This window comes from Cydia strobilella, chromosome 1, assembly GCF_947568885.1.
Source record: "Cydia strobilella chromosome 1, ilCydStro3.1, whole genome shotgun sequence".
Lineage (NCBI taxonomy): Eukaryota > Metazoa > Arthropoda > Insecta > Lepidoptera > Tortricidae > Cydia > Cydia strobilella.
In genome coordinates this window covers 22099934-22172022 of record NC_086041.1, presented here as the reverse complement: position 1 = coordinate 22172022, position 72089 = coordinate 22099934, and the positions used below count along the sequence as shown (strand labels likewise).

The 72089-nt window shown below is 36.6% G+C and overlaps 1 long non-coding RNA gene across 1 annotated transcript; it reads left to right on the top strand.

The window, feature by feature from the left end:
- Window positions 1-35706: 35706 nt before the first annotated feature.
- LOC134742014 (uncharacterized) lies at window positions 35707-61914 on the top strand. The gene is made up of 3 exons (XR_010127917.1): window positions 35707-35830; window positions 57560-58017; window positions 58658-61914. It is a non-coding gene; the product is annotated as an uncharacterized LOC134742014 (long non-coding RNA).
- The last annotated feature ends 10175 nt before the right edge of the window (window positions 61915-72089 follow it).

Here is a 72089-nt window from a genome sequence, read left to right as displayed (position 1 = left end):
TTTGTAGGTTTTTGTTTTGTTCATGTAGGCCGGGACTAATTTCCACAATTAATAGTTTAATAACTGTAACATTTATTTAAGAACTTCAAAATTCAGATTACTAGAATTAGTAAATAGTCATTTGGTTTGGTGTGTTTGGTAGGTTTGTGCTGACATGACAACTTATCTTATATACTTAAAAAAGTACTCGGTGTTCGGGTGTTCACACATCCCCACAAAGTTCAATGAAAGAACCTTTCTCCAGCAATCAAATTAAATTATACTTCTTTGATGTAGCATGGCTGGTTCATTAAAATCCATCATTGTGATCTAGTTATTTATACTTACTTAGTGTAAAACAATTGTGCGCAATGGCTAAAGGAAAAATTTACCAATTATGTTTCCCCATTTGACCAAAATTGCTAAAAAAAGTAAGAACCTAAACCAGATACTGGAGGATCACAATCACAGATAATTAGTACCTTTATATGTACTTAATGACAGTAATTATTATTACTGAAATCGTTGTTAATTAATAAAGAAAATACAGTAATTATGCTTGTTATGTTAACTACAGTGGAATTTGCTACTATTCAAATTGTTTCTGTAAACTAACTAACAGAATTAAGTAATTTAGTTCTTTGGTTGATTGGCTACGTCCCTTCCACGGCATAAACATGTAGCTATTTGACTTTACAATTATGATACTTACATATTAGTTGGTAAAGGTTCCTTTCTATTGTAATCGAAGTTAAAGCCATATAACCATTTCAAAGATACTGTTTAGCTAAAATTAAAATATTTTATTTCATTCACCTTAAAGGACTTTTAAATATGAATAAAATTATGGTCTTAGTCCATTGATCAGAAAATTTTACGCGTCTTTACTGATAAGTCTATTGTTATAATAATCAACGTCCTGAGTAGGTATGTTTGTTCAATTGTACATTGGTCCCTACCAAATCATCTTAGGGCAATTGGCAACAATTCCAAACTGTATTTACTTTACGAGGAACAAAAGTAAATAGTGATTAAGATTGCCAAACAACCTCGGCTGGCTAATTGTAAGGCAAATACTTATAGGTTGGATAAAGAAGAAAGTAGAGCTTCCTAGGTACATCCGAGCGCAGAGGAAGCAGTTGGGGCCAACAGTTATTATTATTGCGAATTTATAAGTATCTCGTAGGAAACAATGAAAATGAAAAACGCTTTGTTACCTAACTCACAAATAAGCAGTATGATCTAGGAAATGTGGAATAGTTAAAACTATGAGTACATAGATGAGCTATAGTCTATCAGTCTGTCCGTCCGTGGCGTATCGATCCCGCCGACAGTGTTAAAAAAACTAACAAAACGAAAATAGATTTTTTAGTTACGATAGCTTTAATATTCGACTTATGGTATCAGGGTTAGCAAAAGCATCTACCGTTGTACCTTACCTAGCATGTACCTTAATATTGCACCGTTGGTGCCCGACTTAGCCCAAGTAAAATATTAAAATAATTTCTTCTTTCTTTCTTCTTTTTTGATAGGATACACTTTATGGTATGGTGTTACATTCTTGGGCTTTTATAAATACAATCCAACTGTCGTAAATTATCTGCAAGTTTAGCGTCACGTGGGTATTGTGCGTATAGAGTCTTTACACTGAGGCTATGATTGAAAGGGGTATATTTCCCTGGAAGGCTCAAGAGGTATTGTGAGCGGCATTTATCAATAATCAATCAATGGAGGTGCGATCCCGTAATGTAGTTTTGACAAGTGTCGTATATCATGATGCTGTAGTCCTATATATTTACTTAGTAAAGTTGTTACTGGGTTACTGATATATTCAAGACTTAACTGATGGTTTAATGGGACCGAGATTAGGGTATAACTGTTTTATTTTTGGCAAATAGACATTGCAAAATCATTTTGAATTGAACTTGGGGTTATTTGCACGTAACTACGGTAAAAAAATAATTGAAATAGTTTACAAATTACATTAACGTTTGTTACGACTGGTGACCTTAGTTTGAAAACTGAGGTGTGAGTAATATAAGATATAGATATAAGTTATCGATGTACGTAGAAGTTAGTTACATTATAGACGCCCATAAGCAAGCACGTGTGTTTCAATTCTCCTCCGAGTCCCACGCTTACCACATGGCGACCGTGACAGGACCGTTCGCCGAATGGTAAATAATATCAAGTCTAAATATTATTGGTCAACTTTAGAGAGTGACGTCAGGGACTTCGTGAAAAAATGCAGTAAGTGCCAGGTAGCGAAGTACTCTAAAAATATACGACAACCTATGGTTATTACGACAACAGCATCGTCAGCGTTCGAGAAAATATATCTCGACTTGGTAGGACCGCTAGACACCGATACAGAAGGTAATAAGTACATTCTAACGTTACAATGCGAACTAACGAAATATATTGAAGCTTACCCATTGCAACGCAAGGATGCAATTAGTGTAGCAAAAACTCTAGTTAATAATTTTATATTAAGGTACGGTATTCCAGGTACAATATCGACGGACCGAGGTACCGAATTCATGTCATCCACTATGGAAGAAGTATGTAAGATATTAAAAATAGGTAAGATCAATTCGACCGCTTATCACCACCAATCGATAGGTGCGTTAGAAAATATGCATAAACATTTAGCCGCTTTTATGAGAATACAATGCGATAGTCACCCGGACACGTGGAGCGACTGGCTACCTTTCTGGTGCTTCACATACAATACAACAGTACATTCAATTACAAAGTATTCGCCATTTGAATTGGTTTTCGGAAAAAAATGTCAAATCCCAAGTAATCTGATAAAAACTGTACAACCACTGTATAATCCAGATAATTATGCTCTAGAGTTAAAATATAGACTACAGTTAGCTCATAGGGATGCAAAGGAAAATTTGTTAAAATCTAAGGAATTACGAAAAACGTATTATGATAAGTTATCTAACTCAGTGACTTATAAAAAAGATGATCTAGTTTTGATTAAGTCAGAAACTGGAAAAAAAATTGATAATCTTTTTAAAGGACCTTTTAAAGTAATTAAGGACGATGGAGTAAATGTTAAGTTAGAAATAGATGGTAAGATCGATCTTGTTCATAAAAATAGAACTAAGATTTTTAACCAGTGACACATGTGTCACTGCCCCCTTTTATCATATTGTGTTAACATTAATAATTTGACTTTATGTAAACATATTTCTTAATTGTGTTTTGTTGTACCATGGCTATGTTTAAATTTCTTTACATACTTAAAACAAAGATGTTTGATTGTGTATGCATAGTTTCATATAAAAAAAAATGAATTTACATCATTTTTTTTTTCTCAGCAACCCCCCAGATGAGGTGTGAGTAATATAAGATATAGATATAAGTTATCGATGTACGTAGAAGTTAGTTACATTATAGACGCCCATAAGCAAGCACGTGTGTTTCAATTCTCCTCCGAGTCCCACGCTTACCACAAAACATTCAAATACGATATTGATATCCTGAATTAGTAATCTGATACCAGATTGTTTCTTTTTTTTGCAAATATAATTGTTAATAATTATTATGATATGTTTGAGAAGGCATAACAACCACATAAACGAACGTAACTTTAAGTAATAAAAACTGTAAGATTTTTACGATTACGCGGTACTTAGTCTCATGAAGTATACCCAAATGATTAATATTTATTCCCTAAGACTAGTTCGTTTTTTTTAGCATTAAAAAAGTAAGCGATCTTGACGTGTCTTTTTATTAAAAACACTTTTGTAATATAAGTCACAGCAAATGTGTTATAATATTTTATATTTTATATAAGTTATAATATTATATATAAGTATTTTTGTTAATTAATGATAACTTTGTTTTCCGCTTACTGCTCCTACACTAGCTACTTTAGATTAGAAATTATTTAATTAAGGTAGGGCACTCAAGGTCTATTAACACATTGCTTATTATTACATCATTTTTATATATGACTGTTTGTTGCCTAAAAAAAAATTAAAAAAAAATTATAAATCATATAAGTACTATATTTTACATTCTTTTGCTTTTATAAGTGCGTTTCTCTAGAAACTTCCTGCCTCGCACAGCTAAACTGTGGAATGAACTGTCGCCTGCGGTATTTCCGGACCGATATGACCTTCAAACCTTCAAGAAAAGAGCGTATTCCCATCTTAAAGGCCGGCAACGCACTTACAACCCCTCTGGTGTTGCGGGTGTCCATGGGCGGCGGTAATCGCTTTCCATCAGGTGATCCGTCTGCTCGTTTGCCTCCTATTTCATAAAAAAAAAAAAAAAAAAAAAAAGTAATATATACTAATTTTTTAAAAGCGTTTCTTAATATTTTTCAATAAAAAGATACGTCAAGATTGTTTACCTACCTTTTTACTAACGCAAAAAAAAACTAACTTTAGTGAATGGAAACTTTAGCAGAGCTTATGGTCTAAAGTAAGCGTAACAAAAAAACTCTATTTTGGATTATTTTCCGAAAGCTGATTTTAATATTTCACTTAAAAATACCTAACAACCCAAAACACTACTCGGGAGAAACAATTTAGAGGGGTAAACGCGTTCAAATTACTTGTGGAATTTTTGAATTACGTTTAAAACAAGAAAATAGCATCTGCGGTGTAAAGGATGACTCACGTTAGACCGGGCCGTGACCGGACCGGAGCTTCCGGCGCTTACTTTTCTATGACATGACAGGTGATCACGTAATGCTTTCCATAGACAGCGAAGCTCCGGAAGCTCCGGCCCGGTCACGCCCCGGTCTAACGTGAGTCATCCTTTACCCTAAATTGATTTGTGCTACGAAACAATTAATGTTGTATGTAATCTGTAAATAAATGAAATATTGTATTATTAGATCAACATTAAATCCATTAAAGATATAGATTTGTGGGAATTGTTAGTCCTACCTCCTTCCTATAGGTTATATACTTCCTCAAAATTCTACTGTAAGTACTAGCTATACTATTAGGTGCTTAAATATCTCATCAAATATAGTTATTTGTTATACAAGGGTGCAAAGTTGTATTTTACCCGCGAGTGTAGAATTGAAACACGAGCAAGCGAAAGGATTCTATTCTAAAATAGAATCCTGAGCGTAGCGAGTGTTTCAACACACGAGAAGTAAAATACATTTGCGCCCATGTGTAACACAAAACTTTTCACCTCACTATAGTGAGGAAAATGCAACATCCACAGGCGTTAGATCATCTTCATCACTGGAATCACCCATTTCTTTACGATATTATAACAGAAAACTCTGGAAGTTGTGTATTTTTACGCAAGTCGGTGAGAAAAGGTTTTAAGTAAAAAATTTGTTGACAATGTTGACATTTCTGATGTATGAAATGTCAACGATGCGTTTTAAAATTGCATCGACTCAACTTGTGCGTTAAGAATTATATTTAACATTATTATAAAAAAACAAACGTTTCTTATGGAATTTTAAGGTTTATGACTTAAAATCATTAAATAAAGCTAAATTTGGTATTTTTTATTAGATTCTCAAACCATTTATTTAATGATAATTAATATCGAACGAACCATTATCATGAGCGTTTTACGTTTTGTTATCTGTCAAGCTACTTAAACACGCTCCATCCAAGGTCAAATTACTTTCCCCACTAGTGGATAAAACGCGTTTTTCCCCGCTTGTATTGAAGGATAAACGACAACTTTCCGAGCTAGTGAGGGGAAAAAATTATTAATTATATTATGTATTCGTATGACCAGCTAATATTCACAGGACCAGATGACAGCCGGACTAAAGCATAGCAAAGACTTATGTAACTCCGTATAAGATGAATAAAGTCTAAGGAAAAAACTTGCCTCGGAAAAATTGATTCTCGGACAGATGGCGCCTACACCTTTGGCCTATTCTCGGCTAGATAGCGTGGACGGTTTAGAACTAGTTAACACATATCAGTAAAATAACAGGTCAAAATCATGTAAAAATAATAAATACATATTTAAAAAAAAACATTTATCCCTATATACATTATTTGGTATTTTTATATATACATTTTCATTTTTAGTTTTAATCGTGTGTCGATAAATGGCAATAAATTTACTGTGGCTACAAAATTAACTATGACAGTAACCCTCTATCCTATATATTCTCTTTGGGCATAGGTTTTTAGATAGGTAACTACATAGGTGAGTTTTTCTTATAGTTCTTAAGAATTATTCCTTAGTTCTTAAGTATTTTTACTGATTGTATTTTTTATTGTGATTAAATACATTGACATTTTTATATATAATCTTTGGCACAATTGAAGCTACTTTTACCAGTTAGTTTATTATTTCTTTTATACCGTGTGTTTTATGTACCTACGTTTAAAAAAATACTTAAGATATGTTTGTAGTCGGAGTAACAGATAGGTATATAGGGTAATAAAACTTTTACCTAACAACCTGGTCGTCGCCTGTGTAAATGCTCTAGGGAATGTGGGTAGGTACCTAACCCCGGCGGCCAAAGAAAGAAAAACAAACTTACTTTTCCATTACATTAGACAAAAACCCAACGTTTGCGCTTTATGTTATTTATGGTACAAAAAACGTTAAATATGATCTCTATTCATCCGCCCATATGTCTATATGTTTTTGAATAATCAATTATTGCAAAAAAGTGTTTGAAGAGAAGCATTTCTCTAAAAACAGTTTATTTTTATCATAATTTAACTGTTAACATAAATATAATTTTAATTACGCTTGCCAATTTTCGAAGCAATACGATCCATTTACGAATGAGTGAGACAGGAATTTCAATATTTCGTAAAAACTTTTTGGGAAATAAAGGTATGAATTTTTTCGCTTCATGCCTTTTTGTTAAGTTTTATAAGAAACATTAGTTATTTGTTTTACAAGGGGCAAAGTTGTTGTTTAACCTCTCGTGCTAATATTGATACCCGAGCAAGCGAAAGATTCCAAAATTGGTTCAAAGAGTGGAATTTTGAGGCTTTTGAGCATTGCGAGGGTTTCAAGGCTCGTGCCTTGAAACTCGGGTTAAACTAATTTTGCCCCCGAGTGAAACACAAAATTTTTCACCACACCAACACAAGGAAAATACTAACCGATAAATATCAAACCAAGTAAATTCAAAATTAATGTTAATAATTATAATAAAATTACAAAGATATATAATACTTAAAAAATAAAAGAAAACATTTTTACACGTATCTCAAAAATCAACATTTTGTAACATGTGATTAACCGTAAAAATTACAAGTTTCGAACATATGATAAGTCTACTTACTATGTAATTATCATGATAGTAACATCTGTTTATTTGTTGAAACTAGTTTCCATTATGTATAATTTTTGCTATGATTGCAGCTTATTTTTCATCAATTAGTATTCCTTTGTACGGCCATCAGAAAAATTGCTCTCATGTAATGGTTTTTTCATAGAGGTTTTTTTTTAAATGTATTGTTAACTTCATTTTTTCACTAGAGGTTTTTTAGTAATATGCCGAGTATCCTATTGTAATTCATAGTATTTCATTGCAGTATTCATCATATTTATTATATTTGTATAAAATGACTAGTAAAATATGCAATCTACAAACTAACCTATATTGTTTACTCTCTACAAGCTCATACAAAAACACTCAAAGGTGATATACATTATTGGCCGGTACGTAAGTGGTGTCATTTAGATTACACTCGTGCGTGCATTTCGCTCGTCCTTTGCCGTACATGTATTGGCTCGAGCGAGACGCACAGGCAAATGTGAACAAAACGACATCATTTAGATAAATATTGTGTTCGATGGCAAAATTTAATTTTGAATTGGCCTCGTGATCTCTTATAACACGTGATACCTGTATATTTACGAACCGGCAGGACTTATTGTCGTCTCTAAGTGGGTCATAAACTTTGTTTCAGTAGGTATTTCTGCATAACAACGTTGGTAACCACAGTCTGGCAAATAGTTGGCTCCTAGATGCGCGGGTTTATTTGACGTAGTGTGAAACGAGCCGCGTGTAGGTAAACGATTCCGTCGGTATTCTAAAATAAATATTGAAAATCTGATTCTTTCAAATCTGGACATTCTTGGGCTCATTCTACTCAGAATCGACAGCATTCTCCATCCTGCCATTAAAAAAAGACATCCCAAAATGTCCATTTCATTATTTCTATTACGTCACATTTTAGTGTGATAAAAAAAATTCACTTGTATGTGCGTGACGCAGTGGAATGTACAATTTTCATACAAATTCTCAAAACCCAAAAACACCAGAATCTGTGAATCAGGTTTTCAATATTTATTTAAGAAAACGCCCAGCTGCGTCAACAACGGGTATCACTTAAGTGATGTTCAGTATTACACAAAGTAGGTAAAGTGACGTTTCCGTCTGCTGCTGAAATTACGTTTAGGTACAATTATTTAATATTTTATTATAAAAATAGTAGGTATATAAGGATAACGAATTACAAAATTCGTAATAGCTGAAAATCACGCCGTTTCTTCCTGACGCATAACATGTTCTCTTTCGACGTGTAACGCTACGTCTTACCTTACGTTAGCAAACAACTCGCGAACGCGAAGCGAAGCGGCGCGGCGCGGCGCGGCGGGCCCACGGCGTTCGCGACCTTCGCGTTCGCAGAGAGATCGCTTACGTGGACACGTAGGACTGGTAGGACTCTTCTATAGGTATCAAAGGATTGATTCACCCCGCGCCGGATCGCTTCGCTTCGCGTTCGCGTGTTGTTCGCCTACGGAGTACGCTGCGTAAGGATAAGTATACTTAGACCACTGCCTAGCTACATTTAAGGCTACTCATAGACATGTATTTTATTGCTATACGTCATGAAAATTTCTATCAAACGAATGCCAATGAGTCAGATGTTTTAGCCCCAAAATTCAATTGTAGGTATCCGACTACACTTTTTAATAATACATTAGTTAAAATGTTTTTACTTTAAATCATTATGTAACGTAGTGGCACCAGTGACCGACAGGAACCAAAACCTGACACTTATTTTTTATTTCTTGATATGGCAACACTGTGCAGTAGCTGCCCAGTGTTGCCATATCAAGAAATCGGCTTCCAACCCTTATTTTCTTGTATAAAAAAGTGTCGGTTATAGTCTCCTGCTGGTCACTACGTTATAATAATTGGGCGTTTTATAAATATTCTACTATAGGTAGCAAATAATAGTACATTATGATACAGGTGTGCTAAGTTGGTCATCACACACGAGGCGATATTGTGCGCGCGAGCTGTAAGCGAGCGCGCAATAAGAAAGCCGATGTGTGTAATGACCAATGCACACGCGTCTCATACGACGTTTTTCAACACAATTGCGAGAAAAAAAATAAACTTTCATATTAATCAAATTTTAATAGTTAAAACAGTTAGTATTTTGTGTTTCATCTGTCATACTCGTACTGCCGGCCGGCCCTCGCCTGCCGCGCCGCCGGCCCGCGCACTGCGCAGCGCCAGTCCGACCAATTAAAGAAGGCTCCCTTTCCATGCATATTATTAGCAATCAGTTAGCTTCTTAACTCAGTCGGATAATATAATGAAAAAGCACGTGTGGAATAATACACTGAAAGAGCACGCGTGTTTAATATCTAGGATTATGAGCCAAAAATCGGTGGAATAAAAACGTCGTTTTGAGCAAGTGTGTTGAAAAATGTATTATATCTTATACCTTTAAACGAGCAATTCTTGTATATACATGTATATATATTTCGGGTATCTCGTAAACGGCTCTAACGATTTCGATGAAATTTGCTATATGGGGGGTTTCGGCGGCGAAAAATCGATATAGCTAGGCTTTATCTCTGGGAAAACGCACATTTTTTTAGTTTATATATGTTTTCCGAGCAAAGCTCGGTCTCCCAGATATTCGATATTTAGATAACAAACAAATGTGCCATTTTCAACCAAAAGGGTACTTAATGTCGCTTGTCAGTAAGGCCCTATTTCCATATAGCTTCAATTAGAAATCAACCTTATCAACAAGCGACAATGTGGTACCTTTTGGTTGAAAACGTCACAAATATTTTGATGGACTCTATAAACGTTTAGCACAGGGCATTTTAAAAATAACGCTTATATTCCATTTTAAAACCTACTTCAAACATTTAATTATATTCAAAGTTGTCGTTCGTGAATGAAATATTCAATTGCATTGTCATGTAACAGTTATGCAATAACTGAATTAAATACCGCAATGATAATAAGACCCGATTATAACCTTATGAATATCATTTCAGCCGATAAGTCCGCGTCCAATATATCATTAATAATCGTCCAATCTAAATACGGCGCAGACGCATCGTGATAAATATTAATGCGTTTAGTGTTAGGTTAGTTAATGGGTGTCAGAGCCCTTACTATGATAACTTATGTTCTTGTATATGATAATACATTACCGTCACATGTAGGTACGCACAGCTTCAAAAGTGCATACCCACTTTATGAATATAATTATTCATTCATACTTTTGCAGGTCGCTGTACCTCAACCTGTGTAGTAAGAAGGATGATAATAAGATAATAGAATTTTTGAACCACTTTTTGTAGTAGAACCTTAGTTCTTTGAACAAGTGTGTAGGTGCGAAAAAAAAATTGTTACTGCTAATATCTTTCATCATAAGTGATATCCACAAAACATTGGAAAAACAATGAACCACAGTTTATTGTTTCTCCAATGTTTCGTCACAAAAATAGGTATCTCATTTTCGCTCCTAATGGTAAGGCCTTCGTACGCCATACGACGCGACCTAATATTCTTATCGCCTACTACAGAGCGCAAACGAGCATTTGTCTCATACGAATCACAAGAAGAAAAATCTCCAACTACTCACAGTTGTTACGAATATCGATATCACACTTTATATTGGTTTTTATAAGGCAATCGCTTGGTAAGATTTAAGAATACTATCCCCAGGCTTTACAAGGATAACAACGTAATGTCTGGAGATTGCAGCCGTGTTCTGGTCATGATATATGAGAGGCCGTAACTCAGCAGTATGAATGCTTACTTACACATTTGTTCAACACCCTTAAGGATGCATGACTCAATTTTAGAAATAAGTGCGGTGACTGTAGCCCTTACACGGTCAAAGGTAAGACTTAGTAGTAATATTGTTAAGCTACAAACTTAAATTAAGCCCACTTGTATGTTGGGTGAGTTGTTCATCAGTAAAGTTAATCACTCTTTTTACGAGCGGTCATATCTCACACATTTTCAAGTAAAATAAATTATTGCGAACATTAATTGATAGACTATTTAATTGGCTACAAATTTGCATTCAAGAAATGTTAATTTTCCTTATAGATTTGACATTATTGCGCTTTTAAAAAAAATGTAATTTGGCTAATATTTAGTGTCCACGCTAAAGGACAGTATTAACCAGGGGAGTGTTCTACGGGGCGGGTCGCTAGGTTGTTAATTTAATAATTATACAACGTATGAAGTTTATTTCACAAACTACGAAGTTGCTAGCCTCTAACTGTAAAAAAAGTGTTCTCGACATAATCCCTCTGAACCCCATTACAAGATTTTAAAGTCCACTATTTAAAAAAAATGTTCGCTCGCGATGCAAACTTTATTAATACAAACTTATAAAAAATGGTGAATTTTTGAAAACGCTGAAATTACTTTTCCTGTATTCTAATAATATGTACAAAGTTTCAAGTCCCGCACTTGAATTTTTTTTAGATCTCCATACAAACTTTCAACCCCTTTTTCACCACCTTAGGGGATAAATTTTCAAAAACGCTGAAGTTTTCTTGTATTTTAATAATATATCTTTTTTACGAAGTTTCAAATTGCTAGCTTAAAATAAAACTTGAACCCCATACAAACTTTGGACCGTCATGTCATCCCCTTAGGGGATGAATTTTGAAAAACCCCTTCTTAGTGGATACTAACGTTATAAAAACTATCTATTGTGAAAAATTCAGCTCTCTAGGTCCAACGGTTTGGGCTGGGTGTTGATTTAAGTGAGTCAGTCAGTCAGGACTTTTACGTTTATAGACATAGATAATACATTTTGTTTGCTACCTTTACACATAGTAGAATATTTATAAAACGCCCAATTATTATAACGTAGTGACCAGCAGGAGACTATAACCGACACTTTTTTATCCAAGAAAATAAGGGTTGGAAGCCGATTTCTTGATATGGCAACACTGGGCAGCTACTGCACAGTGTTGCCATATCAAGAAATAAAAAATAAGTGTCAGGTTTTGGTTCCTGTCGGTCACTGGTGCCACTACGTTACATAATGATTTAAAGTAAAAACATCTTAACTAATGTATTATTAAAAAGTGTAGTCGAATACCTACAATTGAATTTTGGGGCTAAAACATCTGACTCATTGGCATTCGTTTAATAGAAATTTTCATGACGTATAGCAATAAAATACATGTCTATGAGTAGCCTTAAATGTAGCTAGGCAGTGGCCTAAGTATACTTATCCTTACGCAGCGTACTCCGTAGGCGAACAACACGCGAACGCGAAGCGAAGCGATCCGGCGCGGGGTGAATCAATCCTTTGATACCTATAGAAGTGTCCTACGAGTCCTACGTGTCCACGTAAGCGATCTCGTTGCGAACGCGAACGTCGCGAACGCCGTGGGCCCGCCGCGCCGCGCCGCGCCGCTTCGCTTCGCGTTCGCGAGTTGTTTGCTAACGTAAGGTAAGACGTAGCGTTACACGTCGAAAGAGAACATGTTATGCGTCAGGAAGAAACGGCGTGATTTTCAGCTATTACGAATTTTGTAATTCGTGATCCTTATATACCTACTATTTTTATAATAAAATATTAAAGAATTGTACTTAAACGTAATTTCAGTAGCAGACGGAAACGTCACTTTACCTACTTTGTGTAATACTGAACATCACTTGAGTGATACCCGTTGTTGACGCAGCTGGGCGTTTTCTTAAATAAATATTGAAAACCTGATTCACAGATTCTGGTGTTTTTGGGTTTTAAGAATTTGTATGAAAATTGTACATTCCACTACGTCACGCACATACAAGTGAAAAAAAAATTTCACACTAAAATGTGACGTAATAGAAATAATGAAATGGACATTTTGGGATGTCATTTTTTAATGGCAGGATGGAGAATGCTGTCGATTCTGAGTAGAATGAGCCCAAGAATGTCCAGATTTGAAAGAATCAGATTTTCAATATTTATTTTAGAATACCGACGGAATCGTTTACCTACACGCCGCTCGTTTCACACTACGTCAAATAAACCCGCGCATCTAGGAGCCAACTATTTGCCAGACTGTGGTTACCAACGTTGTTATGCAGAAATACCTACTGAAACAAAGTTTATGACCCACTTAGAGACGACAATTATAAGTCCTGCCGGTTCGTAAATATGCAGGTATCACGTGTTATAAGAGATCAAGAGGCCAAATCAAAATTACAAATTTATTTACATACAATATATATACAGTGGTACTACGTAAACGAAATTAATAACTAGCTTAAATCTAAAATAGGCCCTTGAGGCATTGTACCAAGGATGCTGGCGGCATTTCCCCGCTGTATCGCAATGCTGCTACGTTGTGCGAGAAAGCCGCCAGCTCTTCGATCACCAGTTACGTCAACCAGACGCTTCGCGATTTCTGCAAACAACTTATGCGCGCTATGACCCCATGGACCTAGAGTTTCAAATCAAAATTAAATTTTGACATCGAACAATATTTATCTAAATGATGTCGTTTTGTTCACATTTGCCTGTGCGTCTCGCTCGAGTCAATACATGTACGGCAAAGGACGAGCGAAATGCACGCACGAGTGTTATCTAAATGACACCACTTACGTACAGGCCAATAATATATCACCTTTGAGTGTTTTTGTATGAGCTTGTATAGAGTAAACAGTATAGGTTAGTTTGTAGATTGCATATTTTACTAGTCATTTTATACAAATATAATAAATATGATGAATACTGCAATGAAATACTGTGAATTACAATAGGATACTCGGCATATTACTAAAAAACCTCTAGTGAAAAAATGAAGTTAACAATACATTTAAAAAAAAACCTCTATGAAAAAACCATTACATGAGAGCAATTTTTCTGATCGCCCGTACAAAGGAATACTACTAGACTACCTAAAGCAGCGAGGTGGAAGTCACTCACAAATATTAAAAAAAAGTTATACCGTAAAAACATGGAGGTGATATATTATTGGCCGGTACTGTAGATATAATTTTCATGTTAAAGTGTACGTTCCAATTGGCCTCCAGTTTAATGCTTGCAGTAATATAAAATCCAAAAACTATAAAGCCACCTTTTTTTAAGGTTCCGTACCCAAATCGTAAAAACGGGACCCTATTACTATGAATCCGCTGTCCGTCTGTCTGTCTGTATGCACCAGGCTGTATCTCGTGAACCGTAATAGCTAAACAGTTGAAATTTTCGCAAATGAGGTATTTCTCTTGCCGCTATAATAACAACTACTAAAAACAGAATAAAATAAATAATTAAGTGGAGCTCCCATACAACAAACGTGATTTTTATGCCGTTTTTTCCGTAATGATACGGAACCCCCTGTGCGCCAGTCCGACTCGCACTTAGCCGGTTTTCTTAGTAACCAAGCGGCCTATCTCTTATGGTCTCCTTCGCTACCTTTTAGAATAAAACGCCCTGCATCTAGTGAATATATAAATATTTGGTATAGGTATAAATTATACTTTCAGGGCTGCTCTATAATTTAAATTATCATAAAGGGACTCGGTAAATTAAAATAAATGAAAACGTCGATCAACGTCATAAGTTGTCCGATGAGAACACAGCGTGTAGATTTACAGCTTTCAAATTGAAGGGCCCCGAAGAGAACCCTTCACCAGGTCGTCTCTCCATCTTGTTGGAGGCCTACCGGCAGTTCGTCTTCCGGTACGCGGGCGCCACTCCAGAACCTTCCGGCCCCACCGGCTATCAGTTCTGCGAGCAATGTGCCCCGCCCACTCCCGTGCGCCCATGCTCGGGGTTTCTCTGCGTGATAGAATCAGAAATGATGATATCCGCAGTAGAACTAGGATCACCGACATATCTCGCAGAATTGCGAATCTTAAGTGATTCTAAATTGCTTAGATTGACATTAATTTTTGACACGAACATAAGAAGAAGATGATAAGATATTTGTGTTCTGTGTTTTGTACAATAAAGAGATTATACATACATACATACATACATACATAAGAAGATAAGATAAGCATAATTTTGACATTGATGCAAGTTTATTGTAATTTTATCCTGAAATATATGCATCTATTACAAAAATAATTATGTTAAATGTTGGGCATATATATGTACCTGTATTTCTATATTTCTACATGTAGTCTGTACTTCTGTTTGCTCCTTATAAGAATGACAAAGGAGAGGTTTAAGTAATATTTTATGGCCGTTCCAATTCGAATTTGTATTTACTGCCATTAATTAGTAAGTAGTAATCATTTTCTGCATAAAACAATAAACCTCTGAATCCAGAGTAAATTCATTGGTCCTCGTTTCCACTGACCCCTAAAGCAATTGTTTTCAAACAATGAACAAGTTTTTACTGCACTCTCATCTGTCTGTTGTGACGAACGCATCTACGGGACAATAACTTTTGAATAAAACATCACTTTGAATCCATCCGCAGTTCTTCCATCGCCAACACTCCAATGCAGCTCTCGTTTAAATACTAGCACATGTTTGTTTCTACTCACACAGTGTGAGTACAAACAAACATGTGCTAGTATTTAAACGTAGTATTTAAACTTAGATAGTGTGACTGAGTCACACTATCTAAGTTTAAACTACACTCAAGAGAAATAAATCTTGTCACTTTGTATAGAATTCTATTAAGTACAATATTTTGTAAGGAAATTCCAAATGGGGAATTAACCGTATTCATAATATGTTATGAATACGGTTAATTCCCCATTTGGAATTTCCTTACGTAGTAGGTATTATTTAATTAACATTATTAATTAATATGCGCTATTACTCATTCAAGTGATTTTCGACTTGACACAGCAACAATAATTGTTGCTGTGTCAAGTCGAAAAAATTATCATTATTTTCTGTCGCGCTCAAACATCACAATAATAGGCTAATACAAGTAGGTCCCCGGAGTTGTCAAGTTTGTGCATCATGCGCGTCGGCCAACGCCCTTAAAGTCGTTGATATCTAAAAAACCGAATGGAGATATCACTTACCTACTTACCTTGTAAGCAGCGCAGGCATCACGGGACCTTGAGTGACCCACCCGAAACCGTGAGTGGTAGGAACCACTGACTCAATAAAGACGACGAGTCAGTTAGAATACGGCCTTAGGGAGCTTAACAAAGGGATAAGATGAAACCTTATCAATTATTATCCAATATATCCTTCGTACAGTAACGTTACGCAATAAAAAGAGAAACTGACACAGCGGTAAGCATTGTATTTCTTAATAAATAGGGAGCACAAAAACACAATTATCTTCACAAGGGGACAGTTGAATGACAAGCAATTTAAATGACTGGTAGGTACGGAACATGAACACTAACTGAAAGTAAATAGTTGATGGGTATCTTGTCAGTCTTCTTCGTTAAATTTAAGAGAGTTATTTATTACTCAGTTAACAAAATATACATTTGATGCGACCGAAATGCGATGTTGTTCTAGTTATGAATATCGATTTAGGTTGGTTTAGATCGAGATGAATTAAGAAAGGGAAGTAATTAAATGATCAGCCGTTTTTAAAACTAATCTGCAAAAAAAATTGCCATTTAATTAATGTGGACAGCATATTTATATACAAAATTTTTGCTGGCAATAAATAAATATCGAGCTACAACTTATTCAGCAAATAATTCACAAATGGTCAACATTATAACCAATATCGATCTGCTTCTCTTACTTAGTTGAGATGCAAAATTATTATTTGGTCAGCAAGATTTAAAAATTGGTTGGCATAAAAAACATCTCTAAGCAGTTTAATTGAGACGTATTCATATTAAAGGAATGGTAATCTGATATAATAAGGTGGGGTACGTAGTACGTATGATTTGAAAAATCGGCAGAGTTTTAGGCGGAGTGAAAACCATTTGCGTGTGCGTGCATTTCATTAGATGATTACTTGTTTGACACCAACTGCTACTAGAAAAGTAAGTTATATAGGTTAGAACTGCGACCTTCACAACAACCAACTGCTAACTAACTAGAAAATGGGTTAGATTAGGTTAGAACTGCTCCCTCCGCGGGTTGCTTACCTTGTCGTGGTAGAGGGGCTTAGTAACCGTGGCTTGGTCACACACGGTGAAGCGAAGAGGCAACCAGGGCCAGCCTGTTTGAGGCGCGGGCTGGCCCGAGAAGGACGCTCCAAGTGGGCTGGTTTAGCCCGCTTGTGATGCGCCGAAGGTGGACCGTCGAGGAAGAGGAGTGTCGGTATTGCGGTAAGCCGTTCTCCCTATCCTTGGCGGCCGAGGTGGGATCGCAGGGGAGGAGGAGTGATGGTATTTCGATGCGCCACTCTCCCTATCCCCTGCGAACTTGGCGGGGCCGTTCCGCTGTAGCGGCGTTGGTGGGGCTGCAGAGGAAGAGGAGTGTCGGTGTTACGATGTGCCGTTCTTCCTATCCTCTGCAGCCGAGTTGTGGTTTTGCGGCAGAACCATAGACCTGATCTGTCGCCGGGCGCCGGGGAAATTCCTAGCTCCCGTGGCTTCCTTGTGGCGGGCTCGGGGGGGTCCGCTACAATACAGAATGGAAGCCGAGGAGGAAGGCGCGTCCTACCATCTGGCGCGCCTAGCGTGAAGGGCCTTCGGGCATTCGCGAAGGAGCCGCGCTCACGGGCGGCTGCCGCCGGTGGGGTCGCAGATGAGTACGCAAGCGTTCCTGTAACCCCACCAATAGGGCGGCGAGGCGGCATATTTTTAGTGGGTACACCGTGGGCCTCATTAGCCTAGACGGGAGTCCCACATAACCACTCGGGTCGTCACCCCCCGCACCCGGGTGGTATGCGGAATGCATTTTTCCCTCCTGAAAAAAAAAGTTAGAAACCTTCACTGAAACCAATTGCTACTAGAAAAGTGGGTTGGTTAGGTTAGGTTAGAACTGCGTCCTTCACAGAAACCAACTGCTACTAGCAAACAAAGTTAGTGGGCAGTAAGTTTTTTGAAGCACTAAATGAAAGGGAAGTAATCAAATGATGGCCAATATTTTTTTTTGTTTAAAAAATCAGCTGATCAGCAAAGGGGGTAGGTTAGGTAGGTTAGACATTTTCAGATCAACAGATTTTTCAGATAACCAATTTTTGCGGATCAGTTAAATTGTAATCCAAAATGAAATAATCGGCTTACCCACTGATCGTTTAAAAAAATCGCTTTCCCAAGATACAGGCTCGGCCTAGTTTGGGGACTACTGTCAAGTTTTTTTTTGATGTAATGTTTTTTGCCTGATTAAACCTTTTCATTTCATTTCATTTAATTTCTTTACTGCTGCTCAAATAATTAATTTGCCAACCAAATCAATTCAGAGCAGCTCTGTATGACATTAATTGCGAACTAGTTTAGAAATACTTGCTAACCAAATATATATCTGTTTATCAAAATTATATATATATTTTGCAGATCGATTAAATGACACCAATTAAGAAATAGTAGTTATATTCGATAATATTAACTACATTTTCATAATGTATAAATTTAGCAAAGGATGGTAGAGTTAAACCAAGAAAAGTCTGCAGCGATTTTGATAGCACACGCAGTGCAAGTGTTATATATACGTCATAATTCCATAGACGTTTGACGTTTTAAATAACACTTGCACTGCGTAGTTAGTTTTTTTCAGTCTTAATTTTTAGGAAACTGTGTAATTTGCCAGACAGGTAGTTCAGCCTAAAAAACTGTACGGTATTAACTACTACAATAATCCGGCCAAGAATTGGGTTAGGTTGATAAGCTTACTAAGACTCGGTCAAACGCCAATTAGCCCAACGTTACACCGCTTACGCACGTTTGGTTTTTGCTTCGGAATTAGGTCGAGTGTTTACTGTTTATACAATAATCGATTAGTGCTCGTGAAACGGCAAGGTCGTAAAACCCCTACAATGATGACCATATATTTGAGACCAACGACTGTCCCAAAGCTAAAATTTAGCAAAATTTTAAATGTGTGATTATTTTGACTCGATTTCGTTTTAATTTAAGGCTGATTTGCGTAGAAAATTAGGTAGGTAGGTACTTATATTTTTATACGTAAGAAAAACTCCCTGATAGGGTCTTTTTCTGACTCCATTTCTACACGTAGTTTAGTTAAATGCAATCGAACGTACCGCTAGTCCGCAAAATCACTTAGGTGAGCAATTGAGCATGGATATAGTGTGTGCACTGCGCATGGACAGTACATAACATTAGCGGGGCCTTCGGCTGTGTTCAGCAGGCCAAAACATTCTCGGGTCCTGTCAGGGCAATAAACCTCCGTAATTACGAAATAACTCCGTACCTGTACTAGCTGAGGGACTATTTATTTAATCACTTTGACGTGGAAATAATGGAGAAGCCTGCCGGTTGCCCTCCCATCAAAATTGTTCGAAGGTAATCTATCGCATATCGTGTTGGCCGTGATAAAATCCCTGTACTTACGCTCTTGTCTGGCAGAATAAATGATTTCCTTACTTACTGGCTACATACGTACCGGTATCATATTAGTAGTCTGGACATTGGTCACTGTTGTGGCTAATGGCGTAACGTAAGTATATTAATGTACTTAACCCTAAAATGTACCTAAAGCGACGCAACTTCAGTCTGAATAGTCTGATAGCGTAAGGAACTGTCAAAATATGCCATTATTCAGGATGTCCCTAGCCATTGGACAAAGCCGAAATGTACATATGCATTACGGTATTTAAAACCAGTACTTATACAAAGTATCATAACAACCGGTGTAGCGGTTACGACGAAATTCATAAATTACGATTTTTAGAATTCCGTACCCAAAGGGTAAAAACGGGACTCTATTACCAAGACTCCGCTGTCCGTCTGTCTGTCACCAGGCTGTATGTCATGAACCGTGATAGCTAGACAGTTGAAATTTTCACAAATTATGTATTTCTGTTGCCGCTATAACAACAAATACTAAAAAGTACGGAACCCTCGGTGGGCGAGTCCGACTAGCACTTGGCCGGTTTTTTTTTACTTTGGAGCAGCCTGTATGTGTTAGTAGCTCCTGAGGTCATAAATACCATGAAACCTTCTTCGACCTTTTTGATTATCTTTTTTTTATGACACTAATAAGATTCTGACTTTTGACAAATGTCGTCATTGCCCCATATTTTCGAACAAATTGTCAAAAGCCTGCCAAGTATGTTTCTTTTTGTTGTCGATTATTGGAAATAACTTTTGTTTGAAAAATTATTTTATTATGTTTTGATCTTATTTAAAAAAATATTAACGTAAGAATTTGTCCAATGGCTAAAGTCACACTATATGACAAATCGATACGAGTTGCGAATTACCTATTCGCACGTGTATCGTCCCACATTTTACAGTAATGGCTCTTTAAACTTTCGACATACGCACGGAAAGTGGTCTTTCCCGCACTAGTGCGGGACCATTATGTACAAATATTATTGAATTTAATTGCTGATAAAAAGTAATAGGCACTAACATTTACTTCCTCGTTTTTCTGGGTTAGATACTAATACTTTTCTGAAGCAAGCTGTAAAACATCTACCTATTTTAAAACGTGTACACACATTAAAGGGAAATGCAACTAATACGTTAATATACATCTTATTCGCTTAGCTGCTGCATTTAAAAATAACTAACAGGCCAATTCGAACAATGAGATAGGACATCTACAAGCGATACTAGTTCTACAAACGATATGGATTAGACATGTCAGTGTCAAAAATGACGTTTCTCCAAACAAAAATGCATTACGGTATATAAGTATTAAGTACCTACCTCACCTGCTCTAGTTACCTACGTATGTAAGTTATTTAGGAAAGCATGTTATATTAATTAGGTATAGTGTAAGACAACGCCCGATTAAAATATTGGCTTAAGATAATTGTTTTCATACCACATTAAATCCCAGTTTATATTTGCAACTAGGAAAGTGGGAAATCATAACAATAACGCTATACAACCGTTATTAGTAAGTAATGCTTAGTTAACAATTGTTTATACTACAATTTGTGATTTCTAATCCATGCTAGGTATTACCGACCACGCGACGGGAACCCTGCCATAAGTCACGTCTGAGAAACTAGTGACTTAAAATAATCGATGTTTTCCACGATAAAATGTAGTCGATATACTGTACACAGCACGTATACAGTGTAATTTGTTACGGTTTTGATGTTGGTTTGATACGAGCTCAATCTGGCTTGAACATGCTCACGCTGATTGGTGCACGCGAAATGCAATGAAAGTCGTGCGTGAGATGTGCACTAATCACCAAGAAGATCTTCAAAGTCGTGTCAAAACAAGATCAAAACCATAACAAATTGGTTAATCAGAATCGGCGTCAAGGTAGAGAGTAAATGCTTCCCATAACACGACAATTTCATTAGAGTCCCTATAAAACTATCACGAGCGTAGCGAGTGGTTCAAAAAATGGAATCTTGAGCGTTGCGAGGCTTTCAAGGCACGAGGGCTAAACAAATTTTGCCACCGAGTTAAACGCAAAATTTTTCACTACACCAACACAAGGAAAATAATAACTGTAAAAAAAACAACCAAAATGAATGTTATTAAATATTTATCATTCAAAATCATCATTTAAAAGTCAATTCTACCAGCAAACAAGAAAACAACTCAAAATTTGCATTTGATTATTTTGCCTCACATGTGTTTAAAATGCAACAGTTTTTGAACAATCAAGAGAGTCTTTATCAGCTGGTGTGGTGAAAAATACTTGTAGCGGTGTTAGGTAATCATGGAGATAATATTCTCACCCTCCCGCCGCAAAATGAATTAAATACGCAAATAAATATAACGAACCACCCGAGGTATCCCTAGGTCAAAGTCAAGAAATCGGGTTTCGAGTTGATGAAGTTTCTAGAGAAAGTCCCCAAGATTGCTAATTAAATTTTTGGCAAGCGTATTGCGATCTAAGAAAGCGCTACTATTTTTTCAAAAACTGCTGACTGAACCGACTGCACCTTAAAATTCTTTTAAAAGGGTTACTTACATATTATTAAGTCAAATAAACGCTAGGCATGTTTCGGTCCAATTTTCGAGGATCTTCTATGAACACCGACAAGACCCTAGTTGCAAAACGGTTTTGGGCACGGCATCGGTGGTTAGTGTATACGGGCCTGTAGCAAGTGATGCAGTGTGTTGTTTGCAATCTGACATATGACAGCAAGAAAGAAGCAACTAAGAGCGGTAGATCAGTCTTCGCAACGTGCAACGGTGACTTCGCCGCCGCCTCCACCGCCACCGGCCGTCGCGAGCAGCCGTGCGATTCGGTCTTTGGTCCGCAGTACACATCGTGCGCTCGACCAGTAAAGGCGGTGCAGTCGGTGCTCATAGAAGAAGATCCTCGAACATTGGATCGAAACATGTCGAGCGTAGTATAGGTTGACCATTGGTCATAATAGGCCCGGCCCTATAGTGGCCCTTATAATTATGATATAAAGCACATAAAAATAAATGCTTAAGCATAATAAATATATTACGATCTCGTTTTACTACACACGAGGTGGGTTCTCAACTATAATTATTTACTTTTAAAAAATGGTAACTAATTACACACTATAGGTTTGGTACTTAATTTCATAGGTATGAAACAATATTTTTGCAATTAGATAATATTTTAACCTTATCGATATCGATAAATCCAAAAGTCGACCTACGCACTGACCGCTGCTGACGTCACTGCATAGCATGAACGAAGTAGGGGTCACCCGCGGTCGGCGGTCAACCGGCCGCCATGTTCGATCTCTATCTTTGGCGCCATAATTCCCCGCCATCGACGCAACGATTTGCACAGATTGCATTCAAATTGCTCTCGCTATTTACTTAATTAATACAGACACGGTGCTATTAGAAATACTTTAGATGTTTTATGAGGTTTATTCCGTAGTTAGGTAGATATAAGGCCTGTAATAACAGCATTTACTATGAGTACTCATTCTACCTTATGTTGGTAATTAATACGTGTAAGTTACGAGTTGTAAGTAAACTAGCGATATGTTATTTGTTAGAAGGAATCAGGTACCTCAGTATGTACTTAACTTAAGCAATAAAAAAAAGATATTGAGACACGCTAACTCGTTAAAATGCCTACCTATATATTACCTATATATTACCTATATCATTTGATTTAGGTTGCCGAGCGGACCTCAGACTCCTCAAATCAGGCCGAAAAATGCCAGGGCAACGCTAGGAAGGTGAGGATAGATCAGATAAATGAAATGTATATTATCAAACTAGCGACCCGCCCCGGCTTCGCACGGGTAGTTCAATGAATTTACACAAAACCTTCACAAATTATACATATAAACCTTCCTCTTGAATCACTCTATCTATTTGAGAAACCCGCATCAAACTCCGTTGAGTAGTTTTAAAGATCTAAGCATAGGGATAGACGGACGGACAAACAGCGGAAAGCGAATTTGTTTTATTTATACTATGTAGTGACAAGCGCCTGACCAAACTATACAGCAATCACATTCGTACTTGATTTTGCAAATTTAGCGTAACAGTCGCCACTGAACACAACTTGCTTAATTGCTTTTAAGTGATTATGAAATAATTTTAAAGGTGTTTACTAATTTGGATTTTCATTTTAGTATTTGATAGTGTATTACTGTCGTTACCTATTTATTACATATGTGTGCAACTAAACTATGATTTATATCCCAAATATAAGTAATTGACAGTAGGTACAATTAGGCAGATTGTACTGTCAATTATATTTGGGATGGGATGTTGCAGTTCATTGAAAATAAAGTTCATTAATACAAGTACACGAGAGTAAATTGTACCTATCACGGGATTCATGGGGGCATTCAACAGCTAGGATTTGTAATGTTTTAGTATAATTTTCATGTTAAAAAAATGATAAGGAGAAGTTAAGGACGGGTGTCGAAGACAAGTTATTTTAGTTTTTTTTTTTACTTTTTAAATAATAACATTTTACACAGCTCTTTTTATTTCAGATTCATGGACGTCTATTTCTTGGTTAAAATATTAATTAACTTTGTTACCTGGGCACCAACAGTGAAGTTGGGGTTGACTACGGTAGATAGTTTTGCCAACCCTGATTTTCAATGAATCGCAACATTGATAACGGGGTTTGCATATTTACTAGACGTACTCACCTGCCTAACCTTAAGAGTTAGGTGTGTTACCAAATTTTGCTACGCAATATGTATATCTTATAGCATGTCACCTCTTCACATTATATATCTTTTTGTTATTATACATACGTACATCATTATACATACGAGTAAATTACCACAATAGATGCAACACGAATATCTAACCTATTGTGTTAAATGAATTGCTAATACGTCGGTATTGCCACGATCAGTGTCGGCGTCGGCATTCAATTATCACGACCAAAAAATTGCGCTCATTGGGTGCCGAAGTCAACAAAAACCGGACAAGTGCGAGTCGGACTAGCCCACCGAGGGTTCCGTACTTTTTAGTATTTGTTGTTATAACGGCAACAGAAATACGTCAGCTGTGAAAATTTCAACTGTCTAGCTATCACGGTTCATGAGATACAATACAGCCTGGTGACAGACAGATGGACAGACGGACACATAGACGCACAGCGGAGTCTTAGTAATAGGGTCCCGTTTTTACCCTTTGGGTACGGAACCCTAAAAATAACAGCTTCGAATACTGCTTCGTGAATTAACACACAGATGCCGATTCTTAATAAACAATTTGTTAAGGTTTGCATCTTATTTTGATAAGACGACTATCAGTGCATCTCACGGGCACCAATAAGTGCGAGCGAGATACCTAATGACACTTCATGCGCATAACAAGATCAAAACTAACAAAAACAAACAGATTCAGTGTCTAAATTTTTTGCCTAATGCCTGGGGACTAAGTATGCGTTATTAATAAGGGTAAATATAAGAAATATAAATAAAGAATGGGTCTGAAAAAATTATAGGTAGTAACAAAACTTCCGTGAGACACAGACATACACAACGGAAGGACGGTTGTAGGTATGTGACGTAAGTGACCCGTTTAACAATTTAGAATGATAAATTAATATTTAAGAGCATTCATTTCAATTTGCTTTGTAATGTTTTACAGTTAGTACCTAGTTTCCTGTTGGTGTAGCAAATAATTGTGTGTTTTACACGGTAGCAAAGTTTGTTTAACCCTCGTGCGTTGAAACCTCAACAGTCCAGTTAAACTGTCTAGCAACGCTCAAGATTCCACTTTCCGAACCACTCGTTACGCTCGTGGTTCAATTTTGGAATCTCTTGCTTGTACGGTATCAATATTAAACACGAGGAGTTAAACAACAATTTTGTCCCCTAGTAAATCAAAATAAGTATTATATTTTTTTTTAACAGTTGTCGACGAGCTTCTTCTGAGAGATGATACAATTAGACATTCGGCCGTTTTGATATTATTTGAATCGCTCTCGAAAAAGAAATTCTAGAAATCTATTACAAAACTATGATCATCGTGAATCAAATTAGTTTTACGAATATTTCAACACACTTGCTCAAAACCACGTTTTTATTCCACTGATTTTTGGCTCATAATCGTAGATTAATATATGTGTTTAATAACACGCGTGCTTTTTAGGGTTCCGTACCCAAGGGGCTGTCCGTCTGTCCGTCTGCTTGTCTGTCACCAGGCTGTATCTCATGAACCGTGATACTGTTGCCGCTATAACAACAATTACTAAAAATTACGGAACCCTCGGTGCGCGAGTCCGACTCGCACTTGGCCGTTTTTTTTTTTCAGTATATAATAACACTGGTGCTTTTTCATTATATTATCCGACTGAGTTAAGGAGGTAACTGATTGCTAATAATATGCATGGCAACGGAGCCTTCTTTAATTGGTCGGACTGGCGGGCACCGGCGCGCCCGACCGCCTGCCGCGGCCCGGCCGGCCCGCCCGCCGCCCGCCGCCGGGGAGTATGACAGATTTTAGACTTTTACTATCTGTTTTAACAATTAAAATTTGATTAATATAAAAGGTTTCTTTTTTTGTGTGCAAGTGTGTTGAAAAACGTCGTATGAAACGCCTGTGCATTGGCCATTACACACATCGGCTTTCTTATTGCGCGCTCGATTACAGCTCGCGCGCACAATATCGCCTCGTGGTAGTTACGGGATAATTAATATAGGAGTCGGTACTGTCGTTATTCTTTATGATATTAGCAAAGATAGATATAACTCCGTAATAGATAGATACAGTCTAAGGAAAAAGCGTGCCTCGAAAATCAAGAAAATTTGATTCTCGTTCAGAGGGCGCTACTAGTTTTGGCCTACAGTCGTATAGATGGCGTTGACGGTTTCGTTTGCTATTTAACAATTTTAACGCATATCAGTGAAAGAACATGGGTCAAAATCATAAAAATAATTAATGCAAATAAAAAAAATCATTTATCTATATTTAAATACATTCTATCGTATTTTTATAAATCTTCATTTTTAGTTTTAAAGTGTGTCGACAGATGGCAGTGAATTAACCGGGGTTACAAAATTTACTATGACAGTACCGCTCTAGTATAAGTTACTCTATGATATTAGACAGCACTCGTGTCGTAAGCAGGTAGTTCGTTCTCCTTATATAACATACTCGTCGGGGATTCTGATTTGGTTAGTCTAGGTAGATTTAAATAAGGAGCGAAGGCGCTTGACTCCTCTAACCTCTCGACGGGGGTCAAGAGCTCAACAAACACACGAGCAAATTTAATATATAGCATATCGACCAAGCCCTTCTCCTTTACTGTATTTGTGTCGTTTTAAAGCAAAAGGTACATTGTCGCTTGCCATATGGATGCTCTGACAGGTTTTTCGTGCAAAGATACAAGCAATTTACGTCCTTTTGGTAAGCGACAATGTGGTACTTTTTGATTGAAAACGTCACATTTGTTTCTTGTTACTTACATTACACAAGTATAGGTGGAAATATATACGTTTTAGAAATAAGTACAGTCATGAAAAACGCAAAATGCATGCCAGATTGACTACTTAGCATTTAGCATAGGTATATTTACTGTATGCCAGTCACTTCTGTTACTGGCATACAGTATGCCAGTCACTTCTGTTATTGGCATTCCTTTCTGTGCGGAAAGTTCCCTTATATATTTCACGACTTCTCTGTCCACACATGCAGACTCTACGGCATGTGTATTCCCGCTTTATGTTTTGCAACCATAAACAAAATAAATCGAGATAAATGAGTAAAAATGGAATTTACTGCAATTTACCTACTTAAATAAAAAAAACGGGTCTCTATTGTTTCTCATAAAGTTTTTAAGTCATAATGTATTGTTTGTCCGAAATTTCGTTAGTGATAATTTGGTTTTTCTCATTAACGCGTAACTTTTCAGGATTGCCATAAAACAAACCTAACCTAACCTATCTACAGGATAACCTTACGAAAATCCTGAAACATTAACGGTTTCAGAATTATGAGTATTTTGACTAATGATAATCTGACAATCATTACATTATGACTCAATAATTATGTCAAACAACGGGATCCCTAAAATAACACATTCTCTGGGGTTGCGAGTGTCTATGAGCGACGGCAGTTGCTTACCATCAGTCGATTTGTCAGCTCGTTGGCCTCCTTTACTCGTATCATAAAAAAAGATATTATTCCAAAACATTTTAGAATCTAAAAATGGAATTAAAATTGAACCTGTAACCAAAGCATAACTAATAGTACTACCGTACAGAAAATTCACTCTTTCACAAAAGTCAGATTAAGGTATAAAATTTTACCTATACTCGCCGCCTGCAAGCAAAATTGAAACTTATAACCGCGCACGAACCGTGAATCTTCTTTGCGCGCCGCAGTTTGATGACCGAGCTGCGAGTGTCGGCACGGGGTTGTCACTTGACAAGTTTTTGTACCTATAAGCGTTATGTTGTATCTTCTTGCTTGTTGTATTTAACTATTTGTCCATTGTATGTTATTTTATGTATCTTTTCTTCTTGTCTGTTACCTTCCGTGATTCTTCTCACCTGATCGGAAGATCAGCGCTGGAAGTCACCAGCAACATGCTGAGATGAGGCCATTTCGTGGCACTTTAATCTTATTTTATGTTTTCTGTTGTATTATGTAATGTTTGTTTGTGCTTACGAATAAAATCTCATTCTATTCTATTCTATACCTGCTGATTTATTATTTTTACGATAAATATGTAGGAATTACAAACGTTGATTCTGTAAACATATTTTTTTATCCAGAGATAGTATGTCTAATTCTCACGGAAGTAGGTATGCCACAGAAGTACTTATTCCTTTGAAAATATGTCGGTCAATATAGTGAATTAATTTTTATTTTATTTCTGCTTCCTTGTTCTTCCGTTTATTCAGACATCCGTTAACAAAACAATATCGTTTATACGGATTAGAACAAGATTTAGGTTTCGAAGGCATTATGTATTTTCAATTTTGCGCGAGTCAAGCGGCAGCCCACTGCCACGCCTGCCCGGGAGGCGCGCCGGCCAAATGTACCTAAACTGCGAAGTGACACCCCCCTGCTGTAACTTCTGCTATAGGTACATATTTACTATTCTTAGCGCCACTTGCACAATCCCACTAACCCGGGGTTAACCGGTTAAAGCTGGAGTTATCATGGTTACCAGTATAATTTGACACTGGGGTAACGGTTTAACTGCTTATACCCGGGTTAGTGGGGTGGTGCTAGTATACAGTAACTCAGTTGGCTTTTAAATCACCAGTGACACGTTACTTTCCCCGCTCCAGTCCAGACTTTGATGTCACGTGGAGTAAGGAATGCCACTCATTAACGTGGCATACCGCGTCGTCACAGGCTCGCGAATAAACAGAAGGTACATATGGTCCGTTGGTGACAGTAGGCATGTGAAGCTTGGATTTAAGTACGACAAAGCCCTCTGCAACAACGGACATCGATGGTGTAAGGTGTCATTTTCATTTTTATTAACTTTGAAAATTATACCTGATAGTACCTGATTCTTGTACCCGAATCTGGATGTGTCGCTCTTTGACTATGTGGTTGACTAGTAGGTAGATACCTTTAGTATATATGGCATTAAGTCTGTCATGTCTGTGTTTTGTGCAAAGTTCAAACCCATGAAAACAAGAACTTAACCAACAAAACGTAAACACTTCACTACTGAGGCATCTCCCTCCTGTTCTCTCGGGGTAATATGACACTCTCAAATTTTAAATGAAAATATTTTCCACAATTTATGGGGTCTTTCATTAAGCGGGCATTACACGCTTGAGGTATCAAAGTCAGTATAAAAGCACCTTAAAGTGTAAACTAATAACCATAGGTACTAGTTCAATAATAATAATAACATTTTGTTTATAAATTCACGAACGGCGGGGGAAAGTTTTTAATTGGAACTTATTTATATGGTGTATTTAATGAGATTTATTTTTAAAACACATTATAGCGCGAAGGCTTACTCAATTTTAAAATCAACCAAAAGGCACGCCCTGAGGAAGAAGACACTTCGCTTCGGTAACATTGTCGCAAAATGACGTCTTCGGTTAAGGTTAACGGTCAAAATTTCATTTAGAAATAGTGAGATTTATATTCTTCTTATATTATACTCGTACGTAAATTAGTTTCCATATGAGTAGGTACCTATTATAAAAGAGGAATGTAAATCTTTCTCCATCGACAACTAACGTGACGTGACAAGTTGATGAGGCTACAATGGTAGCAGAGCTACATAGTCTAGGCTAATAATAATGGTAGTCTAGGCTAGGTATTTGTTACTTTTTGATAAGTGTCAATGTTACGGCCGTGCCGGATTTGAAGCAAACATACCATATAAGTTACAAGTTATATATAGAGCGACTGCAGAGTTGTTGGACTTGTTGGTGTACCATTGAAGCTGCGACCAAAGACCTATGTAACTCCGTATAAGATGAATAAAGTCTACGGAAAAAACGTGCCTAGGAAGTCAAGAAAAATTGACTCTCGACAGATGGCGCCTACACCTTTTCCTATTCTCGTCTAGATGGCGTTGAGGGTTTCGTTTGTTGTTTAACAATTTTAACAGATATCAGTGAAAGAACATGGGTCAAAATCATATAAAAATAATAAATACAAATAAAAAAAATCATTTATCCAATATATATATATACATTTTTTGATATTTTTATCCATTTTAATTTTTCTTTTTAATTGTGTGTCGATAGATTGAAACGATCAATCCGTCACTGATTTTATTATGAAAATTGACTGCTGAAGCGATGCATAAAAGCGCGTATTATTAATAGTATTGCTGTGCGACATTACTGCTGCAATATTACTGCAGGAAATTTTAAAGTCAATGTAGATAGGGCCTTGCTCTTTGAAATTTGCAGTGATGCAGTCGGCAGAAATGTTGCAGAAGTGACGCCAGTGCAGCTTGAATCCGAATATTACCTTTAGGTGACACGATCTCTTCCCACATCTACCAAATGTTAGCCACATCATCTTCTGTAACTTTATTCAAAATCAAATCGGATTCCAGTTTATTATACTGAAGTAAAATAATCATAGTAGGACGATCATTATAAGGGGATCACAATAAATAAATACGGAAAGGAGAGATAAAGAATTTGCTAGGAAAGAAAATAAGGTACAATCGAGTGACACTATCAAATATACGACAGCTATCTTATTGTCCCCAATAAATGTCAATCTGCAGATAGGCAGACGTTTTCACCCTTTTATTTCGTACATCACAATAATACGTATACATAAGAGCTACTTCATCATGGAAGCTAGAAATCTTAAATGGAAACTACCGTATTAGTTTTTCGTTCAAAGGTATTTTGGTTAAAGGAGCAAAAATAGAAATGTAACCTAGTTTTGTTGTACGCTAAGCGCCACTTGCCTCATCCCACTTACCCGGAGTTAACCGGTTAACCCGCTCAGGGCCACTTGCATCATTCACTAACCCGGGGTTAACCGGTTAAACCTGGAGTTACCATGGTTACCAGTACAATTAGACACTGGGTTAACAGTTTAACGGGTTTACACCGGGTTAAAGGGATACTGCTAGTGGCCTTAATGCAGTGTCAAATTGTACTGGTAACCACGGTAACTCCAGGTTTAACTGGTTAACCCCGGGTAAGTGGGATGGTGAAAGTGGCCCTAGTTTATTGCTTATTTTATATTTATTTTACTAGATTTTGTTATAAAATTCAACATGTTTCATCGTCCCTATTATACATATATGTTCATATGATACAAATAATTCTCGACATTAATTAATTTAACTCAAAGCTCAGTCAGATTTAATGTATGTAGAGCATAATAATTCAAAGCCCCTTTGTCGGAGCCGCCATTTTGACATTTTACTTGGCAGGGAGCAATCAGTCAAGCGGTTTTTGCTTTTCTAAGATCTTTGAAAATGTCAAGGCATTTAATTACCATTTCTATTCAAAAAATTCTTAACAATTACACGAATTTAATTGAAATATTTTTTACTTTTTCGTATTAAACGATGCAAAACGTGCATCAGGAGAGAGTAGTAATTATTATTACATGTATTATGTAGCTAAATTAATTTTGTATTAATCTCAAACGTCTGCAAGCGAAGTTATTGAGCTTAGAAATACATAAATACTGTACCTATATAGTTTAATATTTTAGTTTGGTATCTGGTGGATTCTCATTCATAGTAAACTAATTATACACATCAACTGAACTGAACTGAATGTAATAATTGGTACATTTGGTACATGAAACACAACGAACTTAACATTTTTATAACATAAAATAAAATGGATCGCTCAAACTTTTCTTGTAAAAAGCACAATGCTCGGATACGGATCCAAGATACAAGGAAAAAGGACATGCAACAAGTGCTGACAAAGACAGCGTTCGCCTTCATTACACCAACCCAGTTTATTAATGTCTTTTCTGATCTGTCTTCGCGTGTTTTTGACATAATTTAGTTAAATCTTTTTATTTACAAAAAATAAACCTGTTCATGTTTATGCATGTGATATAAGGAATACGTAGATAACTAATATTTAAGTGCAACTTTAAACAATCGTCCCAATTCGAAGAATGCTTATAAATAAGATGTCACACCATTACTATGAGAAATATATGTTTGATGTATTTGATACACGCTGCTGTTGCTGACTGTACCTCCTGTCCCTTGCACGTCTACCAATCTATTTAAACTCGGTATGATTCGTTTTTCTGTTTAGGAGTTTTTTTCATGTTTTTAACCACTTTCGAACGTAACTTATCGTACCTATATTTTATTTACATTGCGACACCCTCTACCTAAGGTAGAAAAGTTGTCCCCGGTATCCCAATGTAATCTCATAAATCGTAGGAACTTACTGAATATTGTGCTCCCGTCTCAAAATAATAATTTCTCCTTTTTTGGTCAATATTTCTTACCTCCCTTAAGTTAATTTTAGCGTAACCTTTTTTTAATTAACCTACAATACAATAAACCGTCACGTATTCTCAACTTTCCTTTCGTCCTTTTAAAACAGCCACCATAACGCCTGGTATCAAAATTCAAACATATTTCATTGCAAGTAGTTAGCCGCGAACGTTATGAAACCTATGAAATGTTCGTTCGGGTAAATAATTCGTCGCGGCATTTCACGCTGCCAGCTCAACCGAATATGCGAGCAACATGTACTGCTGTATGGTTTCTATCACAGCTACCTCCACTTCAACATTAGGTACATAGAGCCGATTAAAAGGCACACTCAGAACTACTTACTAATAATTAGTTAGGTACCTATCTGTACAGACAGCGTAGTAAAAATACCAATGTAATAGTTTTTTAAGAAATGAAACGAAAATAGATAAATTTTCATGTTTTTTTTTTCTATTCTTGCTGGATGAAACAGTACACGTTTCACATGACTTAAATGCTATCATGCATTCACTGCGGCAAAGAATCTTACAAAAATATAAAAATACTGAAGTTGACGATGTCGCCTTGATAAAATACATGCAGAAGTGCGTGTTTACTGGGATATTATTTATGCCAAATTTATTCCTTACTAAGATTCTAATTTTATTTTAGGTGTTCATCACTAATGGGTAAAATAATTAAATACACAAAGTTACACTGAGGTACTCCAAACTTAGCTTTTCACATCAATACAACTTCAACGGTGTGGTTCAACTTCAGAGGATTTCCGGTCAACAACAATTTTCCGACAATTTGATATTACTGAAGTTGGGCTGGCTGATAAGGTAAAGATTAAAGATTCGCTTTGTTGTTTCTGGTTTGCGGACTCTGAGAATTGGATTATGGAATCAATTATAAACGGAAAGTGGAGCATCGAAATAAGAAAAAATATAATGCTGCTGTTAAGTATTTAAATATAATGCTGACAGACAGCAGCATTATATTTAAATACAGAGTGAGACACCGAGGCACTTTGCAAAAACTGGTTTTGGCTTAAAAGTCCCAGTTAAAACTAGTTTTCACCAAGGCATTTCAGAAAACTAGTTTTAACTAGTGAAACTCGTTTTCACCAAGACGATACGAAAAACTGGTTTTGACTAGGGAAAACGCGTTTTCACTTACAACGGGTTCTTAAGGTAGCATGTATACGTTATTAAAAAGTTCACAGGTCATTTTTGCTGCGGAAATGAGCCCCTGTAAACATCAGATGAGATAAAATAGCTATACTTTCTCCTGCAATATGTAAGTACACTAAGCATGTCCCGACACGTTTTATGGCTATTTATTGTACATTTACCATGGATTGAATCTAATTTCACCTGATAAATGTTAACGACAATACAAAATCCTGCTAACTCTTCGTTAACAACAATCCCAACATAAATGATTACGAATGTTATTATAGTAATAAAATTCGAACAATTTCGGTTTCTGAGTTTATTCCAACACACGCGGGAGTCATTTCGTCGCCCCAGATAGGAAAGTAATTGGTCGGGCGATCGCAGCGGATATTGTTTTCACCCACGCGACTTCATGGCTGAAACATGGCGTTTAAACTTCAGCTTTTTGTCTCTTTCACTCTACTATAGCGAACATTTTGAGAGAAGGGGAAACAGTATTTTGAGTCCTATTGCCCTTTTTCTGGTCTGGGAGTGTATGAAACAGGTATTACAATACTTTGTTTATTCTCACGTGTTTTATAAGTTATAACAATCACATTCATTCAGACCCATTCGTTTTAGTTATTAGATCAGTATCATATCAGTATCATATTGCAAACAGATCTAATAACTAAAACTCGAATTAAATTGATTATCGCCAAATTTAGGTCAAAAATGGAACTTATGGAACCCCCGAAAACTAAAGCCGCATTCACATTCGTCTGTCGTATTGTGTTGTGACGGGTATCGGTTTCATACATTTAATATGGTTGCGTTCACATTTCTCTGATGCATCAGGCATCAGACACCGATACCCGTCACAACACAACACGACTGACAAAATGTGAATGCGGCTTTACTTATGTTATGATCCTTAAGACGAAAGTGAACTATCTCGCGAAACCGCCTTTTGCATACAAATGCCCCCAAAACCCCATCCCCCCATTTTAGTCCCCATTTTCCTGTTTGGATACATTATAATCAATATTTTCACACAATTTGATGTTCCTATAAGTAAGTATATACATTAACCACAGCTATGTTGCCCTTCGTTTTATTTTTTTCGATGTGGTATGGATAAGCGGTCATCCACTTTCCTCTTAAAACTCCCAGGTTTTTCGAAAATAATTATAAATTTGATAATAAGTAGGTAATTAAAAAAATAGTAAATTTGAGTCAGACATTTTTATAAAATTAAACTTGATTTAGCGCTATACATAGGTAATTGTTGGTTCTCCTTATTTCAGTAAATGAATTTTAACATCGCTACGTGCCCCTGAAACTTATTACAATAATAAAATTAATAAATAAAAAATATATATTAGACAGCAGTCCAGGACACAAACCAAAACATGAAAGCAACTCAATATAAATGGTTACGGTTTAATGTTGTAAGTGAGGAAAACGAAGTTTTCTCAGAGGGTCCTAACTCCTACTCCGCCTATAGCCTGCGGCTGTTTTCGTTCTGGATGGACAGTTCTCTATATTGTTACACTTTAATTCTATGGACAGGGTTGTGCAAGCTTGTTTACAAATCATATCTACGTCTAAACGTACGATTTATTATTTATAGGTAGTGTAAATTCAGAACTATGCTCTTATTTATTTACTTATACTTTATTTCACAAAAACAAACCTTTTTAATAATTATTATGAGTATTTAAAATCTTTGAAGTTAAATTTAGCTAACTTACCGGTTGTTATTGAGTTGTAATTAAGCATACCAAACGAAGTTTGTTAAAAGTGCAATAGTATACGGTGCAATCAAGGCTCGTCTGAAGAAGCTGGATACAAGAACTCTGTAATAAAACAACGCAACGCAACCCCATGTTCTGTTTTGGTTTGAAAATGTAATTAAATGTTGTGTACAAATGTACAAAAACCGAAGTGCTATCGAACTTTCTGAAAATGCACCGTGTTTATTGTAAGCACAATGTTGTCCCGGTGTTTGTAGGTGGAAACCGGTAGGGGTCGGGCGGGCGACGGGGCAGTCAGCCGCCCGACGCCGGCCGGCGCACACCGCACACAGCCCGTGCCGCCCGCGCCGCCCGCGCTGAAAACTTCGTGAAGTGACACCGGCATGTATCGGATTACGCAAGTGTGCTAGCTATAAAAATATTAAAGGTAATTTTTTTTATGAGTTGTATGTGTGATAAAAAACTGTGAAAAACATGGCAAATATTACGTGCCGAGACAACGCGAGGAAGATGATGATTGTCCCGGCATTTTGCCACGGCTCATGGGAGCCTGGGGTTCGCTTGGCAATTAATCCCAAGAACTGGTGCGTAAGCACCAGTTTTTACCTTCCATCCCAGAGGGTAAACTAGTCCTTATTGGGATTACTCCGGTTTCCTCACGATGTTTTCCTTCACCGAAAGGCGACTGGTAAATAAATATCAAATGATATTTCGCACATAAGTGCCGAAAAACTCATTGGTTCGAGCCGAGGTTTGAACCCGCCACCTCCGGATTCTCTCGGTACCTACTATTACAATCTTAATTTCGCAATTAAAGCGAGGAAAGTTATTAAACCTCTAGGTAGAGTGAGCTAGCCCTAGTAGTAGGTAGCAGTACCGATTTATTTGAAATTACCATTTATAATTAAATTACCTGCCTTTAAAACAAATAATGATCTTATGTACCTACCTAGATGTAGGTCAGGAGAAGTTATTGTTTAAAGGCGAAACGGACATTCAGATTACTAAGTAGATACTAACAGAATTTTGAACTTCACTGTTTATTTTAATAATGTTTAACAGTTTATCACTCTTACGTTAGGAAAGCTTTTTAAGCCTTCCTAACGTCATTTCATCGTATATCTTTTACAAACTGTGAGGTCTTTATATCCTAAATTAAACGTACATTATACGCAACATTCGGATCTCAATTTATGTTAACACATAACTAGGTACAGCAAGAGTATCCCACTATACATATACGTATACATGTAAAACTACAAATAAATTCTTAAAGAATGACAACATATATACCTACAACACACTTTGTTAATGTAATATAAAAGTATTAACCTTAGTAAGATAAGTTAATCATTAAATTTAGATTAAGGTACTAACATTTAAAATGAGTGCACCATTTCGCCGTTAAACGTAAGTTTAAAATGTGTTGTACTTTTTTGAAAATAAATTAAATTAAAAAAAAAATATTACGTATTATTAATGTGAACGTTTAGTCACGCAAAAACAGTTAAACAGATTTGGATGAAATTTAGTACCTACACAGTAAGAGTGGTAGATAGTTTAATTTAACCTTGATTACTAAACAGGGTAAGTACCTTTTATTCGTATTTTATATGGTAGTGTTTATACGAACTCCACTCGGACAAAGACGCGCGTAATTGCTAGTTAATATATACGAAGTTACAATCTATTTACGCATACATTGCCCGGAGGATCTGTTCTAGGGCTGAGCATTATTGCAATCAATCCATTCAAATCAAGTCAGTTCACAAATCACACTAATTACGAAACATTTGCGACTATATAGCTAATTATATCATTACATCAAGTCATAAATGATGGAGGTGATATCACGACGCTCTGAAAAGGTCAGCGAGACATTACCGGCTCTCTAGTCACTCCGGACAGGGGGGAATATGACCACTTATAATCATTACACAGGTCGTTTGGGGAGGGCCTTTTGTTAAAAGATTGCCCGTGAGGAAACATTATGGTAAAATGAAAGAAAAAACCGGCCAAGTGCGAGTCGGACTCGCGCACGAAGGGTTCCGTACCATTACGGAAGAAAACAGCAAAAAAATCACGTTTGTTGTATGGGAGCCCCATTTAAATATTTATATTATTCTGTTTTTAGTATTTGTTGTTATAGCGGAAACAGAAATACATCATCTGTGAAAATTTCAAGTATCTAGCTATCACGGTTCATGAGATACAGCCTGGTGACAGACAGACAGACAGACGGACAGACAGACGGACAGCGGAGTCTTAGTAATAGGGTCCCGTTTTTACCCTTTTGGTACGGAACCCTAAAAATATCTATTTTGCTCCCATTTCATCATGCTGGTTTAAAGGCCTTGTGAAATAATTTATTTTAGGGGCAGGTTGTGAGAGAATTAAGAGACGTAGCATAAAAATTGCAGGATGTTTGTTGTGCCGAACACGCAAATGTTGGATTTTCATATCATGTCATGACGTAAGGCAACGTAAATCCACTTACATAGGCCCGTTTGAGGGTATTTAATTATACATGGACACATTGTTACGCTGCAAATGTGACATGCGTTGTCACGTTTTTCGTGTCCAAAGTAACAATCATGAGACAGTAATAACAGGTTACGAATTTGATCTGGGTTTGTCATGGTCTGTCAGTGTCAAAATTGACGTTACGTCTGGTTGAATATGCCTCCAGGCCCTCCAGGTCGGTTCTACGTGACGAAGATATAATATCTTAAAATAATAAACCTGTCAACTAGTTAAAGGGGCCCACTGACTATCAGTCCGCCGGACGATATCGGCCTGTCAGTTAGAACAAAAATTTGACAGTTCCGAACAAAAACAACAACAAATGTTACATATGTGTCACACAAAAGTAGGGTAGGACGGGGACAATTGAAACACGTTATGATTGAAACAAGCCAAAGGCCATGCTAGGATAAGCTAAGTGAATCTGAAAAAAAAAATTTCAGACCCCAAAACTTTATAGTTTTATGTAAAAATAACGAAATATGATCTTTCTGAAATTTTGCATACTTGTTACTAAATATAGAAATCCACATCATCAAAAAAAATTACAAGCCCCTATAGGGTCAATTGAACCACTCTTCCACATTTTCTTTAATTCCCTATCATTATGAAACCATGGGCGATAGGTTTTTCAAACACATTTTATTTAAAAACTAAATAAATAACCTTTAATAATACAGTCACATATCCTTCTAACTATAAAAATAAAATAGTTACAGGCTGTTAAACATACAGTGTTTCAAACGTTCCCGTCCTACCATGAAGGACGTCCTACCGTCCTATTTCGTTCCAGTCATGTCATATTGAGAAGTAATTAACTACGATGTTGCAACATTGCTCTGAAAAAATCTGTAAAAGTTGATTGGAGACTGGGGTGCAAGTTGATGATTTGCATCGCGTTTGACTCGGATGGAATGCTATTAAAGCAGGAATGAACTCTAGATTATCTGTAAGTAATCTGTGATGCTTTTTACTGTGAGGGGTCACAGTTCTAACCTAACCTACTTTTCTGGTAGCAGTTTCTTTTTCTGGGGGGTAACAGTTCTAACCTAACCTACTTTTCTGGTAGCAGTTTCTTTCTGTGGGGGGTCACAATTAGTTTCACTGAGCTTTTTAATTCTATCTGAGCTATCCATAAATTATTTAATTTTACTGATTTGATCAGATAGTTATGAGATGTTATGAATTATTTTAATTTATTTGTGCAATGAAAATTATATTAAATGTTATTACTTTACATGTATGTTACTATGTTATACCAAACAGCAATATGTATATCGTATGTTATATTATTTTAACATTATACTAATTGAAAATATACATGTAGTGCATTATACATAAGATTAGTATACTTTTTGAACGTTTGTAAACTGAAATTATACCAAAAGTACGTATTCATTATGATACGCACCCGGGATGAAATGATGCCTTTCACCCGAGGTAAACACTACTTCTCATTTCGAATATTTTCGAATACAAGGAAAATAAAATACATATGATTTTTTAAAAACATGACAAGTATAATTTTTATAGCATTTCTTGAGGGTACTTCCAATTAATGGAAATTGTATAACAAATCCGTTTAAAACCAAATTTCAATTGCTTATCGTAAAAAAAAGAAAAAAAATCGTGTTTGGAAATTAAAATGCTTGTATCACTTTCTGTACACTTTTTAGAACAACAAGGACCCTATTTCAAAGCATGAGAAATTAAAAATTAATTTTATTGCATACCTATTAAGATTATAATTTTAATATAGGCACTTACCTAGGGTAAGACCTCCAGTGAATGAACACTTAAGCAATTTACCAAGTTTGAAAAATCATTTCTCAGCATTCATTAATAATTTCAATAATTAATTGCAATTTAATCAATCCTCATTTAATAATTAAGAAAGTAATTTCTGCGATTTTTTATTACTTTCATAGTTTTTGAGTTATAACATAATTTATCAAAAACTACCCAAAAACCTAATGAATGAACACCCCAAAACCCAGTGAATGAACATAATTTCGATCTTTTTAATCTGCATTAAAAAGACATTTATAACACAAAACCCGTTTCCAGCTCTATTCTAGTAGGTATAGCGAAAGCGTTCATATCTTTTTATCCCCTTCATTTGATATTAAATATATAAGAATGTAAAAAATGATGGTTATTCACCAATAACACAGAAATCTGTTACATATTAATAAGAAAAAGAGAATAAGTATTTAAAACAAGAAACAATGTGCATATTTTGATGAAAAAAGGTCCGCAAATAATACTTAAAAAAAGAGACTTTTCATTCCGTTGTTCGTGGTTACATTGTTCATACATAGAATTAGTAGTAACCCAATGAATGAACAAGCCAAATTTTGTACTGTTCATACATAGGCATGAAAAATCTAGTAAATGGACTATAGAAATTTGGTTTGTTCCAATACTGGCTGAATAAATCAGAATCGTTTTCTATGCAGAATCAGAAAAAACAAACACAATACTATTTCGTTTAGATAAAAATTTAGAAAAAAAATTAAATCTAGACGACACCAGTGAATGAACACACCGTTCATTTACTGGTTTCAGAACATTTGATAAGCCAGTAATGGAACTCTAAAAATAAAGACTTAACCGCATAATACGCCAACAAAGTGTAGTGTAGTTATAGAAGGTTTAACTCTTAATCTATCCAAATAACTAAACTTTGTACAGGTAAACATTAAATAAGCACTTCATATGTTGCTCCAAACGTACACTGTTCTTATCTGGGATCTAATTTTTCCATACAAAACTTCAAAACCAGAAACACGTAAACTTCAAACGCCAGTCACATTCAAAATGGTTGAAAATAAATTTATCACGGGTTGCCATTGCATAGGAAATAAAGTTGTTTATAAGGAAAAAAAATACGACAAGTGGTAAACATTGCTATATTTATTATTTTAGACAAAAAACGTGAATTTGTTCATTCACTGGGGGGTGCTCATTCACTGAAGGGAGGGAGAGGCTCTTTTTAACAGTTTTTTGTAGAGCGGATCCGCTTTCCGGCGTACGGCAGATTATGTCTTTCAGCTTCCTAAATGTCTCTCTGATAGAGAAATTGCGCTAGTTTTCGTCCAGCTCTAGTTTTGTTCCACTTGGCGAAATTTGAATATAAACCTATGTTGCTGCAAATCTTAATGTCTAAACAACATATCTATCTACATAAAAATTAAATATATTATTTGCTAATCCGTCAAGTAGACGGAAACTAGCGCAATAACCCTACAAACTTTATTCTATACAATTTTATTAGATCAAGGTAGGAAACCTTTTACATTGTGGATTATTGCATAAAACAAAATGGTGCATTTATTATGGAAAACAAGGACATTAAAATACAGTCACATTACTAAAAAACTCCTACGAAAAAAACATTTAATTTAGGCACTTAAGTATTTAATATTATCGGTATGCACTTCTGAAGATTTTCTAAAAACAATCACTATTTAGAATATGGCGCAAGCAGGGATAATGTTTTGTGAAGTTTTCAATGCTTTTACATAACCTTTAATAGGACAATAAAATATGAAATCATTTGAAAGGGCCTACGAGTATTTTGCGGCTATTAAAATAAACGCCTATTAGCCTGAGCCGTGTTGTTATAATATTAATAACGGTGTGGGAGTAAGACAATGGAACTGACAGGCTATATAGATAATTAGATATGACTTGATTCCCAAAGGTTGGTGGATGATAGAATTGATAGTGCTCAACGGCTGGCTTTGGAGGTCAATACTGTCATGAAAATTTAACGTATTGCTGTAACTGGAATTAGTAATTTTGTTTCACTCGCTCCTGCATTTCTAATAGATAAACCAAACGTGACTCATTGATATTGATTAAATTGGAATTAGATATTGTAGTCTATTGGCGTCTCGAGCGCTTACGTCATAGTGACGTCACTGACAGTTAGAAGTCAGTCGATGACAGACTGCGAGCAGAGCAGTCGTGTCACGTGCTGTTTGGGTTGGCGAGCCGTTGGAAATACATTACATCGTATGATATGATTTACTGTGGTAAATATAGAACATTACAGATATGCAAACCGAATTCAGGCCTCGCTTCGTGTCAGATTATTGAGTTATATGCGTCCCTAATGTACCACATTTCATTTTCGTTTAAGTTTGATGGAGGTACGTACAGCAGCTGCTAAAGTAGAATAAAATATACTCACTTTATTGTCCTGTTTGAATATTAAGATTCATTTATTCTATTTCAATTCCAATTTGAAGTGCTCGTCGAGGTTGACAACAAAAACTTAAAGAAGAACCTCACTTTAGCATTGGGGTCTAATAAGTAGCTAATTGAAAACATTACCTAAAAGAAATATGTTTAATGTACCCAGATAAATCAATGCATTAATAAAAGTAGCAATGAATTCAATTTGTCTGTCTGGCGATTGACTTTTCCCCTTATTGTGTGTAATGTATCACATGCATATTTAAATAATACCTTAGAGTCTACTAAGACCCTCGTAAACCCTAAAATTTCTCTTGGGTCCGGTAGTTTGCCTTGTTGATCAATGGGAAGATTATGTATTACGCCTATAGATTAATTTATCTGTGTTATGCAAACGTGGTTTGCATTACGAGTGTAACATTGTATTGTATTGTAGTTCGGGCGATTTTCCGCAACTCGACGACTGGCGCCTATTTTGCGTGACATGGGGGTGGGCTAGTCCTGCCAGCCCAGCTCCTCGAGGAAACCTATCAAACCTTTGATGTTGAGTAGGACCTCGGGGAGGTCTCTCGGGGATCCGAGATGTTTTGCCCTGTATGGGGCCACTCCGCTGCACTCCAGCACCACGTGAGAGGCTGTTTCTTCTGTCTCCATGCATCCTCTGCATAGGGGACAGTCTGTGACACCTGTTATAAAAAGATGTTTGTTAAATAGTCCATGACCTGTTATGACACTGGTTACCATGCTCAGTCGGGTCTTTCCTAATTGAAGGAGCACCCTTGTGAGCTTTCCGTTGATGCCAGGCATGGCTTGTTTGGCCTGTCTGCATCCAGTCTGGTTTAGCCAATGTTCTGTGTGTAGTTTCCCTGTACGTGCTAGCAGCATTGAGCGTACCTTGCTAAACGGTATCGGGAGGATCGGTTCTGGGCCAATCGCTCCCGCACTCGATCCTTGCCTGGCAAGCTCGTCCGCAGCATAGTTGTAGTGTAGTGTGTAGTGTAACATTAATATAACAGTAATATCTTACTGTTGTTGCAAGCATTACTAATTATTTGTATTTTGTAGCAATCACTATTTACAACTTCTTTATTTGTTGGATACCAGGCAGAACGAGAACACAAAAAATAGTGTTATTATAAGATAAATAAGAAAAGAAAGTAGAATAATTACCTACACATATACATTATATAAGATTATAATCATGCATTTTCAATTCGAATCAAATATAATCACCACTCGAGTTATCCGGGGGTGCTTTAATGGATTCACTTGAACCACGACCCACTATTCAAAGCTTCTCCTGCAGCTCGCCTGGCTAAATCCTTTCTTCCAAACTTCCACCCATCTCGGGTTTTGTTAAAAGTTGTTTCACTTTTTTACGAGTTGAGCTAAGTTTTTAACTTTGACTGGTAGTTAGATAATTCTTTCACTTTCATATTTTATAGCTAGGGTGGCATTCCCTGGATTTGACAAATCAAAAGGTAATGTTTGTTTTGTCATCAGCTAGGAAGTAGATTTCATTTGATTAGTTGCAAGCCTATATTTGATTAATATCATTGTAAATTATAATTAACATTACGCATCTCAAATTCATGTCTAGTGCTCAATGTGTGGAACTATTATCATTACGTTATTGCTGTCATGACAACAAAGAAAGAATTAGATCTCAATCATGATCTTGACTTGAATTAAGTCCTAAAGTCCGATAAAATTATGTTTGTTAGAATTAACAGACGTACTTACTCGTATTCTAATTTTAATTATAGGATAATGAATTCGATCTGGATTAAATATGGATCGGATCTGTCAGTACCAAAAGTGAAGTTTTTGGTTGAAGAAATGTTATTAGTTTTTGACACTGACAGATCTGATCCATATATTATCTAATCTAAATCGAATACGGACTTCCGGTTCGAACACCATCTTGATAGTAGCCTCGTGATTAGTTCCTTTGTTTTTTGCTCATTAATATTATTTAAAGTGTATATCGATAGCTTTATTATACAGTAATCTAATTTGGTAGTGTGCAGTGAATGGAGAATTAATCTCAAAGCGTGTTTAACCACCATATGGGAGTCAACGGCCGGTAGTCCACGTGCTTCTCGTAAAATCCAGCTATCGGTTTTACGAGACAACAACAATCACTACCGAACAACGTCGTGCTCTAAGAGCATTTGGTGTTTCTACCTCTAACCGTGTCTGGCTCGAGCCCTAGAGGCCCATAATTTTATTTACCGTACACTGACTGAAGAAAATCAAGAAATATTAATTCGATCCCACGTGGATCCCACTTTGACATTGGCGAAATCATCGACAGCATCGATAAAGCCATACTACTTAAAGATTGAATTGAAATCGAACAGTATAATTAATACTAAAATACGCCAGTGAAGCAATATTATAGTAAAAAGATCGGGTGCCCATTTCTGACTCAGAAACGTCACTTTTCATAGCTGACAGATCAAAGTCGTAACAGTTTCAGTTAAAGAAATTAAATTCTGAATTGGGCTTCTAGTGTACATTATACAACAATTTGAAGTGCTCCATTTCAGGTTGCGTGACCATAAATAGTAAAGGAATACAGTGCAAGTCTTGAGAGTTGAGGCCAATGACTTTGGAATCGATTATATGTTCGGGGTGCACTGGAGGAACCAATTTCAAATTACGTTTATTGAATACAAGTTTTATTTCCAAAATCATATTCAAATTATGAATGAGCTTTAAATTTCAATAACCTTACAATGTTTGTCTTTTTATATTTAAAAAAATGTAAATGAGTATTTTTGCAAGGAGGCCAATTCAATTACAGACAATTTAATTAATAATTAAATTACACAACTAATTAGTTGCGCCCAACACTGGTTAATACATATTTCCAATGTTTATGTTCCAACGAAATCACATTCAAATACAGGAGGAAATTTAAATTCACTAAATTTATCAAGTAAGCCTATACGTTTTCAGTATATCACAACGTACTAATGTTTAGGCAGTCCATAGATACTGTTGCCAAGCTTCTACAATAGCAGTAAATTGGCTGTCGGTAAAATAAAATTGGGACAACAAAGTTCGGTGCATCGCGACGTCTCCGCCAGGCGACCGTAACGGCGTCTTTAGCTATATCAGCGAATAAACTGTACCTGTACTGTACTGTACCTCAGTGGTTTCGTGGTAATAGAAAATTTATTACAGACCCTTCTTGAAATTATGTTGATTTTGGGTGGGAGAGATACATAATCACTGTTATTTTATAACAAGGAGTACTTGTAAATAATTCGTCACTTCCGTACCAAATTATATACCTACAAATTGCCCGCAAAGTACTGATAATAAAAAAAAACCGACCAAGTGCGAGTCTAACTCGCGCACCGAGGGAACTCCGTACTTTTTAGTATTTGTTGTTATAGCGGCAACAGAAATACATCATTTGTGAAAATTTCAACTGTCTAGCTATCACGGTTCATAAGTGGTTCATGAGATACAGCCTAGTGACAGACGGACAGCGGAGTCTTAGTATTAGGGTCCCGTTTTTACCCTTTGGGTACGGAACCCTAAAAACTATCATATTTCCTTCCCCGGGACTTAAAATATCTTTAGGTATAGGTACTAAATTTTATACATAATTGGGGCAATTTTCTATGAAAAGGGACCTTATTGTCGATGGCGCGTCGATGGCACAGCGTCGCGCGTCATTGTATTTATACCTATCGGAGCGGAGAAAGCATATCAAATGTTTCGTTCTTAGGGCAGCCAAACCTCTAAAAAAATGCTCATCCTACTTGAATAATGCCTCGCAAGTTTGGAACCCCCATTACACAATCCACAAAAACGCGATTGAAGCCGTTCAATAACGATTCCTGAGATCTCTTCATTATAGAATGGCCCATGCTCCATTGTCATACGACAAGCTCTGCGCCTCGAACGGTACAAACTCAAAACTCTGAATAGCAGACGTAACGCCCAGGACGCTATTGCCTTGTTCAACATATGTAGGGGTCATTATAACTATCCAGAACTGCTAGAATGTATTGGTTTCCGTGCTCCTACGAACTACATCCCTGTTCGCGTTGCCTGCTGCATCGAACAACGCTGCACAAGCAGAACAAGAAAAATAAAATAAAATGAATAATAACCCAGTACGTTGTCAAACGTCTCCCCGTACAACCAATCTACTTCCATTTCCATGAGACGGCGTCTACCAGTCTATTTTTTTTCTACAGCATGTTTTCAATTTGTCGCTCCCGATTTAGCAAGTGCGATGTACTGTGCCGCCTCGCCCGAAGCACACGTCCACTCGTCCATTGATAAATTATTATTCAAATGCACGAAGCTGAAAATGGTTTGCGCGTAGGTATTTTAAATGCCTTGTGAATTATGTTGGTATATGGGCATTAATAATAGAATCGAATCAGCAATATATCCCCGAAGTCAAGGCCGGCATGGCAGGGATAAGTATGTTTGACGTGATCCTATTGTCCGGGCCCAAACTCGCACTGAAACTATTACGGCCCAAATGAATTTCCGTATGGAGGTAAACGTGAATAATATAATTTCCACGTCTACGAATATCAACGTCTCTTAGAAAAATATGATCATATAAGGAGATTTTTCCCCTTCTGGCTCAGGGAACCGCCTTAACATTGCAAGACTTAAGGGGCCCACTGACCATCAGTCCGCCGGACGATAGCGGCCTGTCAGTTAGAACAAAAATTTGACAGTTCCGAACAACTGACAGGTCGATGTCGTCCGGCGGACTGATAGTCAGTGGGCCCCTTTAGGCCTGGTATCTTGAGGCACAACACCTATCAATAAATGTGTCATTTTCAACCAAAAGGGTACTTATTGTCGCTTGTTAGTAAGGCGCTATTTCCATATAGCTTCAATTAGAAATCAACCTTATCAACAAGCGACAATGTGGTACCTTTTGGTTGAAAACGTCACAAATAGAGGCACATCTGACCATTTCACCTTACATTCCTCACAAAGGTGTTATAACGAGTATAGGCCCATGATCTTGTTTAAATGTTTACGCTACAAAATTACAATACCATAAGAATAATAAAGATTTAGGGAACAATACCCTCTATATTGCAAATGTTTGTAAGCTTCCATGATAGCCGGGATATATATTATGATCCCTCGCAGTGCATTAAGTAGATTTATTACCACTATAATAGCAAAGGTGAACGGGACAATGTTCTAGTGACATAATTTAGGTATAACTTTTGCTACGAGAGCAGTACATTTTGTATTTATTAAAAACAAATTATAACGTCGCTGAGATTTTTTTGAACGTACAATTGGAATAAATATTATCCTAACTCAAAGGTTCTTAAGTCGGTTAGTTTGATACAAGTTCGGTTGGACGCGTCGGTCACGTTTTAGTCACGTGATCGTAGTGCGTTCCAAAACGCATTGACTATGAACATGATACAATAGATTTGTGTGAAAGAGCCCCACCCGCCCTTGCGAGTGCTGTATCAGTTTCTATTCGATATTGTCGGTGCGGAAATAACCAGGAAAACGTTTCTTATGTACAACGTCTTTTTCCGTAGATAAGAAGCATTTTGCTGCTCGGTCTATTGAGATAAGGTCATTTAGATATCACATATTGATTGGCACAGTTAGAGTGAAAGATTCCAAAATTGAACCGAGAGCATTAGCGAGTGGTTCGAAAAGTGGAATGTTGAGTGTTGCGAGGGTTTCAAGACACGAGGTTTAAACAAACTTAATAATTAGGTGCTTAATATATTTTATACCTAAATTTTAATACAGCGCTCAAGCCTCAAATATAGAATTAATTCCCAACAAGTTATAATATTTGGGATTTTCATCAATAAGTTACAGGCATTTTACATGGAAACGCTTTGATTAAATATTTTTTACGATACAAATTAAAAATAGACCGGTTTACGCTAATAACAGTCCTCATAAAAATTGTAATATTCGACTGAACACATTTTAAACCACACTATCAAATTATTCAAACTAGAAGCCACATTCAAAACCTTAACTTGAAATTGACAATACTTGCAGTGCATTTTGCTCACTCCAATTTGCGTGCAAGATGCATTGAGTCTAATATCAGATCAATTGTTTATAGGGTATTAAACCTTATCGTCGGTAGTGTCGTTATGTCTTCTAATATTATTTTTGTAACTTTGTCTTCAATAAGTATAGGAGTATCCTCGGTTTCAAATCAGAGCACAATAAGAATATAATTTTGGGGTACCTACCTAATAATAAAAAACCGGCCAAGTGCGAGTCGGACTCGCGCACGAAGGGTGCGCCGTTTTTTGCGTAATGGTACGGATTACGCAAAAAACGGCAAAAAATCACGTTTGCTGTATGGGAGCCCCAGTTAAATATTTATTTTATTATGTTTTTAGTATTTGTTGTTATAGCGGCAACAGAAACACATCATCTGTGAAAATTTCAACTGTCTGGCTATCACGGTTGATGAAATACAGCCTGGTGACAGACGGACATACAGACAGACAGACAGCGGAGTCTTAGTAATAGGGTCCCGTTTTTACCCTTTGGGTACGGAACCCTAAAAATGAGAATTAATCACAAATAAAAATGAGATTCAGAGAATCTGTTCTAAGCGGTCACAATTTCTTTATTTGCCGCTAGAATGTTAATCTGATTGTCAGCGCGGCGACATAATATTTAATATTTCAACTAAATAACAATCCAAATCAACTACATATTAGCGCTTATGCAAGTAAACGCTATTGTTGGAGTCAATCAAAAGAACATTAGCTAATTTACATTAGATTAGGCAAGATTTTTATTACAATTTAACAAGCCAAAAATGTTTCAATGAAGAACCATTGAATCCATAGTTTGTAAGAGAGACTAAGTAATGAATACGCTAGCACACCAGGCGTCTCCTCCTTCTATTTGTGCTGAATTGTTTACACTTGGTCTAATTAAGAACGCTTGCGAACACACGGGTAGATCAACATCTCGCAAATGAGTTTGTTTAAGTATTCTTAAGCCTGTACGTACCTGTAATTTAATACACTTCTACAACACACCCTAAACTTATATTAGATTGAAGGCTTTAAAGCCCAGCCCGTGTAAGGGAACTATACAAATCATGTAGTTAATGACTGGGCTGATCGGGCAGCCGCCGACGGGCAATTTATCAAGGCGTGTATAGACAAGTCCAGTGACTCATCAAAACACGGGCGGTTTTGGCCCAATTTTGCTTAAATATTTATTACGTAAATAGTCATATTAGCTTTCCTCGAGACGCTCCTTTTTCCGTAATCGATATTCAATAACGTGACTCAAGTTATTTGGCATCGTAAAGCCGTGGAATTACAATAGCTGTGTATGTGCGGATTGCGAATGTAGTAGCCTGTTTTCGGCAAACCTTCTGCCGCTGGTATGATAAAAATTAGATAAGAATGCTTTCGGTATAGAAGCAAAAGTTACCAGGCACTACTTGTTACTAATCTCTATTTACTTGATACTAAGCAACAGTTATTAGCATAGCTTTTACATACATATTCCAAACATAAATGATCATTTATTGCAATACAAATTATAAACTTAATTTACAGTGGTGAAGGGTAGAATAAGTTTTCTGCCAACAAACTGCTATGCAGTTTGGCAGATAAGTAGCAACAATTACTGCACCTCTTTTTTAAATAAAAAATATATTGCAAAAAAAAAAACGAGCTGGGGCGATTTTTCTGATCAAAATGATTAAATGGAACATAAGTTTAGTAAGAACAAACAATAAGTAGTTAGTTATTTGTTTTACAAGGGGGCATAGTTGATGTTTAACCGCTCGTGCTAATATTTCAAGCGAAGCGAAAACTCCAAAATTGCACGAACATAGTCAGTTGAGCGTTGCGAGGGTTTCAAGGCACGAGGGTTAAAAACGAACTTTGCTCCCAAGCATTGTGTGAACTTTGCACACACAATTTTTCACCACACCGACGCAAGGAAAATACTAATAACTGTACAACATTACAAATCAAATTCAAATGAATATTATTACTTATTTATCATTAAAAAATATTCAGTAAATTAAATGATAAGAACGGAACCCTAAAAACTATCATATTTCCTTCCCCGGGACTTAAAATATCTTTAGGTATAGGTACTAAATTTTATACATAATTGGGGCAATTTTCTATGAAAAGGGACCTTATTGTCGATGGCGCGTCGATGGCACAGCGTCGCGCGTCATTGTATTTATACCTATCGGAGCGGAGAAAGCATATCAAATGTTTCGTTCTTAGGGCAGCCAAACCTCTAAAAAAATGCTCATCCTACTTGAATAATGCCTCGCAAGTTTGGAACCCCCATTACACAATCCACAAAAACGCGATTGAAGCCGTTCAATAACGATTCCTGAGATCTCTTCATTATAGAATGGCCCATGCTCCATTGTCATACGACAAGCTCTGCGCCTCGAACGGTACAAACTCAAAACTCTGAATAGCAGACGTAACGCCCAGGACGCTATTGCCTTGTTCAACATATGTAGGGGTCATTATAACTATCCAGAACTGCTAGAATGTATTGGTTTCCGTGCTCCTACGAACTACATCCCTGTTCGCGTTGCCTGCTGCATCGAACAACGCTGCACAAGCAGAACAAGAAAAATAAAATAAAATGAATAATAACCCAGTACGTTGTCAAACGTCTCCCCGTACAACCAATCTACTTCCATTTCCATGAGACGGCGTCTACCAGTCTATTTTTTTTCTACAGCATGTTTTCAATTTGTCGCTCCCGATTTAGCAAGTGCGATGTACTGTGCCGCCTCGCCCGAAGCACACGTCCACTCGTCCATTGATAAATTATTATTCAAATGCACGAAGCTGAAAATGGTTTGCGCGTAGGTATTTTAAATGCCTTGTGAATTATGTTGGTATATGGGCATTAATAATAGAATCGAATCAGCAATATATCCCCGAAGTCAAGGCCGGCATGGCAGGGATAAGTATGTTTGACGTGATCCTATTGTCCGGGCCCAAACTCGCACTGAAACTATTACGGCCCAAATGAATTTCCGTATGGAGGTAAACGTGAATAATATAATTTCCACGTCTACGAATATCAACGTCTCTTAGAAAAATATGATCATATAAGGAGATTTTTCCCCTTCTGGCTCAGGGAACCGCCTTAACATTGCAAGACTTAAGGGGCCCACTGACCATCAGTCCGCCGGACGATAGCGGCCTGTCAGTTAGAACAAAAATTTGACAGTTCCGAACAACTGACAGGTCGATGTCGTCCGGCGGACTGATAGTCAGTGGGCCCCTTTAGGCCTGGTATCTTGAGGCACAACACCTATCAATAAATGTGTCATTTTCAACCAAAAGGGTACTTATTGTCGCTTGTTAGTAAGGCGCTATTTCCATATAGCTTCAATTAGAAATCAACCTTATCAACAAGCGACAATGTGGTACCTTTTGGTTGAAAACGTCACAAATAGAGGCACATCTGACCATTTCACCTTACATTCCTCACAAAGGTGTTATAACGAGTATAGGCCCATGATCTTGTTTAAATGTTTACGCTACAAAATTACAATACCATAAGAATAATAAAGATTTAGGGAACAATACCCTCTATATTGCAAATGTTTGTAAGCTTCCATGATAGCCGGGATATATATTATGATCCCTCGCAGTGCATTAAGTAGATTTATTACCACTATAATAGCAAAGGTGAACGGGACAATGTTCTAGTGACATAATTTAGGTATAACTTTTGCTACGAGAGCAGTACATTTTGTATTTATTAAAAACAAATTATAACGTCGCTGAGATTTTTTTGAACGTACAATTGGAATAAATATTATCCTAACTCAAAGGTTCTTAAGTCGGTTAGTTTGATACAAGTTCGGTTGGACGCGTCGGTCACGTTTTAGTCACGTGATCGTAGTGCGTTCCAAAACGCATTGACTATGAACATGATACAATAGATTTGTGTGAAAGAGCCCCACCCGCCCTTGCGAGTGCTGTATCAGTTTCTATTCGATATTGTCGGTGCGGAAATAACCAGGAAAACGTTTCTTATGTACAACGTCTTTTTCCGTAGATAAGAAGCATTTTGCTGCTCGGTCTATTGAGATAAGGTCATTTAGATATCACATATTGATTGGCACAGTTAGAGTGAAAGATTCCAAAATTGAACCGAGAGCATTAGCGAGTGGTTCGAAAAGTGGAATGTTGAGTGTTGCGAGGGTTTCAAGACACGAGGTTTAAACAAACTTAATAATTAGGTGCTTAATATATTTTATACCTAAATTTTAATACAGCGCTCAAGCCTCAAATATAGAATTAATTCCCAACAAGTTATAATATTTGGGATTTTCATCAATAAGTTACAGGCATTTTACATGGAAACGCTTTGATTAAATATTTTTTACGATACAAATTAAAAATAGACCGGTTTACGCTAATAACAGTCCTCATAAAAATTGTAATATTCGACTGAACACATTTTAAACCACACTATCAAATTATTCAAACTAGAAGCCACATTCAAAACCTTAACTTGAAATTGACAATACTTGCAGTGCATTTTGCTCACTCCAATTTGCGTGCAAGATGCATTGAGTCTAATATCAGATCAATTGTTTATAGGGTATTAAACCTTATCGTCGGTAGTGTCGTTATGTCTTCTAATATTATTTTTGTAACTTTGTCTTCAATAAGTATAGGAGTATCCTCGGTTTCAAATCAGAGCACAATAAGAATATAATTTTGGGGTACCTACCTAATAATAAAAAACCGGCCAAGTGCGAGTCGGACTCGCGCACGAAGGGTGCGCCGTTTTTTGCGTAATGGTACGGATTACGCAAAAAACGGCAAAAAATCACGTTTGCTGTATGGGAGCCCCAGTTAAATATTTATTTTATTATGTTTTTAGTATTTGTTGTTATAGCGGCAACAGAAACACATCATCTGTGAAAATTTCAACTGTCTGGCTATCACGGTTGATGAAATACAGCCTGGTGACAGACGGACATACAGACAGACAGACAGCGGAGTCTTAGTAATAGGGTCCCGTTTTTACCCTTTGGGTACGGAACCCTAAAAATGAGAATTAATCACAAATAAAAATGAGATTCAGAGAATCTGTTCTAAGCGGTCACAATTTCTTTATTTGCCGCTAGAATGTTAATCTGATTGTCAGCGCGGCGACATAATATTTAATATTTCAACTAAATAACAATCCAAATCAACTACATATTAGCGCTTATGCAAGTAAACGCTATTGTTGGAGTCAATCAAAAGAACATTAGCTAATTTACATTAGATTAGGCAAGATTTTTATTACAATTTAACAAGCCAAAAATGTTTCAATGAAGAACCATTGAATCCATAGTTTGTAAGAGAGACTAAGTAATGAATACGCTAGCACACCAGGCGTCTCCTCCTTCTATTTGTGCTGAATTGTTTACACTTGGTCTAATTAAGAACGCTTGCGAACACACGGGTAGATCAACATCTCGCAAATGAGTTTGTTTAAGTATTCTTAAGCCTGTACGTACCTGTAATTTAATACACTTCTACAACACACCCTAAACTTATATTAGATTGAAGGCTTTAAAGCCCAGCCCGTGTAAGGGAACTATACAAATCATGTAGTTAATGACTGGGCTGATCGGGCAGCCGCCGACGGGCAATTTATCAAGGCGTGTATAGACAAGTCCAGTGACTCATCAAAACACGGGCGGTTTTGGCCCAATTTTGCTTAAATATTTATTACGTAAATAGTCATATTAGCTTTCCTCGAGACGCTCCTTTTTCCGTAATCGATATTCAATAACGTGACTCAAGTTATTTGGCATCGTAAAGCCGTGGAATTACAATAGCTGTGTATGTGCGGATTGCGAATGTAGTAGCCTGTTTTCGGCAAACCTTCTGCCGCTGGTATGATAAAAATTAGATAAGAATGCTTTCGGTATAGAAGCAAAAGTTACCAGGCACTACTTGTTACTAATCTCTATTTACTTGATACTAAGCAACAGTTATTAGCATAGCTTTTACATACATATTCCAAACATAAATGATCATTTATTGCAATACAAATTATAAACTTAATTTACAGTGGTGAAGGGTAGAATAAGTTTTCTGCCAACAAACTGCTATGCAGTTTGGCAGATAAGTAGCAACAATTACTGCACCTCTTTTTTAAATAAAAAATATATTGCAAAAAAAAAAACGAGCTGGGGCGATTTTTCTGATCAAAATGATTAAATGGAACATAAGTTTAGTAAGAACAAACAATAAGTAGTTAGTTATTTGTTTTACAAGGGGGCATAGTTGATGTTTAACCGCTCGTGCTAATATTTCAAGCGAAGCGAAAACTCCAAAATTGCACGAACATAGTCAGTTGAGCGTTGCGAGGGTTTCAAGGCACGAGGGTTAAAAACGAACTTTGCTCCCAAGCATTGTGTGAACTTTGCACACACAATTTTTCACCACACCGACGCAAGGAAAATACTAATAACTGTACAACATTACAAATCAAATTCAAATGAATATTATTACTTATTTATCATTAAAAAATATTCAGTAAATTAAATGATAAGAACAAGTTTGCATTAGGTAAAGTCATGATGATTCTAACGAGCTCAAAACTAAAGATACGGCCGTTTTTGCCGCAAAAAACGTATATTTCGACACTCTCAAGGAAATCTAAATTTATAGGGTACTTCCCGTTTACCTAGAACTATGGAATTTGGCAAGTAATATCATCAATTCGTCATGCACTACATACAAATACAGGGAAAAATCTCAAAACTCAAAATTTGTAAAAAATAAAAAACAAGCTAAATTTGTACGGAACCCTCGTTGGGCAAGTCGGACCCGCACTTGTTTTTGTTTTCAAAATCAATCTATCAAAAAAACAAAAAAAAACTATGATTGTATGATATTAAGCAAACGTGACCAAGGCTTCCAGTGCCCAGGGCTAGAATCGAACCAGCGTCCTCTGCTATCGGGGCAGGTGCCTGAGCTCCTCGGCCACCCGGGTCACGGCGCTACCTTTCGCTAGCCCAGAATCACCTGAGTTGTTTAGGAGGTCGAGCCATACCTTAGGGATGGTCAGGACTCAGGAGGCTTATGGCAATAAGCCGTCACTGCCGTGTCACGCGCAACTCCGTTAACTTAAGTTACGGATAACCAGTCTTAATTGTCTTTGAAACCGTTACATATAAATATATAGCATAAGCCGTATTAAATATTTATATAATAATATATTGTTTCTTAAGTTACCGGAGTTACGCACGACTGGCCGATGAATCATGTACAACAGTTTTGCAAATGCATAAAAAATAAGTCCGGTAACTCACTCTTTCTAACTTATTGGTAAAGTAATAAAATAACGCGCCACGTATGATCACGGGTATGTCATGTAACTTAACTTACATACCGACGTGTGACTAATATAGTATAGAAGAGTTGGTCATGCGGAACTCCTTTAACTCGAATAAAATGAAAACTATATAATCATGTAAAAAAAATTTGCCTCTATTCTATCACCAATGTTCCTACATCTATATAATAAAAAATAAAATGCGATGAACCGTCAACGACAACATTATCTCTGTTGTAATGTATTTTTTATGTGAAACGTGAGTGAAATGTCTTTAAAAACCCGTAGGGGTCGGATCGAAAACTAAGTAATTAAGCCCGACTCACGCTTGACTGCACATTTCTAGGTTTTCCTGTAATCTATAGGTAAAGATCTATTTTATGTATTTTTTTCATAATTGTAGACCCAGTAGTTTCGGAGATAAAGTGGGGGGATGGTAAAATAACTTCTGAATTGTTTATCCTAAAATTATAAAAGAAATATATTTGAGATTCTCACAATGAGCTCTTTCATTTGATATGCAACACGATATAGTTTGACAAACTTTATTTTTTAATTTTCTCATTTACCCTCCAAAAGTGGCCCTCCTGTTTAAAATTAATTTGTTTACGTTACGTGTCCATCTTTGGGTCACAAACTTACATATGTTTACCAAATTTCAACTCTCAATATATATTTTTTATAATTTTAAGATAAATAGTTTAGAAGTTATTCAAGAAAATAGGCAAAATAGGACCATCTCCCCCCCCCTTTATCTCCGAAACTATTGGGTCAAAAATTTCGAAGAAAATACACAAAATAGATCTTTACCTATAGATCACCGGAAAACCTATTAGAAATGTGCAGTCAAGCGTGAGTCGGACTTAATTACTTAGTTTTTGATCCGACCCCTACGGGTTTTTTAAAGACATTACACATAAAAAATACATTGTTTAATATTGTCTTCGGTTACCGCGATGGTTACTCATGAAATAAAACTATGAAAACGGATTATATCGCGTATATTGAATTTATAATACATCCCGACGTTTCGAACTCTTTACAGCGTTCGTGGTCAACGGGTGACTGAGGAAAAATTACAAAATGCAAAAATACCCAATTACTAAAATAATGAACAATCATAGACTACAAACTTTAAGGCTGGTTGTACACGCAAAATCGGTTCATAAGGCTAGTTATACACTATAATCATTTTTCAAGTAAAGATATATATATATACGCGATAAAAAAAAAAACGAAACGTCGAAACGAGAGTTCGAAACGTCGGGATGTATTATAAATTCAATATACGCGATATAATCCGTTTTCATAGTTTTATTTACATTGTTTAAATTGTGTAATGTACGGAACCCTTGGAACGCGAGTCCGACTCGCACTTGGCCGGTTTTTTTGCTGTTCTGTTTACTAGGTATATGATCGCTAAAGAATATATATTATGCAAAACGTTTGACATATCGCCAATCGTTTATTTTATTGCTACAAAAACACGAAAAACCTATCCAAATGAAGGGTTGAACGATAAATTATTTGGGTCGAGAACAAAAAGAACGAGCACCGAACCAATTTATTCGTTTTTGTAAACCGCGAGAAAGTCCTGTTTAGCGATACAATATTTTTCGCAGAGATGTATACAGGCTGAGGATCCAACCTTGCAAATCATTTTAATAGATAATTAACCGGAGAAAGGGGAATTTTCCGCCCCTTTCCAAAATTCACGAGACATGTGAAGCTATTATTTAATTTTGTTACTTCGTAATTTAGCGTTGGCAGCCTAGCTTTAAAAGCGTACGACTTTTAAAACGAAGGTCACGGATTTAAACCCCGACTCGTACTAATACAAAACGTTATTCGCGTTATCGCTAGGTACCGATCGTTTTTCGGTGAAAGAAAACATCGTGAGGAAACTGAACATCCAATAAGGCCTAAATACCCTTCTGGGTTAGACGTTCTAAAGGCAGTCAGGCTTTCCCAGCCTGGGCAATGACTTAGTCGTATTTTTCTTAGGTACTCAATGACGCTTTGAGCAACCCATTAGCAGTATAAAACTCACAATTGCCCTTTATTGTTGCAGATTCCTGACCCATAACGTTGAGCACGGCGTTTAAAGCTTCATAAGACAATGTTGAAAAAATGTTTAAAGATGCAGAATACGTTACTGTAAATGACGAAAATGATTACCCAGTAAGAGAACACGCAGAATGCAACCTGGGAGTTCCGGACTAACGTGATGCAACTTGTAATGCTAAACTTCTTAATCATGTTCGACATAGTGTTCATATTTTTTCTGTTTCTAATTGCGGTTACTTGTGTGATGAACTACATGCCTGGGAAGAGCAAGAGGCAGGAGGTGATTGAGGAGGAGGTGGACAATGACGTCATCCCGCCGCCCCCGCTGTTCGATGACGATTGCCTGCCGTCGACCAGCCGCGACACTTATGTCGTCATTCCACCACCGTTGGACCACGTGGCTAATGCTAAAGACGGGTGTCCTATACACGTGGTGTAGTATACCTAAGCACTGAATAATATGTAAGTGCCTAACTTTTTTATTTCTTTATTATGTACAGCAAGTTGCAAAATTGCATACCCACTTTATGGAAGAATTCCATTTATACAGTGGGTATGCAATTTTCAAGCTACCTAGCTACAAAACCTCTATAATTGCCGTATACCCCTACGGCAAAATTTTGGGGCGATACAATATCATACAATAACTACATAATACTGATTTAAACTTTCACGATTTTTACTCATTATTATTCATAGTGACGGGACTTAATCGTGGATTAACATCGAAGGTAAATTTAAAACTTATTTTACGCAATAAAGTCCTGTCGCTGTGAATAATAAGTACATAAGTAATATACTATTGTTACATCATAATAATATATAATGATTACTATACTTATAGAAGTACTAGTACACTACAAGTACCCCAATGCTAGACCCAATAAAAATATTAACTTCATACATCGTTATCGAAATATTGCCCAATTCTCATATTTGTAACATATTACATGGAGTAAACTTCTCATATCTTACGTATCTAATAGTTTTTCTTCATAACTATGTATGTATGTATACAAAAGGAGGCTAGGGCCGATATTAACAGGTTGTGTACGTATGATTTGATTTCTAGTTATAATAACTTATGTTTCGTCTTTTTCAGATCAACGTAGGAGTTTATTACAAAGAAGCCTTATGAGAATGTAGATGACAAAAACAAAATGTAGGCATTTTTTACCAAATCGTCATGTATAAGTAAAATTTCTTGTTACGTAAGACTAAAAGGTGGAATTTTTGGGACTCAAAAGAAAGGTATGTACTAACAAATGACTCGGTTGTTCAATAGGTTTGTCGAAGCGCTACCAAGATATTTACAGATACGCTCTTTTGCGTCAAGTGCGATATTTAAGTACTTACTTGTTATTTTGAGTCGATATAAGTAGATACATTTACCGAGTAAGGAACCGATTGTATAGTTTTAACACGTAACGCCTAATTGTTGAACAACTTTAAATTAGTTAGCAAACTGATCTCTATTATTTTAGCCTATGCAACTTATATCGTGCCCTCGAGTTGGGTATTATAGACAGTAGAAGCAAGTTTGTTAAAAATCACAGTTTTCTTTTGCTATCGTACCCAAGGTACTTTCAATGCAAAGTGTTCACAATTCATGTTTTTGCAAGTGCTTCTTTAAAATAAAGGTGACTGATTCATAGGTAACATAGATAAGGTTTATATATTATGTTAATAGTTAACTAAAATTGTATGCTATAACGATGTTAAGCCGGCATTTTGTAAAGGTTATAAATTATTAATATATTATACTATTTATTTTGATTGTGAAATAAAATTGTAGTACCTAGTAATTTTATGTGAAAGTTAAATTTAATGTAAAGTGAATCTAGTAAAACGCTAAGGACTCTGTTGCCGGCTCAAGGCCTAAAAGATTGATAACCTCACATTTCAGATTTAAGTTAGTTTCACCTCGTATAATTTATACGAAAATACTACTGGATAACAAAAAATAAATAAATTAAGGAGAAACATCCATCAATCTCTACACTGGAATAAATTCTCATTTTTATTCATGTAATAAAAAGTTGGAGGTGGCGGGACGACTTAGACACCTTCACTAATAACTGGCCGGAAAAAGCTGAACAATCGCGGAGAATCCAGGAGTCATGGAAATCAAGGGGAGAGGCCTTTGCCCAGCAGTGGGAGACTAGGTTTATTTTCAGCGCAATAAATGTCATGCATCAAAAGAGGTATACTGAACTAGTTTCTGTCCGCGCTTCGTCTGTGTGAAATGATGATGATTGATAAAAACGATCCTATGTCCTTCCCCTGACCTCAAACTATCTGCGTAAGTACCAAATTTCATCTAAATCGATTTAGCGATTTTTGCGTGAAGGGGTAACAGATAGACAGACATACAGACAGAGTTACTTTCGCATGTGTTTGTAATATAACATTTGAAATACTTAACTGGCTTCAAACACATAGTTGTCATAAATCTGTCTCTTTCAATATTTTCGGTAAAAAGGAAGGAAATACGATTTCATTTTAGCAGTGGATATATTTGCATTCATATTTTGTATATTCTAACCTAACCCTTACTAAGCTGATTTTGATGAATGAGATGTCAATAGACTACTTTTTACAGCTCGGATGAGATAGGCTACATTTTTATTTGATTTCTAAAGCCGTTAAGTCGGGAAAACTTTTTACTTGTAGGTGTACCTATACTCGTACCTATTGAACGTGCTGAAGGATTTTTCACATAATTATTATCACATCTGATTTCATACAACCTATAAAGTTTTCTGGATTCGACCTAGTTTCATAGATAATTCAATTTTTTTTTGTCATCATGACAGCGAAAAACGCCGTTTTGATAACAATTGCTCGATTCATAACTTGAAAAGATAACAAACTCATATATTATTTTTTGGTTCATTTTAGCCGGGAATGCATGGTTAAAATTCATTGGGTTCCTCTCGGATACCTTGTACTTATACTTATTTTTCGAACTATAATTTATTGTTGGGTATGTTCTGTTTTATAACGTTTCGTTTAAAATAAGTGAGTGATCTGTTATTAATATATTTAATATGTCTGTCTCATGCACGGAAGTTTTGTTATTAAAAAAGTTTCGTTTAAAGTTTTATTTTACGATCTTTTTTGAGAGTATATTCATTTGTGACAATAAGAACCCAATAGATTAATTAACAGGAAATAATCACGAAAGAAGCTAGTAATGTTTACAGATATCCCGCATTAGAACTGTCTGGTGTGTACTTACTATGCACCTATTTACTTATAAGCGATAGAAGTAAGATTATCATAATAAATAATAAAAACGACAATACATGTATTACGAAAAGTTTCTCATATCATTTGAATTAAGTAAAATAAAATAAAACTGCATACCAAACTTAGATCTTTAGTTCAATTATGTCTATTAGATTAATAGTTTCAAAATAAATTATATTATACAATTTATTTATGTGACTGCATAAAAACATGCGACGGAAAAAAATATATTAAATCACTTGACTCTTTTAAAGGCACATTGTGGTTACGTTTATTGTGTGAAAAAGACAGGAAAAAGCATCGTCCTTTTCTATCATTGCTTAATTAACCTAAAATGCATAGTGTAGGATGCAGCCTACACAATCCAAACATCAAATTTTATACCTAATTAGATAAAATGTATTTGTTCCTATATATTATTTCAATAGTAAAACTAATTCGTTTTCCGATTTTTTACTTAAATTTTCGCAAAAGTTATAAAAATTACATTCGTTTTAAGACGAAATGTCGGAAAATTTTAAAGAATCCAGAATTTGATAATTTTAAGTATGTGATTTTGGACAATTTTATTTCGGGTTGTGTAATTAATTTATATTTAAAAACTTTATCATAGGTGTATCACAAATAGTGTATCTTTCTGATGCTAGTAAGATTATTCATATATCTCTCTACTGAAATTTATATATTAACATAAATAAATAAATATATCAGCAAAAAATTACGTAACACATATATTAATTTCGGGCAAAAAGAAAAAAAAACATGTATTTAAGGGTTAAAAGAAACGAGAAGTTTATCTTGTATTTATCAGGTTAACCATAATACGCCTATTTAACATTGAAATAGCAAAATCACTAGCAAGATTTTATACATTTATGAATTTTATTTGATTTATAGTTAAATAAAAATGTATCCGTTAGAGTTAAGTTTCAATACTTAGGTCACAAGTAAATCAAGAATAAATTACACTATGTGATATATACACAATTTTTAAATTGTAGCTATGGAGGAGATATTGTTTTTAATTTGTTATTATACGAGTGTCCCGAAGACGCTTACTATTGATGTAATAATAAAGTGCACTACAGCAGTGTCGTCATATCAGAACTGCAGTTTTATTTAACCCAATGTACTCGTTAGGTCAAGGTCGTTAAGCTGTCTGAGAGCGATCTATTTCTGTAGGAGTTCAAAATCTAGGTTCGTTTCGAAATAAAGAAGTTTGGGTTCTACAGCGCACTTCAAGGTGCCTTCCACAAAAATAAGACTATCACATGGCCATTTCATAAGAGTACTTAATGGGTTCTATTCATTATATACATAGTTTATAGCGCGGAGGGGTGGGATAGTGACGCCAGTATGTTCTTCGCTTAATTCCTATAGTTTAAAATTTGCTCATTTTGTTTTGAGGCTAGATTTAGTTACACACATGTTATTTAATTAGCATGACAATTGAGTGAATATTTGGGTCGTCTTAATGTCGATATTTCTGATAAAGTTTAGTCGCCAAACAGTCAATTTAAATTTTAAGCAAGCAGTGAAGTACACGTTTCACTAAACATGTGGCCCATTAATGTAAGGTTGGTTGGTTGTTTGTTTGATGCTTAAGAGGAAAGGGGACGGCCGCTTCTTCATACAAACGTAGTCCCCATTTTCCTCTCTGGTAATTGACATTATGGAAATTAATATACATCATATTAAACATAGCTTTTTTTTAAATCACAACTGCCTCTGTCTACCAAAAAAATAGTAAGGGATTCGGAGATACTACCTACTATGCCTCACCTACGGTTGCTAAACTTGGACTTTTGATTAGGTACACAACCAGACAAAAAATCTAAACTACGCAGAGGCGAATAGAGAGAAGCCTACTAGGCATAAAATTAAAGGAGTGAGGAATGATCATATTAGAAGAAAAACAAAAATTACAGACGCCTTAACATTCTCACTCGAGAGAAAGTGGAAATGGGAAGGACACGTTGCCAGATATAGATACGACAGATGGACCATACGAACAGTAAAGCGGTCGGGGCCGCAGGGCTCTAGAGGCCAAAGCCGACCACGTGGCAGATGGTCAGACGAACTGGTAGCAACGGCGGGTCCAAAATAGCTAGAGACAGCCCATGATAGAGAGAAGTGGAATTCCTTGAGGGAGGCTTTTACCCGATAGGGGCTCACACATTTTTTCAGTTAAATTTTAAGTTAAATTCTTTTACTCTAATGGTTTATATTCATTTTGTTTTAAGTATCTGTGGAAGTAATAAAGTTTATTTATTTATTTATTTATTAAACATAGCTTAATACATTAGCATTGGCCGGAAACCAGAAGCGCAAGAAGAAACCCCTAAAAGACAAAAAAGGCCAACTGATTGTGACATCCGAGGGACAGCTAGAACGCTGGCGTGAACACTTTGAGGATATCTTCCGCGTCCCCAGCGACTCTAGCACTGACAGCACACCCGCAGACAGCTCGCTCTTGCTGAGACTAGATATCGACGTGTCTCCACCTACTGAACAAGAAGTAGCGAATGCCATCAAATCGCTCAAAAACGGCAAAGCCCCAGGAGTCGTCCTCATCACAGCCGCCGCCGTGAATGCCCTAACACCACTCTTGAATAGCATTTGGCTTGCTGAAGAGTTACCGGCCGACTGGAAAAAGGGACTTCTCATCACCGTGCCAAAAAAGGGAGACCTCAGCGATTATAGCAACTGGAGAGGCATTACTTTGCTTTCGATTCCATCTAAGGTGCTCTGCAAGATCATTTTGGATAGGTTGTCGAAGGCCGTTGAACCTCTCATACGCCTTGGCGTATGAGCTTGCTCTTGAGCAAGCTGGATTCCGACCCCACAGATCATGCACGGATCAGGTCAACACGCTGCGTATTTTAGAACAGGCTACTGAATGGCAGAGGGAAATGTACCTAACATTTGTAGACTTCGAAAAAGCCTTTGATACGCTAAGGTGGGCTTGTATCTGGAACCGGCTGCGTGAAATTGGTGTCCCCGAGAAAATCATCAACTTCATAAAGGCTATCTACAAGAGTTACTCTTGTAGAGTGACGCACAATGGCCTCGTCTCCAGATATTCTGGCGTCGTCTCGGATATTCCAGTGAATGCGGGGGTGCGACAAGGGTGTCTTCTCTCTCCTCTCCTCTTCCTTGTTGTTCTCGATGGCATCATGCATCATACCATTGACAATAAGCGCCGCGGCATAGAGTGGGGACTCTCCAACATCTTAGAAGATCTGGACTATGCCGATGACCTATGCCTGCTGAGCCACACACGCGCTGATATGCAAGCCAAGCTGGACGACCTTCGAAGTGAGGCAATGAAGACGGGACTCAAAGTCAACACCCGGAAGACCCAAGAGATGAGGTGCAGGGCGACAAGTACCGTGCCGCTCCTTATTGGCACAGAGGCTGTGGAGCAAGTCCACAAATTTACTTACCTCGGGAGCGTCGTGTCGGAAACGGGAGGGACCGAAGAGGACATCGCTTCGAGAATAGCCAAAGCAAGAGCAACCTTCGCACAGCTTCGCCCCGTATGGCAATCAAGTAAACTGACACGGAGAGTCAAGCTCAGAATATTCCGGTCAAGCGTAAAAACCGTATTGCTGTATGGGTGCGAGACGTGGAAGGTCACAAAAGACATCTCGCGCCAGCTACAAGTCTGTATTAACAGCGGCCTCCGCCGCATTCTCGGTATATACTGGCCCGAGAAAATATCCAATATCAACCTGTGGAGATGCTGCAATGAGACTCCGATCGACCAGCAGATCAAGCGCCGGAAATGGAGTTGGATTGGGCATACACTCCGAAGGGATCCTGAACACATACCGAGGCAAGCCCTAGACTGGAATCCCCAAGGAAAGAGGAAACGTTGCCGTCCAAAGCAGACCTGGCGCCGGACTATCATTGCAGAGGCGAAGACTATTGGGAAGACTTGGAGCGAAGTCAAGCACGAAGCTCAAGACCGACCGATCTAGATGGCGGCGCACTGTGGACGCCCTTGCCCCACCTAGGGGACATAGGACAATAAGTCAAGTAAGTCACTACATTAGCATAGCATAGATTTTTTGATTATTGTAAAAATTAGGAGCGAAAATCAGTTTTCATACAAATTTTTAAATGCTCCTCTTATAATAATGAAAAAATCCAAAGAAATCAAACGGTCGGGCATAGCTATGATAAAAATATATCAAATGGTGTAAAAATATTTTTTAATACAGTTGCTCAAAAAGTGCTACTTTTCGTGGGTGTTTAGTGTGCGGAAAGTTGGTTTTCGCAAACTAGTGCTTTTTACTTTTCCAATTTTTTTAAATTTATACTTGATCCAATTCATGACTACTTATTGATGAGTGTTTATATTAGTTTCCTTTAAACGTCGTAATCAACATAAAAACATTAATGTAAGAATACGAAAAATATGCAAATTTCATATTTTTTCATGTTTCCTCTTCATCATTATAAGTATTTAACACGTTTATTTTTTAATGTTGAAAAACCGTTCTTAATAAGTTGTCTGAATGGAACGGAACGCCTGTCAAAGAAGAGGCGTATTTTCTTACTGCAAGAATGTTTTAAGTTTCCAAAGGCAACATTCGATATTGTTTTTATAAATATACGATACACAAATCATCGTAAATAACGATATTTAGGTAATAATAGTACAATGTTTTAATATTTACAATTGTTTCTGTCTTATAGAACATACATTTGAAAGAAAAAACTTTCATTGAAGTGGGTTCAATAATAATAACAAAATCTATTCTAGTCGAATAAAAGCTTGGAAAACACTTCTTCATAATGTCAATGTCAATGATGTCACAGAATTAATAATATAAAAAGTTTCAAATTCCATTCCTTAATACTTGTTGCTTTTCTTATTTTTTCGCAAGTGTATTAAAAAACGTCGTTCGATACACGTGCGGATATGTCATTCTTCATTCGTGGCAAGATATCTTGGTACTCGTGAAGTAATGACATACTTTCCGCACTAGCATCGAAATGTACTATTCCATTATGTCAGTATCCAGGGAGGAAAATGAGGACTGCTTTTGACGGAGAATAGTACGATCTATTCTCCATTAAATCAAACCTTTCCTCTTAATATTCCAAGAACCACCTCCAGACAGATTTATACCAATCTAATCTATTCGATTCGCAAACACTTGTGCCTACACTACAGAGGGGCGAATAAAATATCTTACAAGCCACTTTAATTAATAGGCCAGCCAATAAAATGTCAAGATAATTTTAGGCTTCTCCGATAGCACCTGTGCCAAAAGTTTCACGGTAAATCGATAGCACAATGCAACGAGGGCCTTGATTTCGCAATTCTCGCCCGGTCTACTAAAGGAATAAGGACTGTTCAATTCAGTAAGCGGACTAAAAGAGAAACTAATTTTGTCGAATTCCTTCAACTTTAATAGTTTACTTTTTCAGAAAATACTTACTTTACCAGGATGCAGCGCATAGGTAAGTGCTTGCACATCGCTTAGTAAGACTTTTGACAAGCTGCCACCACATTTTCAAACCTTCCGATGTTTTATCTTGTAGCGTTAAGCAAGGGCTTACGAGTCGAGTACCTGGAATAAGTAATTCAGGTCGCCCTCGCACCACCTATTAACTGACCTCGCCTGGAAGGAGCTGGTGGAGGCCGTGCAGGACCGTGACCAATGAAAATCCCTTTTGATGTCCCTGATGAAGAATAACATGACACCACGACACGTCAAATTGATTTGACATCAGGGTAATACACCGAGCGTCTAATGAAAAAGAACTCAATTTGAATTCAAGTTCAAATAAATTCTAGTTGAGATAACTATAAGTAAGTTCAAATGCGGCTCCTGTAGAAATTCAACATCTTCATAACAACCAGAAACAAACGAACCCAACGATCTTATTGAAATATCACATCGTACAATAGGTACCTAGTATAAATAAAGTATTTCTTTTTGAATGTCCGTGTTCGACAACTTTTAAACTCCAGTTGAAAGTGGCTCGTCAAATTTCACGACCGATGAACGTATCAGGTCGTACAGAAACAAAGTAATTTTATACGGAAGTCGTATTTTATATGTCAGATCGAGGCGTCTTTCGGCGAAATCAATAAAATATATATATTTTTTAACCGACTTCAAGATTTCAAAGGAGGAGGTTCTCAATTCTGTTGTTTTTTTTTTTTTTTTTTAATGTTTGTTACTCCATAACTCCGTCATTTCTAGACCGATTTTGAAAATTCTTTTTTTGATTATAAGTATATACATACAGATTGGTCCCGTTTTTGTCAAAAAGCAGTTCTGATGATGGGATCCATGAGGAATCGAGGGAACTCCTCAAATATTAAAGGCATACATATAGTGATTTTAGTATTTTCATCAACAAATCAAGCACTTACATTTAAAAAGTGACATTTGATGAAGTGGAACTGCTGATGATGATCAGAACGGAACTCTTCAATGACGCATAGTTCACGTTTGGCGATTTGTCCTCTTCGTTATGTTTGTTAGGCAAGTTAGGTTTTCAAGAAACATCTTTGTCAAGTTCGAGTTCTGATGATGGGATCCATGAGGAATAGAGGGAACTCCTCAAATGTGAAAAGCATACATATAGTGATTTTTGTATTTTTATCAACAAATCCAGCATTTTCATTTTAAAAAGTGACATTTGATGAAGTGGAACTGCTGATGATGATCAGAATGGAACTCTTTAATGACGCATAGTTTACGTTTGGCGATTTGTCCTCTTCGATATGTTTGTTAAGCAACTTAAGTTTTTAAAACATATTTTTGTCAAGCTCGAGTTCTGATGATGAGACCCACGAGGAACCGAGGGAACTCCTCAAATGTGAAAGGCATACATATAGTGATTTTTGTATTTTCATCAACAAATCCAGCATTTACATTTAAAAAAGTGACATTTGATGAAGTGGAACTGCTGATGATGATCAGAATGGAACTCTTCAATGACACATAGTTCACGTTTGGCGATTTATTTTCTTCCTTATGGACCCAAACCTTAACTTGGACCCGGACCCGGGTCTGAACATGGCCCTTAACTCGGACCCGGACCCGGACCGAACTCTGACCCAACCTTGGACCCGGACATCCGGACACGGACCCGGACTCAGAAATGCTACTAGAAAAGTGGGTTAGGTGGGTGGATGGGTTTTGAACTGCGATTCTCACAAAACAGAACTGCTATCAGAAAAGTAGGTTAGGTTAGGTTAGAGCTGTGACCTTTACAGAAACGAAATGCTATCAGAAAAGTAGGTTAGGTTAGAATTGCGACCCTTACAAAAACGAAATGCTACTAGAAAAGTGGGTCGTTTTACCTCCTTTTCTACATAATTAGGCAAAAGATGCTGTCTTTTTCATTTCATTGTCTGGAATCTAAGAGTGCACCATCAACAATAAGTGAACTTTCAGCGGCATGCCCCATTGAAGTCGGTTTTTTTTTTCTTAAAAAATATTTCAAATACCATCATAATGCTGCCCGGAGCGGGGAGCATGCTTGTGAGTAAATAGAGATATCTAAAGAAATGTGGCAGGGGTTATTCATGAACCTTTCTGTACAATAATTAGGCGTACCTATTTAAAATCATTTATGTATTTAATTATATTATGTGCATTAGTTACCTACTTTTTAATGTATGTGTGTTACTCTAGTAATTATTTTGTATATGAAATGGCATATATATATATTTATTTTTTACGCGATTTGTTCAAATTTTCTTTAATTTTATATGTCGAGTTATCAACTTCTTTCCGCCATGTACGGATTTTTTCTATGTCATAACGTAAACACGAACATAACGTAACGAACGAACGTAACGTGAGTCATTCGTTAATAATATCCAAATACCTGCGTTTACCTATAACGTTTTACGTTCCCAACTCGACACGAGGTTTTAATTGAAACATTCAGTCCCCGAGGCGAACGTAATGAAAGTGATAAATCTGCAGAACAAACCTGACTTTTTTTTACAGTCCCGCCGAGTTAATATAAACAAGTGGAGTGTTCAGTACGTACATGATGGTCGTTCTTGTCTACGTGACAGCGTGATTAAACGGTGTCGGTCACTTTCTATCCCGCGGTGTTAAAAAGTGACAGTCATTTTATCACGTGGATAAAACCATCCATAATACGCCGGCAGTTCATGAATCGACGATAAACTGACGTGGATATAAAATGGTTATGGTATACTAGCAGATGGCGTCAATAATACCGAAGTGGCTGTTAAAGTTAGTATCGGCATAAGGGCAGAGATTGTAAATAGAAGGCATAAAAATGCGTCATACAACTCCTGTCACTTAAGTGTTGGGGAGGGTTATTTTTTCGTTTATTCAGAAAATATTATACTTACTTAGTAGCCAAAATCTAATCTAATCTATACCTTTAAACGAGCAATTCTTATATACATGTATATATATTTCGGGGATCTCGGAAACGGCTCTAACGATTTCGATCCAATTTGCTATATGGGGGTTTTCGGGGGCGAAAAATAGATCTAGCTAGGTCTTATTTCTGGGAAAACGCGCATTTCTGAGTTTTTATGTTTTCCGAGCAAAACTTGGTCTCCCAGATATTTTTAATATAATTGAGTATTTCGTAATCTGCTACGTGTAGTTAAAATTTAAAAAAAATAACGTATGGTAATAATCCATAAAATTTTCTCTTATTACATTATTAAAATGATGTAGAAAGCCGACACGCAATAGGCTAGATGACAAATTTTCATTAATGGTACTAATCGATCAGGTGTGTTTTTAAGGATCAAATAGCTAGCCATACACGCACGGATTTGCCCGTCGGATCTCCCTGAAAGATGTGTCTGGCGGACATATCCGTCGGTGTGATCTGGCAACTGGTGTGCCTCAAGGAGGTATCTTATCTCCACTTCTTTTTTCCACTTTTATCAATTTTATTACACCTGACCTTCGCTTTTCCTACCATCTGTATGCTGACGACTTGCAACTCTACGATCAGCGCTCCGTGACTGACCCTCCAACTTGCATTGGTAAACTTAACCTGGACCTTTTGCATATCCAGCGGTGGTCTGAGAGGTTTGGCCTCTTTGTAAATCCGTCAAAGTGCCAGGCTATCGTTTTAGGTAGTTCCAAACAGCTTGCAAAACTAGACTTGGACGCACTTGCACCTGTAAGCTTTAACGGCTCCCCAATAAGATTTAGTTCTGACTAAAGACTTGGGTGTTCTTTTTGACAATACCCTGAGTTGGAGAGCACAGGTTATATATATATTTATACCTCATACATATACAAAAAATCTCTCTAACCAATTATTAATAATAGCATGCATGGCCTGTAAATGAAATTGAAATGTAATTTAGTAATAAGCTAGATATAAGACAATTTGTGTGCCCTGACAGGGTGTCATGGAAGCTTCCTGTATAACTTCAATAACATCTCATGTACATGACTTTTACAAATAAACATCTTATCTTATCTTGTCTTATCTTATCAGGTTACTGAAATCAGCCGTAAGGTCATGGGCTCACTTCATCGATCGCATCAGGATCGCCTGATGAATAACTGCATTCGCTAAGGCAAAAAACCTCCGCAAATATGATCACGTTTCTTCCTTTCGCTCTCAGCTTGGCTGGCTTCCAATTCGACAACGTCGCAATATTCGCTTGTTTTCCACTCTCTTTTCTGTGCTTAACGATCCACACTCTCCTGAGTACCTCAAATCTTTATTTCAATACTACGGCATTTCTCGCGACCGCCAACTTCGCTCTTCTGGCAATATGTCTCTGTCCATCCCTCTTCACCGAACCGGTTCATGTCGTATTCGTTCACTGTGCAGGTGGCGCGCCTTTGGAACGGACTTCCTTTTAACATAAAAAATGCGCCAAATAAGTTCGCTTTCAAAAAATCCTTACGTGCTTTCTGTGCTAGCGGAATGAAAGTTTCTTAGTGTATTTTTATTAGTTTCATAATGAGTCTTGTCGTTATTTATATATATTATAATGAATGAATGAATGAATGAATGAATATGTATTTATTGCCACAACAGCGAATACAGAAAACACAATATCAAAAAGTTAATATTGTCTTCGGTTACCGCGATAGTTACTCATGAAATAAAACTATGAAAACGGATTATATCGCGTATATTGAATTTATAATACATCCCGACGTTTCGAACTCTTTACAGCGTTCGTGGTCAACGGGTGACTCACCCGACGGGGGTGACGGGGGTCACCCGTTAACCACGAACGCTGTAAAGAGTTCGAAACGTCGGGATGTATTATAAATTCAATATACGCGATATAATCCGTTTTCATAGTTTTATTTCATCAAAAAGTTACTTAACCTATAAACATTATATCTATAATCTATAATCTTAACTTATTATATATAGTATATATGTATATTATATTTGTATATATGTGATTATATGTCATATTTATTTTTATTTTTGCTGTTGTATTTGTAGCACCGCCCACAATCTCTCTGCTTAGCCTTAAGGTTGACTGGTAGAGAATGCCTTATGGCATTAAGTCCGCCTTTTGTACTGTAAGGTTTTTTTCTTTTGTGCAATAAAGATTAAATAAATAAATCCGTCAATGTGTGGCGAGAAATAGACACAGATTTGTCCGCCGGATGCCCGGCCGCTGCCCATCTGTGTCTATTTCTCTCCACGCATTGACGGATGTGTCCGCCAGACACATCTTTCAAGCAGATCCGACGGGCAAATCCGTGCGTGTATGGCTAGCTAATGTCTTTATTGTCTATCCATTGTATTAAACCCATACAAAAGTCAGCAATGACAGTCAAATTCCGACAGTCGTACCTCACTCGCGAAACGCTTCTAACAAAACGATTAGTGATCGTGACGTTTTTTGGTCACAGAGCCCATCATGAAGTATGGACAAAACAAGAAAATTGCGTTTTTGTCGGTGAAATATTGCGTAAGTATATAGTTGCTATACAATATTTTTTTTGGATAAAATGTAAGGAATCGAATTGTACCTATCCTTACTTTTTACCTTTTATGGAGTTTAAAAAAAACTTAAATTTTGAAACTTTCAAGTCCTGTATTTTTGAATTATTTCCATATATTATTGTAGTATCCACATTAATGTGATAAATTGCTCATTTGCTATCTATTTTACTAGATTTTGTTATAAAATTCAACATGTGTCATCATCCCTATTGTCGGTTTAAATACACTTTTATTTAATTTCCCTGCGTGTTGCCTCAAATCTTTTAACTTAATTTTTTGGAAAATAAATGAAAGAAGGAACAGGTATCTCTAAA